At 40.3% G+C, this 72,089-nt stretch overlaps 3 protein-coding genes and 1 long non-coding RNA gene across 5 annotated transcripts in view; 1 reads left to right on the top strand and 3 right to left on the bottom strand.

Moving 5' to 3' along the window:
• The window catches only part of kita (KIT proto-oncogene, receptor tyrosine kinase a), a 17,843-nt gene extending 6,722 nt beyond the window's left edge, over positions 1–11,121 (bottom strand). Inside the window, exons 1-12 of one of the 2 annotated variants that reach the window (XM_079686291.1) lie at positions 10,678–11,121; positions 8,359–8,613; positions 7,003–7,287; positions 6,771–6,910; positions 5,694–5,886; positions 5,368–5,554; positions 4,437–4,552; positions 4,082–4,196; positions 2,406–2,590; positions 870–976; positions 606–732; positions 1–63 (exon numbers count right to left, since the gene is read on the bottom strand). The exon at positions 1–63 is cut by the window's left edge and continues 42 nt beyond it. In XM_079686291.1, the coding sequence (XP_079542417.1) occupies positions 1–63; positions 606–732; positions 870–976; positions 2,406–2,590; positions 4,082–4,196; positions 4,437–4,552; positions 5,368–5,554; positions 5,694–5,886; positions 6,771–6,910; positions 7,003–7,287; positions 8,359–8,613; positions 10,678–10,732 (1,828 nt within the window). In that variant the 5' untranslated portion in view covers positions 10,733–11,121. The remainder of the gene's footprint in view (positions 64–605; positions 733–869; positions 977–2,405; positions 2,591–4,081; positions 4,197–4,436; positions 4,553–5,367; positions 5,555–5,693; positions 5,887–6,770; positions 6,911–7,002; positions 7,288–8,358; positions 8,614–10,677) is intronic. The other variant, XM_079686292.1, reaches the window with a different exon arrangement.
• A 3,598-nt stretch (positions 11,122–14,719) lies between these two features.
• Positions 14,720–19,090, top strand: LOC307022512. Its single transcript, XR_013803424.1, has 3 exons — positions 14,720–14,935; positions 16,749–16,817; positions 18,136–19,090. It is a non-coding gene; the product is annotated as an uncharacterized lncRNA (long non-coding RNA).
• Positions 19,091–34,219: 15,129 nt separating this feature from the next.
• Positions 34,220–52,256, bottom strand: pdgfra (platelet-derived growth factor receptor, alpha polypeptide). Its single transcript, XM_079692123.1, has 29 exons — positions 52,052–52,256; positions 49,724–49,805; positions 49,343–49,633; positions 48,896–49,156; positions 48,349–48,488; positions 47,257–47,419; positions 46,665–46,857; positions 46,112–46,227; positions 45,680–45,976; positions 45,324–45,590; positions 44,839–44,969; positions 44,565–44,733; positions 44,271–44,460; positions 44,025–44,140; positions 43,763–43,889; positions 43,439–43,635; positions 42,199–42,293; positions 41,691–41,823; positions 41,286–41,390; positions 40,698–40,808; positions 40,149–40,302; positions 39,297–39,448; positions 38,891–39,006; positions 38,220–38,342; positions 38,011–38,122; positions 37,818–37,917; positions 37,537–37,642; positions 36,625–36,860; positions 34,220–36,128 (listed from the first exon to the last, which is right to left on the bottom strand). The coding sequence occupies exons 2-29, from the start codon at positions 49,785–49,787 to the stop codon at positions 35,981–35,983; spliced, it is 4,413 nt and encodes a 1,470-aa protein (XP_079548249.1). The 5' UTR covers positions 49,788–49,805; positions 52,052–52,256; the 3' UTR covers positions 34,220–35,980.
• A 7,353-nt stretch (positions 52,257–59,609) lies between these two features.
• Positions 59,610–61,002, bottom strand: gsx2 (GS homeobox 2). The gene is made up of 2 exons (XM_079693975.1): positions 60,572–61,002; positions 59,610–60,353 (listed from the first exon to the last, which is right to left on the bottom strand). The coding sequence occupies exons 1-2, from the start codon at positions 60,945–60,947 to the stop codon at positions 60,013–60,015; spliced, it is 717 nt and encodes a 238-aa protein (XP_079550101.1). The 5' UTR covers positions 60,948–61,002; the 3' UTR covers positions 59,610–60,012.
• Positions 61,003–72,089: the final 11,087 nt, after the last annotated feature.

Genomic DNA, 72,089 nt, shown 5'->3' with positions numbered 1-72,089 from the left:
TGGAGATGCCATATGCTGTGGCTTCCACCACTTTTCCAAATGCACCAGATCCCAGTGTCTTCCCTGAAAAAAAGATGACGGACATTAAACTGTTATTCCCAACCCTTTTCCCCTCCAACAAACTGGTTTTATGCCGCTGTTCCTAGTTCCTAGCACTAGTTTTAGCCCCCGGGCTGTGTACATAGGCACCAGGACATGCAGGATCCTGTTTAAGGATTGTTAAAAACACCACCCGTAATATGTCAACATTATTATGTTTGCAGTGAAGGAGTGGGCTTTCATCATGTATGAGCTGTGAAACTGGTTAGTAACAAGACACATGGCTAAAACCTTAACGTTGTGTAACTTGACACATAAATATTACAATTTCTCAATCAGCATGAAGTTGCCTGCGGGTGACAGGGTTATCTCATTCTGACTGCACTGTAAGGCCTTGTTATTCAAACTATTACTGTCACAAACCCTCATCTATGACCACATCATCATTTATCTGCGCCTACAATGAAGACACTTGAATGTCAGAAATTGCATATTAATGGATTTGTAAAGGCCTAGACACAGCTCTTAACGCTGTCAACATTGATAAAGAAGGGCAGGGCTCTTACCAAAGCGCAAGTTATTCCGAGGAAACTCCCACTGGTGATCGTATGGTAGCTGAGTGGGGTCAATGTACACATAGTTGTTTCCATGGATGCCCTCGATAACTTTCCACTGAATCTGGTATTTGGGTTTCTGGCAAGAATTCAAATACAATGATACACCTTATTAATGCTACAATGAAGTTTCAACATGTTGTTCTTTTGATTTATCATTTCCCAAACATGATAGAAGAGGGCGTGCCCTTTTGGAAGAGTGCAGAGCTGTCTTACCTGCATGTACTTGTAGAACAGTATGATAAGGACGAGACAAAGGATGCCTGCTGCCGATACTGAGCCAATTAACAGAGGGGTGAACAGATCATGGGTGACAGTTCTCTCTACAGGGAGAGAGAAATTATATAGTGAGATACAAAATCAGTTGCAATAGAGTCTATTGGTGACTTGTTCAATGGTCTAATATGTTTACACTCTAAATGACATTGCAAAGGGGCATTAAGGTAAGCCAGAGAGGACTTAGTCACGGTGAAGCACACTTTGTTCAAATCACAGCAAACAAATCCAATTATTTATGTATTTATATATGTTCCCATTCTCTGTTATATTCTTGTTACTGTTATATCATTCAGTTGAACTGCTTGACATCTGTTTTGATTATACAATACCTAACTGTATTTACTTTGCCTTTACAGCTGTGTCTCTGTGGGTAATTATATGTAATCAGTGTTCTGTCCCTTTGTGTCTGGCTGTTTTTGATGCATTATTGTCTTTCTCCTCTGCACGGTGGGGTGTAATAAGCTCTTTAGAGATAAGCAGCTTTCTCTCCACTTCAAATCGGAAAATGCAGAGTCTGCAGGAACTAATCCCCTGTAAACCTGTCAGTGGTTTCTATAGCTCTATGTATTCCCTGCTGCAGCTCATTGACACCTCCAAGCCTCCCACTGCCCCAGAACGCAGCAGCAGCAAGCCAGGACTCCTACTGAGCTCCACACTCTGAGCGCCTCCGCCTGGTCTGCTGTTACTCTGCGAAGTACAAAATTCCTCTGCACACGCTCCCAAACGCTTGTCCAGCCTTGCCACAAACACTCTCCCTTATAATGCTCGCCCACATGCCCGCTGTAGCCACAGTTAGACCCCCATGTCCTGCATAAACCCGGGTCTCCACGGTCAGGCCGGGACAACTTCTGTACTTTCAGCTATTGCACTTGAGAGTTCATTATAAAGCATATGGGAGGGCCGTTAAACAGAGCGGATTTGGAGTGATAAAGTAAACAAGAGACTAAAGCTAAATCCTATATTTAAATTACACATCTTATCGTGGTGAAACCTGTCTGAGGATTTTCTCCTTGCCTTTGTTTAACAAACAGATTATAAACCACCAACCTCTAGTGCTAAAACCACACCTATGGGTTAATCGTAGCCAAAATCATGCTTGAAGTAAATATTTTGAATTAGGGATTAAGTTCCATGTGGGGTTTACAGAATTACTAACGTTGTTTCACAATGCACAAGGAGGAATGAGTCATAAGCTTAAAAAACTACTAACATCAGTTAAAAAACTGTGAAAAAGAACATCAGGTGGATACAAATATGGATAAAATTGTCATGTCTTTGTGTCCTATTATATAATGTTGACTTCAATGGGCTTGATTATAATCTAAAGTTGAGGAGATGGAGAAGATTACGTCAAATCAGCAACAAAACATGAGACTGGCGACAGGCGCCCCGTTCAAGATCACATGGCCTGCATTTAACTGACTGCATACTACTTTATTTACGCAGGTGTGTATATTTGTGATATCTACTCACCGCTGATGGAAAAGAGTGTGTAGGCCTGCTCTCCCTCCACCGTCGCCACACATTCCAGAGTACTGAAACGTCCCCTGCTGACGTTCACCCGACTTTCCACCTCCGTCTTCCCAAACATGGGGCTGAACAGAGTCACAGTGATGACATTTTGCTCTTCCTGGGTGGCATTCACCTGTTGGGAGCACCTGAAGGCAGAAATGTTTGCATTGTTAAGAATTGGCAGTGGGGATCAGCGATTGTCTCACTCTGACATCTGATCTCTCGCCTTAGTCACAGAAGTAAAACATTCTGGATTTCCTCAGACTTAAAAACTATTTTTGTGATATAAAACATAACAAAACATGCAAAACCATGGACACAAGTTGACCAGAAGTCATACAAATGGTTAGGAATTCTACCTATGTTCATGAAATAGCGAAAAAATAAACGGGGCTTATCTTTCACAGCATCACACCATAAAAAAGCAGCTGTTATCAAAATGTTCTCTGAACACAGGCCCACTCTGGACACATCACTTTCACGTTTTGCACATACATGTTCGTGAGTGCATGCAATGAGTTTTAATTGGATTTGATTGTGATTACTGAATTACTGGATAAGTTTGGATAATCACTTATGATTCACTGCCTGTGCTGCATGGGATTGGTGTTGTTATTGCTACCAGGTGCTCCTCCTTCAACACACGTTCTGTATAACACAATACTAGGCGCGTCCAATTGGATCCAGGCAGACATCCAAGGCACCTACCAACAAGTTAATCTTTCTCCCGTCAAATCCCACAATCTGAACATTCCCTGCATCATAATACCTGACTCTATCCAACGTGTCCTTAAAGTGACCTTTAGTATCCCCAAGAGACTCTTCATATGAGTTTCCCAAACATCTAAACGTGAAACTGAAAATAAAGATCACATATGAATTGAAATGGTGGGTGGATCCCTTGTAATCAATGGCTGGCGCTCATCATCAATAGAGTAACTCAACATACATCTTGTGGCTACAGTTGAACACACAGACATGCATGCTCCATTGCCATTGCAAAAGCCATTACATTTGTTGGCAAACATCAACATACTAATTGGATTTTCATTGTTATGGTGCATGATGCTTTTGATTTTGGTTTGGCAGCTTTTCTTTTGTTTAGTCAGTTTGATGACCAGTCTGCCTTATAACGTTTTACAATCCATGTTACTACTTTAGACTCTGTTAGGTGCACTTATTAAACCATCCCAGCATGTTCTGTTTAACCAAACTACTGTTTATCTTTAACTAATAAATTAGGATAAATGTTTTGACAAAACACAGGGCTTATCTTATTTAAAGCTACTTATGAAGCCCCATTAAACATGGTTGCAAATAAGTATTTCTCTATAAAGTTAAATATTAACGACTCAATAAGAAGCAATTATAACTCAGTAGGACTGTGAGTATTTCTTATTGGTCAGATTTAACTGGAGTTGTACTGTTACTTTCATCGATACCTTTTGAATGGCGCAAAGACATTTTACACCCTAGATCCCAATTTAGCTCAACAACCGAAAACTAAAGAAAGGCACAGACAATACATTAATGCACCAAACTCTTGTTTTAAACAACCATTAGTGTTTGGTCTTGTAGCTGCCAATTACAAAAGCTGATTGATGAAAAAGCTATATAAGCTTTTATTAAAATCTCACCGGGCATATGGCTGCTCACAGTAGTACCAGGCGATCTGCGGGGCAGGAAACCCCTCTGCCACACAGCGTACCTGTCCGTCAACTGGGCCCTCATGAGATACAATCTCTGGTTTACCTATAGGAAAAACAAGTGAGTCAGGTAAGAGATGAATGACAAGCTGGAGTTTTTTTTATTTGCATTGAACCGTAGTGAGCTATAAATGATACAGTGTAAGGTTGAGAGCAAGACCTCATTTCCCACAAAGAAAAAGGTCAATAAGACCCTTTCCCACATGTCAGCTCCTGAGGTTAATTCAGTTCGTTATATGGCTTTAGGGAAGAAAAAACCTTTAAAAAAATCATTAACACAACTTACTGATCACAAAGATGGTGAATGTGTGGTTTACTGAAGCGTCACCGTTGGAGGCTTGAAAGGTGTAAACTCCGCTCTCTGACATTTTCAGCCGCACGAGCCTCAGCTCACTGCTGTACCTGAACACAAATTACATTTTTAGCATGAATGCATTCATACATTTTTTATAAGAATAAGTGCTTTTACATTTATTTTACAAAACTGGTATTTCCCTTTTCTGTTTATCAATGCTGCCTGAGAAGATAAAGTATTTGCCTTTTTGAAATGTTATCAAGTATTTTCTTTTGCTCTTAAATGCAAATATGTTGATTGACAGTATACGTATGTAAATCATTTATAGAAAAATAACAAGTAGAACAACATGTAGTGGTATTTTCAAAGATCTTTTGGACTCCCTGACAAAGGCTTCATCCTGTTAGGTCTAACATCATTTGCCATAACAACAAAGGTGTTTTGGTTGATTAAAAAGGGAGTGCCTTGGAGTCTCGAGCAATTTACAAACTCATTTTAAGAAGCTTTTTTCAATAGTCGAGGTTACTTTTTTCCCACAGTTGATATGGATTTATTGATTTCCAATAGAGGATTAAAAGGTCATCTGATATTTTTTCACAAAATAAAAAGAAGGTTGAAATGAGTGGAAAAGCATACAGCCTTCAAACATATTAAGCAGTATTTCTATAAGCAGAAATAATTATTGTTTTATTTTCCTGTATGTGCAATTTATATTTCGACACTCCCGTTCCACCAGTGTTTATGGAACGCTCTTAAAATTCCTGCTGCTCTTCTCAGCTGGCTGTTACAAGTGTAGCCGATGCATTAACACTGCCCTAACCTGCAGCCAAACCTAAGTGTTAAATTCTACTCCGTATGGGTAATGAACATTTCCATCTATGTGGTAAAAGTGGAGCACTTAAAGCGTGTGTGTTTGTCTCACCTGTACTCATGGACGTGAGTGGTGATGACATGGTCAGTTGTGTTTCTCAGCTGCTGGCCCATGAAGCTCCAGGAGAACCAGTGCAGCTTTGGATAAGCCTCCATCTCAACATTTAGGGGCAAATTCTCGCCTGAACGTACATGGATGGTTTCATTGATTGCGGGTGTTAAATTGATGAATCCTTTTTCTGAAAAATAAGGAAATGAGACACTGTTATCAGGATTTGAAGAGGTCAAATGTTGTCTATATTTCTTTGAAGTGTCCAGACCTCACAGTTCAAAGTTCAAGTTAACAAAAGGCGGCTTCAAATATCTTCACACACTCACCGTAAACATCGAGCCACACTGACTGTGTGCTGACCCCTTTCTCATTCTCAGCTTCACATCGGTAACGTCCGACGTCTTGAGGTCCGACCTCAGTGGTGGTCAAGGTGGCGCTGCGCACGTGAGTGAAGTTCTCCTCCAGGATACGCGAAACACCGCCAACCTTTGGTGGTTGCTGTGGATACCAGACGGCACCCTGTCAACGCCCAGAGATCTCTAGAGATTAACCCTGTCTGCATATCTATCCTCGCCAAGCACAGCACTGACATGAACACACAACTGCCTTCATGCAAGTAAACACACGCACACTTTGGTCCACATGGTTCACACAAAGCCAAGATCTTTGACCCCTCTCACTCTCTTTCATCAGAACAACCACTGATACCAGTACATGTGAACCTCTCAGTTAAAACAAAGAAGTATTTTAATCTAATTGGAAAATATAATAATTTCTTTTCTAGTTTGGAACATTTAAATGTAACCATTTTCAGGTAAAAACCAATGCAGCTGACAGGTGTTTATCATTAGGTGTCATAACATTTAATGACTGCAAGAAAAAAAGACAAATTCAGAACACATGTGGTGAGTATAATTCCACAGGTCTGCTGATATTTAGTGTTTGACTGTTCCCAAACATTAAAGTGAATTATCTGGTTTTACTTATCATAGCCCGTTTAAATCTTAAAAGCAAATAATCAACAGTTAAGGGTGAATTCACAAAAGGAATGTGCAGCTTTTGCTAACCCCAATTTTGCCGCAAAGCAAATAGCGTCTTGATGAGCTTGCTATTTGCACCTACTAAAATTACAAACATTTGGCCCTTTTCAGTGCAGATGAGCCTCACTGCGAACACCTATAAAATTCAAAGAGACTAACGCAAATAACCACACGCAGTTAAAGTGCGCTTAAATACCGTAAGTTCAATACCTTTTGTGAATCAGATCTTGACACGTTGAAGATTTGTTTTGCAATTTCTCATTTTATCAGCAGCCACAAGACATTCTTTGTGAATTTGCCCAAAATCTCTACAACAACAGATCCCCAACAGCACCCAGCAAAGGAAAGGCAGAAGAGTCTCACCGAGCCAGGTGGGGTGACCCACTTTAGATGGATTTCTCCATTGACATTAGTCGTGTTGCAGGTGAGGGATAGACCTTCATCCCTGATGAGAATCACTCTTTTGGACGCCTGCATCTCAATCACAGGAGGAGCAATGGGTACTAAAAGGAAATCAAAGGAAATTTGACTGGATTATCAACCTGTGCTTTTGGAGCACCAACGCACCTACATACATGCATTTAATTCACTTTACCTGGTCTCACGATCAAGTTGTATTGAAATGATCTGACGTTCTCTTCCTTGAGTCTTCCTGTGCACACATAACAACCTTCGTAGGACTTTCGTGTGTTGAAGATGGTGATGCCTTTCTCGAGGCTCGCAGAAAACTGGAGACCAGAGGCCAGAGCTCTACTTGAACATGTTTCCAGGCGCAGGTTGTCCAGACTTGGATCAGTCGCCAGGCAGGAGATGGAAGCAGTGTCTCCCTCTCTAGTAAGAATCTTGTCCACCATTGATTTTCTGAAGGGATTTACAGGATCTGCCAAAAATGTAGGCGTCAGAGCTGTAAGGGGGGCTGCACACTGAATTGTTGAAGCTTTAGTTTTTGACAGCCATGATGTAATAATGCTACATAAAAATATACTTTTATCTTGTTGCCAAATCATATTCCATGTTGCCAATGAAATGTGGCACAAATTCCAAACTACATTTTTTAATGAATTTTACATTTTAATCCAATACCAATTTCACAAGATAAAAGCTGGTGTAGCCAATTCTACAGTCAGAAATGATGCAATTATAAGAGTGTGAGTCAACCCCGGAACTTCAACAGATTAATTTAAGGAATGTTAACGTCTCTTTTCTTCCTGGCTTCATAGGGCTTCACTGATCCAAAGGTGGCAGTATCTTCACAAGAACAGCACTGATGCTCTAACACAAATAATGAAGAAGACTGCTGGCTAATACACAAGGTCGTAAACAGTAAAGGTATTTGGCAACAGCAACCATGGGTGTTGCCAAATAGAACAGAATGTATAACGTAAAATTACAATATCTAAACTATAATAGTTACTTCCCATTTCTAGAATTGACAGTCACCATGACATACCCGGCAAAAGTAATGATTCTGCTGTATGTCTATAAAGTGATATCTACCCAGTAGAGGCAAAGAGTAGTAAAACATTCAATTGTCCAATTACATAAATTCAATTCTAATCTATTTTAGTGGTGGTACATGTGAGCCTCTCATCTAGTAAGTAGTGACTGCTTGTTTCTTCATCGGTTATGTGTGGTTTGTGGAGCCTGCAGTGATGGCAGTGGGCCAATGGGATATGAAGAGACATAGAGAAGAAAAATACAGTAAACTCAGTCATGCACTCAATAAATAGTTACAGCATCTACTGCACCTGTCCGGGGCAAAGATACTAACACCTTTGTCTGCGAGCACTCCCACACACACTGTTCCCTTCCTCCGCTTTACTCTGCAGTCTGTCTCACCCTGCTCTACGTTTTACTTCTCTTTCTTCTCTCTCACGCTCAAACACCACATAATATCTAACACATGTAATCAACCAAATACCCTCAATTACTGAGAGTTACATCCATCTACCTTTCACATAGACGTAGATCGAGGTTTGCGCTTTGGACATTTCCTCTAGGCAGATGTAGCGGCCCATGTGAGCTGGCTGAGCCCTGGAGATGCGCACTGTGGACATCCCAGTAATCTTTATCTCTCCCCGCACCTTCGGCCGGTCCTCCCGCTGCCACTGCATCTCCTTCTCACCCTGACAACGCAGCTCGAAGGGTGCGTTGAGCGGGACAACAAGGTGACTTCCAGCTGGGGTAATAGTTGGCTTGGTGTTGCCTATAAACCGATAGAGAGGGAAATAAATTGCATGAAAAACATGTCAAAATCATGAGGAGCCAATTTGGTTTCACAACATTAGGAAGCAAAACCTCATGTGAGTGGGATCATGGCCACATTGCTGATATGTTTGTTCAGCCAGAGGAAGAAAGAGAGTTTCTTTGTTTGAAAAACTTCTAAATTAAGTTGTGCTAAATAATAAGTAAACCATGTTTTTATTAGAGCATCGGTTCCAAACCCATAATGGCCTGTGCCTAACTTGTGACTCCTCGGCTTTGTTTTATAGCCTCAGTGTGGACACAAGCTGTGAGCAGTTCCACAAAAGAGATTTCATAAACAGTTGAAAATATGCAGTATTTCACAAGTAAAGCCCCAACTTAAACAATATGTTCGATACCTTTATTTTTTAGATTGTTTTACATTGGAAAAACTGAGGCTTTGAATTCTGACTATCATCATAATGCAGGTAAAGATGCTTGGTGTAATGCTCAACCTCTTGACGTCTGAGCAGATCTCTGTAATTACATTATCACGGAAACATGACATACAAATCAACACAAACAGAAAATAATAAAACTAATGTGTGTAGCCTCCGGACATTTAAAATGCTTTAAAACAGGAGAACAAAGAGCTACAGCATTGTATTAAAATGTGTCAATTTAGAGAAGGCTAGTTCTGCTGGCTCTGTTTGCAGAGCATCTGCACATGCTATGCGTAAATATTTGTCTAACAACTGTGGAATTTAACTCAAAGGTTTTGTCAGCAACAGTCCAGGGAGCTACAAGTGTCCATGTGAGGTATATTTAATAAATAAAATGGTATATTTATTGATTATGGTGAAAGTGAATTAGGTCTGACTGTCGCCTGAGTGAACAAGCTTAAGGCAAACGTAATAGCGTGCCCTGCATCACATGACCAGCAAGCCTGTGCAGACTGCGTTAAGATGTGGCAGTCATTCAAAGTCCCTGATGATACCGACATGGCGTGAACATCAACGGAATCCCATGAGATCATAGCTGTACTTTCAAGCTGTCGTTCAGATGGAAATGAGAGAAAGAGCCCACCTGATGCCCCCCTGAGCAGCAGGAGGTTGGCAGACCCAGCGAGAACAGAAACCATGTGGTTCACAGTTTATCTGCAAGGTTGGCTGGTTGAATGCAGCCTGCCAAAACAACGTTCAATAAATGTGCGAGCCGCGTCTGGAGAAATCTTCAACTATTTTTCTACAATAAGATAAAAGTTGACTTTGGACTGAGTTTCCTCGCATTTGAACATAGGGTACTGTAAGGAATAGCACTTATGTGAACCATCATATAAAATAACGAGTCAAGATTAAATGTGTAAGACAAGGCAGTAAAACATAATTTGGTGTTTATGGACCTTGACATCTGGAGTAATACTCTGAAGATCATGAAAGGCGATCATTATTGTAATGTCTTTTCAAAATTAAACCAAAATGCTCAAAAAGCTCTGTAAAAGTAACACATGATGTGACAATATTCAAATAAAAGAAAAATGATACACGCATGCAAAGCAGTTCTACAAGTGCTAGTTTGCATGCTTCCAATGAGCCAGGAGTTGCCACTATATTTTCATAAAGACGGTTTTGTGCAGGGAGGAACACCGTATGAACCTGTCGCGTAAAACATTACGACCAAAAAGCCCCTTTGCATCGAGCTCACATAACCCGCCACAACCTCCACTGTTTGATTACTTTTCTGTTCAATTTGAGATGTTCTCTGACAAAAACATGAATTATTAAAGTAGCTCGTTTGCATCCACATCATCAACCCAAGTATCCACTTTCCTCATCAGGTTTTAGTGACTTTACTTGGTCTTATCAGCAGCCTTCACAACTCAATGTACCAGAACAAAGGCAATTGAGTAGAAATTCACCATACTGTACAGTCAATGTTGAAGTGGAGCATTTAAATGCATGCAGATTACTACGCAAAATCGAGCTGATTAAATTTAGGCATTCAGATATTGTCGAGCCTATTTTCCAAAAGTCAAGAGCAACAAGTTGTCTGCATAGATAGACCAAGTGAAAATGATGAGTCTTACCTGGATGGAAGAGTAACTGTAAAAACACAGACAGCAATATCCAGTGGTATTCCATAGTTATTATTCCATGGGTCTAGCTGTGAAGATGAGCCAGTGCCTCTCTGGTTGTCTCTACTCTACTCGCCGAGCGCCTCGGAGTTGTGGGAAGTTGGCTTCAGGCTCTGATAGAGGCGCACTTATAAGTCTTTAAAGGCGCAGATGCTCAGTACAGCTCGCAAAAGCAGCAGTCGTCGCCTGTATGCAAACATGTTGTTCTCCTGGAGCGAGGCGGACCAGGTAGATCTGACTGTGGCGTCAACAAAGCGTTTATAGGAGCCAGTGGTGGAGCCTATTACTCATGCCCAACACAGGGAGGGAGGCGTTTGGGACCTGCTATCTGCTTCCGAGAGAGAAACACCAAGCGCACGTACAGAGTGTCAGAGCAAGATATAGATTCAGTCATGGAGTCCAGTCTTTTCCATCTGTTATGATACCTCTTTCCACATGTCTTAATGAAAACATCACCCTAACTTTTATTTTATTGTAAGGACACAATTGCCATAGTTCTCCATTAAATCTTATAATCATTTATTTCCATTTCACACAACCTCACACACGCACCATCCCCCAAAAAACCCAAATGGAGACAAGAACATCACATAATGACCCTTTGTCTTTTGCTGCCTCATGATACCACACATGACATGTTTGTGAAAGCTGGCACGCAGTCGTAGGCTTCTAGAGTTAGATTAGTTTTACATGGGCTATAAAACAATAAAATCATCTTGATTGTTGTCCGATTAATGTTGACAGCAATGAGCAATTCCATCTTTATTGAAAACAGATGCAATGCCAACCACTTCAAACTGGCCCTTAAAGTTAATTCCTTTGGTTGCAAATCATTTACCATATCCTCTTTCAAATTCTGGCCTTTTGTGAGTGTTTTTATAGTTCACGATTTGGATAGTCAAAAAACCGAAAACATATTTGAATGGTCTGTTTATCCTAAGAGATGTTATGCCTCCGCAATAATCATGCACATATGTTGCACAGTTCTGCTCCACACTACCTCTTTTTGTATCTGCGAAGCTCTATTTGAATAGTATTTGTCATATATGATTTTAGCAGTTTCTTGTATATTCATATTTTGTAAAAATATTGTCTTTGTTTTTTATTTATTGCCTTTAAAGCGTTTTGTTTTTTTAATAGTCAAATGTCTCGCCCCTTTAAAAAATAAAAAACGTTCTGTGTCTTTCTATGCACCATTTACACCATAGCAAGTTTCTCGTAGAACTATACTTGGTAATAAACCAGATTTGTCAAGGGGTGAACTCTGAGGCATGAACTCAAATGCACAACTCAGACTCAGACTCGGGTGGTATTCAAAAATAAAGACTTTACTGGAAGTTACACAGTAACAAAAACAAGAAACACAAAATCACTCTTCCGAGGAAAAACTAAATGCAATAATGAGCATGAGAAAACGGGATACGACCATGGAGCAGGCTTGAAGGTGTTCATGAATAAGAAACGAACTGGCACTGGAAAGGTGGGGACTAACACAATATATACCCAAGGTGAGGGGAACAGGCGGAAACAATCAGGGCGGGGAAACTAATCACGAACACAGGAGACACATACTGTAGGGGCGGGGAGCATGGAGTTCTGAAACGAGAGCAGGAATACTTATTACAATAAGACAGAGGGCACAGGAAAAAGGGACATGACAAAACTAATATAAAGAATAGCCTTTCATGATAAGTTTCCAAGACAAGACAAGATTCTGATTCTGACATACTGTATGTGCATTATATTTTGTATATTATTACAACAACTCTACATTTTATTATTTGTATCTTCATCTTAATTTGTTTAGCTATGCATAAAGTTTTCCTCCAAATGGGAGCCCTATAATAAAAGTTTAAAAAGAACCGTATATAACTACTCCAGTGATTTAGTTTTGCACTAAAGGTACAGTTGAGAGGACTGCTGATACCATGTGATATATGGTATTTATTACATGAAAATAACAATATCAAAGCATCAGAGGCAGAAATGTACTGACTTCTTTTCACTAATTTGGGTCAAACCTCAACAACAATCAGTCCTACATTTCCCATGAAGCACCTCAATAGAATGCATGTCAAATGAACTTGATATTTGATACTCAACGCCTCTGGTTTATTACCTTTTTATAACATTTTCTGACAAATATTTTAAAAGCAGTAACCTTAGCCAATGAAGACATTGCTGAACTTTTATCATAGTAGTATTCTGCAGGACATGTAAGCTGATCTTTATGTGTACAATTGTTGGAGAATTTCTTATCTCATTACATCTTATCACTTGTAATTTGGACCATACTACATTCTGCCTCTATTTATTCATGCATTTATTTTCTATAACTTGCATGATTTGATGTGGCTTTTTTCTCTTGGTAAACACCGGCTGATACCCCTTAAACATCTAATTTTTTTAGTGACATTAGATGCAAAGGACTTTGGCTATGGATGGAGCATTACCTCACCCTAAACTCAAAAACCAGAAACCCAAATACTTTGTGAGAAGTAATACTTGTTTAACAACTAACAACAAACAGTTATGCGGTTGCTTATTTTTACCTCAGGCTGAAAGTTTTTATTATTCATTCAACAACCATAACGAAATTGAGGTGCATGCTGTGGTAACATGTAATCACTCTACATTAGAAAAAGGTGGCTCAACTGACAAGTGGTGGATGCTTGATGTGACTATTAACTGTAAGGGGAACTTGTTATATTTACCCCTCTCATAATAGTTAACCAGTTTATACTCTGTAAATCCTCACTACCTGCTCATAAAGTTTGTGCATGTTGGTCATGAGTGCTCTCGGTCCACAGAAGTGCTGCAGGCTGCTTTATTAATATATTTATTTAACACAAGACTCCTGCCATCCTACAGGGCTCCCCAGAGGAAAAATTGAAATAACAAGGTCCTGTTTTCATTATGTGTGCAGAGCTGTCCTCTCACAGAAAATCATGCTTGTTGGAATAAATGTCTCTTCACCATTACAGTTGTATTACCCATAGATTCAAGCTTTTTATCAACATTTTATATAATTTGAGAAATACATAAACAAACGATAAAATATTAAATTGTGTGCGCTTAGTGTAGATGGAAGAGAGTCAAGCCATGGGTTTGTCTTCAAGGGCCAGATTCATTCTGTCATTTAACATCTTCCACAATCATTTCTCATAACGTGAGTAACACAGACCACTCTTAAAGGCTCTAATGGCTTACATACTGAAACCAAATCTCTAATTGAACTTCCTTGAAGCATTAACTCCTGCAAAAGACCCATCAATTATCACACATTGATTTTTCCATTCACATAAATGTCTTGCAGGATATAGCACAAAATCATTTCTGTCTGATTAACATACGAACACACGTGTTGTCTACTCCACCATTGAAAGAATTGTGTTTATCTGAACGTTTTTCGAATGAGAAAATGTAATCTATTAAAACTTCTTTGTTTATTTTTATTTTTCCTTCTACCGCAAAATCATGGTTGTAATGTGAGACTGTTTTGTCTTTTCTGTACTTAGACAGAGGAAGCATCAGTCTCCTGTCTTAGCCTCCAAAACAAAGTTTGTACTGAGTCTCTGTCAAAAACATTTCCTCTGATGAGGCTGGAGGAAAAGGTCAGGGAGGCACAAGGATTATGGGAGAAAAAGGATATAGGAACAGGATTGTTCTTACGCTAAATAATGTTTGTTTGAGTCCTTACCCACACTGAAAAAAGGGGAAAGTGGGGTTGTTCAATTTGCAAATATGCATTTAATATGAAACATAATTTATTCATGTTTCTCGTCGAAACATGAATCAATCATGTAGAACTATGTTAATCTTGAGGGGTGTACGTTCATGCATAATCACAGTCTCAGTCATGTTAAGAAATAAGAAAAAAGTTATGTTTGTCTCTGTAACTCCGCCCACTGAGCACATACGTCAGCAGCTTGCTCCGCAGCCGATTACTCAGCTTCTAACTATTATTTACAAATATTTTATTCACAAATGAATATGGTCGGACTCAAACCCGTACTTCAATAGTTTCGTAATTGAACCTGAACAATATGGCACTTTAATGGACAAGATGTAAAGCAGAAAAAAATTGCAAAATATATTTATTTTTAAAAATGTGAAGCTTTTTCTTTTTTAAACAAAGGGGGGGTTCTACAATTTTTTCTTCCCGCATCGGAGGAGTAAGCTGGTTCTGTCCCGAGAACATCTCTACAAGGTAAAAGTTATTTAAAGTTATTTAATGTCATCAAATAGTTACAGGTTATCACAAGACGCATTGTTTGCAAAAAGCAGAGTTCACATTTGCCGTTACAACGAGCAACGTAAATACAGCTGTCAATATGTAAACATTGTCATTCACTGGTGTTAGCTAGGATAAAGCCATGAAAATCATAAGGTGAGTTTATATTGATTGACTTGTGTTTAGCGTGTTTTTTTATACTGTGAGTATTTGTAGAGCGTAAGTCCGACAGTTGCTTGATTTACAATATTTAAAACTATGAACCTTGCCCAAAGTTATGCCTATTAAACCGAGCTCAGTGGGGAGGGGGGAGTCATATCTGATGGATGAGCTTGCGGCATGTTTGCATGTCTATAGGCTACGTCTTGTTTTATTTATTTCATGTCTGCTGTCAGGCGGTGTAAAACTTTATTGCGTCGGTCCGGCTCTGCATGTCTACTCTTGTGACGACTTTTAAGGGCGCTGATGCAGGTTGTAGGCCTACCTTACGTTAAGCGACCATCTTTACCCATTTAAGGTGTTGATTGTTAAAGATACAATATTGTCTGTGGGACCGCAGTGTTTTCCCTAAAAAACGTTGTTTATGTCTCTGCTTTGATCCGCTCTGTGTTCATGTAAATACCGTAAATACACACAGATCAAAACAGAGACACAATATTGTGTGTGGTGTGTCCCAGAAAGCGACACTTGATACTGGAAATTGGAGGATATGAATGATTGTGTTACATTTTAGCAGCGGTGCACACACCATGAATATGGGGGAAATGCCGGACAGATCAAGTAAGGGTTACGATCCACCCGCTGTGAAATGAACTCATCTTCCATATTTGCCGTACACTTGTGTTTACGGAAGTTGAGATGTTTCTCGGTTGTGATTGGTTGTCCCTCGTCACATGACGAGCGGTGCGCGCTGCTGCAGTGCACGTCTCCATTGAAACCAATGGAAATGAGCTCGCAACGCTGATGTGTATGGCTCCGTACAAAGTTGTACTCATTGCATTTTTTCATGCCTGTAGTGTAGACGGGCCGGCCCGTCTACACTACAAAAATCTTGAAGCTGGGCGTGTCTGAAGCTTAGCGTTTTTTTGCGAGCAACCAATCACATGAATCTCCCGCCCCCGAAATACAAAGCAATAGCAATGTTAAAACGAAGTAAACTGGATATAAACTCTCCAAACAGGCGAAAAAACTATCAGTTTCACCCACTGTCTCTGCCACCTCCCTCCATGCCTGGTTCCTCCGGTTTGTATCCCGGTAAATAGTTCCGGTCGTAAAGAACCGGGTGATTTGCTACCGTAATATCTCGTTTGGAATATGAGGAAATGAACTGCTGTCTGGCTCTCCCAGCTTGCACGCGGTTTGATTGGCTGAGCTTGCACTGGCGGGATTTGCATAAACGGAATTTGATTGGCTGATGCCAAGCATCGAGCCTCAAAAGTTGAACATTGTTCAACTTTTGATGCCGATAGATGCTCGTGATGCTTGCAAAGCCATGCCATGCTCCCCACAATGCAGTTCGGCGAAGATTAAAAATCTTCTACGTCACCCCATTCAAGTGAATGGGCGAAGCGTTGAAAGCATTTTTTGATGCCTGTAGTCAGTGTAGTGTAGACGTACCGTAGGCTACTGTAGCTTTTTACACTGGAGGCGCCCATCTCGGCCGAAGTCGCTTCATATTAACCTAAAGGTACATCATTAAATGGTAAATGTCGCCTGTAAGGAGCAGAACATTTTTGTTTTATTTGTGTGTGAATAATGAAATTATTTCAAATATGTTTTTCTGTGATAGGTAATTGGTGTGGAGAAGATTGACCTCAGCCTTCCTTTGACCATTGTTCCAAAGGCTCTGTAGTAAATGGTGAGTATTCAAATGTTTTGTGTGATTTACTTGACTAACTTAAACTTCATCTTTAATTAATTGAAAACTGGTATTAGTCTGACAATTTCTGAATATTTATTCATAACATTTACATACTGCAAATATTGCAGGGATATACACATTTTCTGATTTATTAGGCAAAAGTTATTCAGAAAGTGAGAGGCAAAAGCCGAACATTCTGCGATAAAGCCTCCTTCAAAAAAGTGATAATGTTTTGTTTGTTGAAATGGCTATAAGGGTGTTTCTTATATGTAGTCTTATATTACAGTAATACTTATTTTAAGTCGCTTTGGAAAAAAACGTAAACTAAATGAAATGTAATGTAGTCTAACCTGGTTGTTCGTACTTGATATAAAAAGTTATTCTCACTATAGAGCCAAAACAGGAGTAATGTGGTCCCTTTTCCGTGCTCTGGTCAATACATTTTGAATCAGCTGAAGCAACTTAACTGAGTTTTTGGTACACCCTGATAATAAAGAGTTACAATAAGCTAGCCTTGAAGTAACAAATGCATGGACTAGTTTCTCTGCATCGTTTTGAGGCAAGCACACAACAACAATCATAACATCATTAGAAAATGAAATGATTTCATGATTTTTATGACTGTGATATTTCGTTTTCTTTGATAAATGCAGAGTTTAAGCGCATAACAACCCTGCCCCTCCAATCAAGATTTCTCTCTTAGCTGGATGTGCTATCTGACAAACTTCTGAAGGTTTTTGAGAATAGAGGAGGACAGATAGGCCAGCGTCTGAACTGTATTATGTCAAACATGACTCAAGTAAGAATTCATTTTAAGAAAATTATACATCGAGTCAATAGTGTACACATTTCATTGAGCAAAAGAGATTCTTTCTTTTCTTATTCCCCTTCACTTGGGTTGATGATGTCGATTTAGGCCGGGATTGTCTTCTCAAGGGGCTGTGTGTGTACCTCAATGAGAGAGTTTGTGGTCAGTAGAAGTAATATTTGACCTTTTGATTTTTTTGTTGGGCGTTAAAATATGTATTTATTGAAACACCACATAGTATATAGCCTAAAGTATGTGAACATCCCTGTTTTTTGTTTAATAGCTAGACTACACTGAAAAGCTAGAGGGCTTTTAATTTAAAATAGATACAGGAAATGAAATTTTTTTTATCAGGTCAGACAGGAGTATATCAGATAACAAGTAGGGTTAAAAGTACTGAAATCTGACCAAATGTACTTGTTAAACACAGTGATTTAGTAATGGGTATATATATGTATTGATTTGTTAGATCTCACTCTGTTCCTTTTGTGACTGTGCACTCTGCAGGCAGAAGATGAAGAAGTCATTCTGCGGTCCATTCAGGGGATTACAGTGGGACTTTATGTCGTCAAACACAATTCCACCATGAGACCAGAGGACAGATTGTCCTGGAAGGCCAACAGGTAGCCTACTAACTGATGTGGACAACATTGCATTAGCTGCTACCATGCTGTTTGGACTAATGTATGCAATGAACCTGAACTACCCCCCTAAACTGAAGTGCACGTTCGAAGTGCTCCAGCAAATGTTAATGGAGCTAGACGGCAACATGCTCTCCAAGAAAGCCCAAGCGTTTAAAAACAAACTGTTTGAGTGAGCTGTTGCCATGGACCATTGTGCACTTTTACAGCATTCATACTGGACTTTCATCGATACAACTGTCTCGCACTCCCTTTCTTCATGCTTTTTGCTTGATTTGCATGTTTCAGAAATGTGGGTTTTTCCTGGGGTCATGTGTTTTCAGAATATACCACTTGTCATGTGTTTCAGAATGTACTAATTGCGCTACTTCAAAATGTCAGTTCTTGTTTTTATTTGTAATACTTTCTTTAGTGCATATGTGGTGAGAAACCAGGCCATTTTTATACATTCATGTATTTTTCCAAAGCAATGCCATTGATTTTTTGCATTAAAGTGCCCTTTCATATTAGCAGGTTACTATTTAAATAATGGATTTGCAAGAACATTTCCTTTTTTCGGCTAGGCGTTGACATTTTCTGTTAATTGTTTACTATGAATGAGTTACAAAAATAAGCCTTTCTTTGCCATTTGGCCCAATAAACCTTTCTTTTGGTCGGGAGAATAGTTTCCTTTAAGCTTCCTTGCTGTGTTCTAACACAATAATGTATATGTACATGCATCACAAACTTTTTTATTTCTTCTATTTCTTTATTTTCAATGTATTTGTTAATTCTCCTGGGGCTGCATGATGGAAAAACCAAAAGCTCATCTGGATGTGTGTTGGTTGGTAATATTGTTTTATTTTTTGAGAAAAATACATGAATGTTGTTCAAAGAAATGTGTTTGTCTTTATTGACTATTTGTTTTAAAATGGTTTGATAAATGCTGTAGATATAAGAGATTAGGATGGATCCTGTAGAAGAATGTACGAGATGCCTCTATTCACATGAAATAAATAATCTTATGTACCCCTTGAGCACTAGGTAGATTAAACAGAAAACTATAGCATGTAGTTTAAACAAAACATTAATGTGGTTTTAACAGGTACAAATGAAATATACTGAGTATATTAAAAGCCTAAAATGAACATAAAAAGTCATGTTGGTTAAACATAGGGTAAATGAATATAACTAATATTAAAGGAAATATTCACATTAACATAACCATTTCATGTTTCTTCGATATAACATAGTTGTGTGTCTCTAACATAATGGAATAGTTTTGAGTACACATGATTTTAATATATGCAACCGGTTTCCATGTTCTTTTATTACTTAAGTCCAACAGACTTTTTACAGTGAAGCTTAAATAAAGAAATCATGTTGCTTTAACAGGTACAAGTTAAATATACTGAGCACATTAAAAGCCTAAAATGAACATAAAAAAGTCATGTTGGTTAAACATAGGGTAAATGAATATACCTTTATTAAAGGAAATATTCAAATGAACATAACAATTTCATGTTTCTTTGACATAACATAGTTGTGTGTCTTTAACATAATGGAATAGTTTTGAGTACACATGTTTTTAATGTGTGCAACCGGTTTCCATATTAAAATCATGTTAATCCAACGCCCTTTTTTTTTCAGTGCACCCATTTATGAGCAACAGACTCATGAACAGTTAAAGTAAGCTACTGCTCTGTTGCTTCCACGAAAGTATCGTAAACGGCCTACAGGTGTGTGTAATGTCCTGAGGCAATACAGAGTTCTTGGTGTGGGAGCTGAGGGTTGGTAAAACTTGATTTATCCCCTAAAAAAACCGTAAAGTTCAACTGACACCACAGCAACTCTTTGTTCCTTGCCAATTAAATGTCGTGTGAAAAGAACATGAATGTTGACAACGATAGATTTATATAGATTTATGATAGAATATTTATTATTATTGAATGCAACCACTTTTAAAATACATGGGGTTATTCTTTAAAAGCATCATTTGTAATAAATACTACTAAAATAAACTGCAGCGATATTTTAAAAACAGTCAATGTATTGTAGGTAAACCTTGCACTAACTTTAAAGTATTTGCATTATAGGAATTTCTAGCAGAATATTTCCTTTCTTATTTAAACTAAATATCCTATTACAATATTTTTTTTAAACATATTTTCTCTTTAGTAACGTATGAATTTTGCCAAAAAAGGTCAATCCTTTTGTAAAATTAGTGAAGCAAAAACCCTTCTTGCGAAAACAGAGGTCGTTTTCGGACCTTTATTATAGCTGTATAAATATGGATAACATGCAGAAAGATAGTTAATCCTTCAAAAATGAAAAAACAATCGTAAAAATAAAAAACATAATTTTTCCATTTACTCTTTGTCTTCATTTTACTTTATTCTGAGTGTAAATATGTGGACCCCAGGACTCTAAAAGCGATAACATTTAATAGGTGGGGTCATATGGAGAGGTCCCATATGAGCAACGGGAAACAAATTATGAGCATATCTCATTTCCAGTTTGGGTCAACGTAATGAGGGGTGGGCTGCAACGCTTTTTTAATAAATCCCAGTTTTCTATATTCATATATCTTCTTGTGCTTTTAATCAACCCCCCTTGCTGCACTTCATAAAACTTTCACCCCCAGAGTTGATGTATTACATTTTGTTCTAGCAGCTGTTTCCATCACAGCCAGCAACAAGAAGCCAACTTTTTTTCACCTTAGGTTCAGCAATCCTCTTGGGATCACTGTGTTTCAGTTCACAACTCAATAAAGGTTTTTTCAATTCGTGACCGACAAGTAATGCTGCTTGTATTGCAGGCGCTATCAGGGTCGTGCTGAGTAAATGTTTACATTTCACATTCAATTTCTGTATTAGATGATTTTTCCCCCCCAGCTGACCACACACACACTTTTCTTCTGGCCCCAGCTTTGACTCATTTTAAATATCACTTTTTGGATTCCCTCTCTACATTTCTTGGCATTTCCTTAATCCCTTTCCCTTTAATTGTCATCTAAAGTATGTTTCCTGTTGAAGGCTGGAATAGCAAATACCTGGCTGACCTTGTTGCTTTTAAAACCTTCACCACCAAATGTCATATATTATTACATTGGAAGAGTACCAACCCCTCTGGAACAACTTCTTGGTTAAAAGATTTAAGGAATTTTCTCCCCTGAGAAAATGTCAGGCACACAGTCAAAGTCTGTAGAAATTTAAGAGCACTTTGGACTCTTTCTCAACTTTAATTAACAACCTATTATTCTTTTTATAATGATTACTGTTATTATATGTCTTTTTCTGTGAGAGGTTTATTCTAGGTTGATTTTGGGTTGGCTTTGTTATTTTTATTTCTTCTTGTTTTACTTATCAGATTTCGTATTCACTTTTAATTTCCCTACAGTCTGTAACATGCTTTGAAGTTTGTTTGATAACCATGTTGCTTGCATCTACAGTATACTTTACTTTCCTTGTCATTGTAGTTGTCATAGAGGCTCTTGATGATAAAGTATAACTTTAAACCTTAAACACGCAACCCTATCCCCTAAAACTTTGTGAACATACAGGCAGGTGCCATAAAGTTGCACTACACGTCATAATGCCCTGTTTTATGAAGGCCAGGACAATGGTTTTCGAAGAGGAAATGAGTCCTCACTATCTCTGATATACATCAACATTCAGCAGCATTCGTGCCAAACCTCCATGCTACATTAGTCACGGTGTGCCGCACGCACAACACACAGCATGACCATTTTTGCATATAAGGCTGAACCAAAGTTAAAAAGCTTGAATTGAAAACAAGCTGATAAACGAGACATCTTTTTGAGCCAGTTTTCGAGTTACAACTTCCATATCCGACACATGATGTATGATGGGGCCCAAAAATACTTATCCCAATTACCTACATTGGAAAAATGTATTTCTATAATCCTTAGGTTGAACAACTTCCCAATATAAACACTTAGATAGCCTTTCTAGAAATCACTGGGTGGTTAAAGTTGTAAAACGCACTAACAACTGAACTCTCTTATTTTGCATCCAACAGTCTTGCTCATGAGCCAAAATCGAGGTATTGAAGGAAGACCTTGTACACTTGCTCCATGGGACTACAGTTGCGGAAGATCACAAGTCAACCCAGGTGATTATATGATTTGGCAGTCATTACATTTTTAGCTTCAGGCACTATTGAGAAAAATTCATAGGAAGGAACAGGATCCAACAGCAAACCATGTATCCTGTTTTGTTTTAACATCTATGGTAAAACCTTTAAGTTAGCTGCGAGCAACTAGTGCTGAGGTTAGTAAAACAGACTTATTGGCAACCTCTTAAGCCTCAAGCCTGTTTTTCAGGTTTCAGGCTCGAAAATGACATTCCCAGAACAAATGACCAAATCTTCCCTTTTAAAAGGGTTAAATTAATAATCTTTTTTCTCAAAGTAATGATAAACCTTTGAGTTGGATGTAGAAAAGTCAGAATACTGTATATGTTTGTTTTATTTTAAAGAAAATTCCGATTGAACATGGTAAAAAACTGTAAATTATAGTGTCCGTCCCAAAAATATTTTGTACTTATAGTGAAAAGTAACTAACCTTGGATGATGGGTTAGTAGACTAAAAGCTTTAGGAATCCAAAGTACAACATATAATAAGTACCCTGTATCAAGATTGACGCAAAACAAGTGATATTTGACCTTTTTAGACAGATTTAGCAAAAAAAAACCTCTTCTGGGGCCATTTGGGTGGATTTTCCTTATCTCTGGCCCCCCTTGCTCGATTTTGACATGTGACATCTCTTTCTGACCGTTAGAGCCAATAGAATCGAAGGGAAATCGTCCCGCACACACTCATGTTTGCGCATTCAATCTTGCTACAAGAGCGTAGGAATGGCCTGCTCTACTATTTTAGAACGGCATTGCAGTTTTATTGCTTATAGATTATCAGAACATTTCAAAGGGGACCAGTGGCGGTTCTACGGGGTGGCACGGGGTGGCAGCTGCCATCTCAGAAAAATGCCTTGCCACCCCAGCTGCCACCCCATTTGGCAGCTTTGTTTTGAAAGAAAAGTTGTGGCTCATCGGACATTTATGAGAGAAAATCTCTAATGTCCGAGTGCAAGTGAATGCAGCACAAGACGCGAGCCTTGTAACTCCCCCCCCCCCCCCCCCCTGGCGCGAGCTTGGAAATATGATTGGCGGCGATTTCATTTGAACGGGAGGACAGCGCAAAACGAGAAGCATTTCGGATACAAGTCGACAGAAGGAATGAGGTATTTGCGGTCAGGGTATGGCTGGGGTAGGCTACAGCCATACTAATAAATGGCTTAGCCCCACCATGAAAAATGATGTTAAAGTAAGCAAAATAAAGTCTGCCATCTCGCGCGGAGTAAATTGCACAGTTAGTAAGATTGATTTCAGTAGCCACTTGTCTGGAAATACCGAAGATTAGAAACGGTTTTGAAAACTTTTGTCACGCAGTGATCGTCTTCTTAATAGAACATCTTTGATAATGTCTTCTGGCCAATCAGAATCACGATAACGGCGTGGTGTTGTTGCAGGAAGTCCCGACGGAGAATACTTTTGCTGTAGTACATCTCGATATACATCGGTACAACTATAAGACCCTACGGTTTGATGATTGATAGGTGTGTGGACTGTCTTTCATTTTGACACACAGAACAATGGGGGCTATCCACCCTTATCCACAATGTAAAGTAATTCACACAGCTTCTTCCCTCTCCTCTCTGTGAGGAGCAGCAGGTTCAGCTTTCAGAACAAAGTAACAAAAAACTAAAATGACATTCATTTTATTAAATACCTCGTGTAGTAATATATATTTCTTTATTTTTCTTCTTAAGAGAGCACCAGAATGTGTATTTGATGTTAGTATTTAAAAAAATATCCTGGGGGATAATCCCCCCAGACCCCCCTACAGGGGTTGGGTTTTCAACTCTTTGACCTGTGGGGAAATTGCAGGATTGGCTCCAGGTCGCCCTTTTTATTTACTACAAGACAAATGTGCCTTTTTATTTCATACAGTTCAATTTGGATTGAGACAGGGAAATAATATAAACCTCACGCGTGGCGTTTCACTGTCAAGGGGAGCGTGTATGTTATTACATTGCAAATACTGACTTGAGCCCCACCACTGTATGGGTTAGCCCTACCATAGATTACCCAACACAAATACTCTGGCGCCGCCACTGTTTGCTGTCTACTATGACAAAGAAGAGCCTGTCAAGTTTGACTGTAGGCCTACTCAGCATTGAACCAAAACGCACCATAGCTTTACATTTGTGTGGCGTTTTGCTGATCAAGATGGTAATCGCCACATTCAGCTGTTATAGGCATGCCAACTTGATGCTCTGCTCACGGATGAGTCGATGAGAATAATAAACTGTTAAGATGATGACCTTACATGTGTAAATATATGTTTCGTCTTTGTGGGGGTCTGCCCCCAAAAAACAGTTTCAAGTCCTGAGAAAGTCAAATAAGACGGTGTGTAAAACTTCACTGCCCAGCCAAAAAAAAGTAACCACTTTGATTTAACTAGGCCAGTAGGTACGGGCATTCCACTGGATAATAACTGCAGCGATGTATGTTTTAGCTGAATACACAGTTTTTTTTAACCCTAACTGATGCAGTTAGTCATTTCTTTAATGTTTGTTCTTTCTGATGTAAAGTCAAGGTTGTAACTGTTTGCAATGAAGTTGTGGGGCGCTGAACTGTTCCTTTGATTCTTTTGAATTATGATAGTAATTACTGGTCTTTCAAATTTGAAGGAGGGTGAGCAAGCATCTTGAGGAACGTTCATCATTAACAAAAAATATAGTTTATTTAATAATAACACTGAAGATGTGAATCATAACAGTGATTGACAGCTGATAGGAATAATATGATTGTTGACAGTTAATCAATGTATTTATTGCAGCAGTCTGCATATTTGGTACCCCTGCTGGTCTATGAGTTAAATCAACTCATTCAGTTAAAATTCATTAAATTACGTGTGCCACCTTATATATTTATTTATATTTAAGGCTTTACTGATGTGCCACAATAATCTCACCTAATGTTATTGAGTTAAAATATCAATATTGTGGCTTTCCAAGTTAACATTGATTGATATGACTGCGATTAAATCAGAATATACTTCTGCCAGGGGATGCCACCCCTCAAATTCTCCTGCCACCCTCTTGCCACCCCATGAATATTTGTCTAGATCCGCCCCTGAAGGGGACACAGCCACATTGGATATATTAACCAGTTTTGACCAGACAAAACCAAGGTAAGCCATGTTAGCGTTTTAGGCTACCTAGCGCCACATGTTTTGATGTACGTTTTTGTTGATAACGTCGCGAGTTTGTATCTTTCAGTGTTGAGGTGGGCTGTCTTTAGGATCATAAACGATGTGTTGGATGTGCAGCTAAGTAATAAGGGAGCTAGGATAATTTCCGGTGCAGTAATAGTTTAACATTTTTCGCTCAGGGCTAATTCAGAGGGTCAGTGTTGTGTGTTTTTTTGGAGAAAAAAAATGAAAAAGATCAGTTAAATGAGTTTTTTTCCCGTTATATGGATATAAAATATTCATAGTTTATTAAATATTAAGGCTCCTTAGACATTGTTTCCTGCAAATGAACCGGGTCCGTGGGGCTTAAGAGTCACACTATAGAGTGGTGTAGTGAAATACCTCAACAACTATTGGAGAGCTTTCCATGAAATCCAGTAATCATGGTGCCAAGCGAAGGAATCCATGTTTGATCCTTTCTCTTTTCCTCTGGATTTACAGAGTGTATCAGACTGATACAGGAACATCTCATCTACCAGATAGTTACATTCAAAGTTAGCGCGTGAATTTTCTTGATCCACCTTACTCGAATTACATTTTACTCCCAATCAAGTCAAGATATTCATTTTTCAATACTTCGGCCAACTGCCGACCAACAGACGGACATTTCTATTAGTTCTCATGGACCCCAGTTGGTTCCAATACCATAGAGCCTGAACGACTGCTGCTTTTAAATAGGCGCAGTATTATGGTGTGAACTGTCAGCTATGGACTTCCTTCAATTTTTATACATATCACATGAACTTGAAACAATCTCTTCCAACTATAATGCTCTGTTTGTGTTGAGCCATAAAGCTATTAACACGGGGCTAACAGAAGAGAGGAAGTAGCAGGGTGACACAGCTATACTTTAATATTGTCTATATGTGTGTACAGCGCGGAGGCCCAGCTGTCTGTTATCACCCTGAGGACTTTAAAAACACTGTTTCCCAGAGACGGAAGGCTGTTGTTGCTTGAGTTTAGACACATTTACGATGTAGATATGAATGGAATTTGCAGCTTTGAGAGAAAATACTCTTTTTTGTTAGCTTGATTATTCACCCCACCAAGGCTGGTTTAATTGGTGAGTTTGTTTTGATAAGATTCATAAATAGACAACTCTGCTATTCCCTCCATAGCTATTTGTTTTTGTTTCAAATATTCTTAGGAACAGGCAGGTAAAATATGCCTGGGAGAATAATATTCAGCAGGCCTTGTTTGCTTGTGCCAATATTGACATAAGAACTCAAGGTGTAATAACCTAGAGGTAGAAATAGTTTTGAATGCTCTGTTGACCCACATATAATCAAAGTGATGTTGCACTAACAAATGACATTTTCAAAAAAGAACGACATTTTATATCTTTCTATATATCCAACATTGGCAGTTAAAGTGTTCATCCAAGCTATAAAATCTTCTATATTTTCCCAACTGTTACAGTTTATAAGAGCTTTAAGGCTTTGAGATATAATATTGCTTAATCAATCTTAAATTTGAAGCATGTGTTGATGCCCTGCGATCTGCAATGTCTTAATCTGACACGGTATCCTGAGGCGACCAACTTTTTCCTGTTACATTTTGTGTGAAAACAAACCTTTGCTGGAGTAAAGTGATGGATGTCAATCATTTATTGATTATACCAGAGCCTGATGCCCAGATTTGGATATGGTTTAAGGTTCACAGACTTCACACTAATTTCCTCCTAAACCACCACGACTAAAAAAATGCAGAACAATTCGTTTTTGCTCCCCACACCAAGAAATCAGATCTATGGTAATTATCCTCAGTGTTTCAGCAGTGAGGATGTGACTAAGCTCTGCAATTTGTTCTGTAAACAGTAACACGCTTGTATTTTATTTGTGACTAAGCCAAAATTTCCTTTTTCCGTATTAACTCAGTTTCTTCTCCTTAAATCAATGGTTTGTAACATAGTTTCTGTTAGTTGTGTGTTTTCTATATTTCAATGGGTTTTCTGTATTTTGGTACGTTTTCTGTATTTGGTTGGGTGTTTTGTTATCCCTTGTATTTAGAGTAGTTGGTTTGTATTCGTTGTCCTTTGTCCTGTAGTTGTTTGTGTTTTTGGTTAGAAAGTGTTAGAGATGAAGATGAGTTAGTGCTGTCAGTGCTTAATGAGTGAAGCTGCAGCTGTATTAGTTCTGCCAGAGCAATGCGGTATTAAAACCATCTCTCCTAAGACCAGAACAAAAAGGCCTTCAGCACAAAAAGACAAGTATGTGTATTTTGTGTGGCTGAAAATGTAATGTTTCATTCACAACGCATGGAGGGCATATTCTAGCTGTTCTTTAACCAAATTAGGAAGAGTAATGGACTTCAGTGTTTATTTCTGTCAGTCTGGTATATAAAAAGAGTATATTTTTTGCCTTTCCGCCTGAGGCTCCTACAAAGTACCAACACAGCTCACTGTCACATGGTCACATGAATGGGAGGGTATCATCCCCAGGCCAAAAAGCACATGAATACTACATATGCTTAGTTGCACGTCAGTGCACATGCAACGAAACAGACAACCAGAGAGACACACCAAAGCAAACACACAGATACACACTCGCGGAAGATACTGTAAGATACAAAACAATTTAATGCAAAAACAAGACCACACACACTGTTGCTTTGAGCAAACATTGTTGTGTCCGGCTCAAACCATCCAGAAAACAACAAGGCCCAGTGTTCCCAGCCATAAAAGTCATAAAAGAAAGATGGGAAGGGGTTAAGTGAAAAACAAAATGAAAAGAAAGCAATCATCACCCTGTGCTAAATTTCCAAGCTGCCTGTGTGTTCCTTTTAATAGGGATTAAGTGGTTATGCATACGCCACAAGGGCTGTAGGTCTGTAAAAGTTTGGGAGCAGCGATCAGATACAGTCTTTTTGTTTCAACAACATTTGGCTAGAGCAGCCATTAAGCACTGGAAAAGATTTCTTAAAGCAAAAGAAAAGTGGAATACTTTTGGTGAAAACCTTTTCATTTAACTGAGTGTGGACATCCAGAATTGAGGAAATAGCTTGCTGTAATGTGAGGCAGTCGGGTACATTAATGTTTAATTATACTATGTGGTGGAGTGGTGTAGGCAACAGTGGAACTGATAGGTGGGTGTCTGGTAACCTCAACAATCACCATTATAGTCTAATACCAAGTAGTGCTTGTCAAACCTGTAACGTCAAAGACCCCCTTTTAAAATTAAGCTCCTTTTCATTGATAATTAAAATTGTGTCATTCAAGCAGTGGATGTTGTGTAAATGTAATAGCTTTGGCAAAATTGATCTTTATGGCTCATAAGCTGTTTAGGGAAACATATAGAAGATATATGCTTTTCGTGTTAAAAACAACCCTGTGTGATAAATGAACAGAAAACATACTTTGAACACAACAGACAAATAATCAGTCATGGTATGGCGTCACTACTTCCGTTGCTGGCTTTCATCTTTGCATTGACATATGGCTTATTGAAGACAGAGAAAGAGTTTGTTCTTTGACACAATATAACCTCTCAAATACCAATTTAATTGACACTTTATAATTATAAGAAAACATTTACTTTCATTATGGCTGGAGAAACATAAGAGGCGAATTCAAAGTCCAAATGAGAACAAAATATTTTTTATTCATTATATTATAGATCTTTTATTAACTCTGAGGAGTGATGATATTTTAATGCTGAAGAATGAACTATATCCTCAATGAACCTCTCAAACTCTCAGAGCTAAATAGAAAACATGTAGCCAAGGAGCAAAATGTGACCAAATAAAAGTTGGCTTGGGTTCAAAAAGAGTAGATACAAAAGGAAGTCTTAAAGTGCTGTTTGGAGTCCTGTACTGTTCCAGCCTCCAGCGGTCTCATATGATTCCTGAGAGCAAACTTTCACAGTCATGAGATTGCATGTTTTCCTGGCCTGCAGCAAGTTCCCAACAACAAGGCCTATGTGATTACAACTATAAATTGGAGACTGATATTGATGAAACTTTGGTCTTCCTACAGCACATACAGTTGCAAGAAAAAGTATTTGAACCCTTTGGAACTTCCTGGATTTCTGCATAAATTGGTCATAAAATGTGTTCTGATCTTCATCTAAGTCACAACAATAGACAAACACAGTCTGCTTAAGCTAAAACCACACAAACAATTATATGTTTTTATGTTTTTATTGAACACACCATGTAAACATTCACAGTGCAGGGTGGAAAAGGTATGTGAACCCTTGGATTTAATAACTGGTTGACCCTCCTTTGGCAGAAATAACCTCAACCAAACGTTTCCTATAGTTGCATATCAGACCTGCACAACGGTCAGGAGGAATGTTGGACCATTCCTCTTTACAAAACTGTTTCAGTTCAGCAATATTCTTGGGATGTCTGGTGTGAATCGCTCTCTTGAGGTCATGCCACAGCATCTCAATTGGGTTGAGGTCAGGACTCTGACTGGGCCACTCCAGAAGGCCTATTTTCTTCTGTTGAAGCCATTCTGTTGTTGATTTACTTCTGTGCTTTGGGTCGTTGTCCTGTTGCGTCACCCATCTTCTGTTGAGCTTCAATTGGTGGACAGATGGCCTTAAGTTCTCCAGAAAAATGTCTTGATAAACTTGAGAATTCATTTTTCCGTCGATGATGGCAATCAGTCCAGGCCCTGAGGCAGCAAAGCAGCCCCAAACCATGATGCTCCCTCCACCATACTTCACAGTTGGGATGAGGTTTTGATGTTGGTGTGCTGTGCCTTTTTTTCTCCACACATAGCGTTGTGTGTTCCTTCCAAACAACTCAACTTTGGTTTCATCTGTCCACAGAATATTTTGCCAGTAGTGCTGTGGAACATCCAGGTGCTCTTTTGCAAACTTCAAACGTGCAGCAATGTTTTTTTCTGGACAGCAGTAGCTTCCTCCATTTTATGACCAACTTATGCAGAGATCCAGGTAATTCCAAAGGGTTCACATACTTTTTCTTGCAACTGTATGTATGTGTCTTTTAAGGTTAGGCTAAAAGGGCTGATTATTGAATCTAAATGCTGTTTATTGTCCCATTTTCATGTGACAAATCGTGACAGTATGATGGTGTTCTAATCTGGATATGATGCCGTGTTAAACAAAAAGCCTGGGAAGCACATGCCGGGGCCTTAGAGAAAAATCTTGAAATGGGACACCGGCCTACAGGACACGTGGCGGCCAAGAGACAAATCTGTTTTACAGCAGATCTGTCTAAACTCTGGACCGCTCCTGGACCTCTACTCTCCCAGAGGAGCGGAGGATGGAGACCACACAGACAGCAACAGGGTGTCGAGTTTCACGAGGGAGACTGATGTTACATATCAAACAAACCAAACAGATCCTTAATCTAATTGTCTAACACTCACTCCTGCAGCCACATATATCGAAATCAGATTCCCTCTCACTCCTCCAAAGTAATACATGATGCAATCACATTTCCCTCAATCTCTCTCATGATTCATGATGTGGCAAGGCCTAAGTCTATATTCCATAATGTTGAAAGAGATCTTTATTTGTTATTCTAAATCCAGTGTCAGTTCAGTTCAAGAAGATGCACCATTTCTGCTCTGTTTCTGCAATATATTTGCTATTCAACCTTCCCTCAGCAAATCAAAGAAAAATAATTGTTCCTATTGAAAGGCAGCTAGGGTCAACCAGAATCCAATCATATGATGTGTTACATATTTCTGTGTGCTAACCAGCCCGACAGTAGTTTTTTGTACTCCAGATTTGTTTGAGTACACATCCCCGACACATTTTGACTGAGACCAAAAACCCTGCAGGGCTCTAACTGTCCCCAGCGGCTCGGTAGATTAGCCTGAGATATGAAGCCAACTGTGTGAAATGTATCAGCAGCACACCAAATCACTTTATAAATAAACAAGTGTTGACAGTGGCTTTGTGTCCCTCCTCTCCCCACAGCGAGATTGTTATCTTTTCATATTAGCACATTTGTTAGGTTATGTTGTTAGGTTGATTTGCTTTACTTTAACTGTAAATGTGTGCGTGCGTGTGTGTGTGTGTGTGTGAGAGAGAGAGAGAGAGAGAGAGAGAGAGAGAGTATGGCAGTCTAAATAGCCTTGAAATGTTGAACATACAGTCATGCTCCCCAGAGAATTTATTTAAAAGCTTTGTGACCAGATGTGTTTGCCTGAAATATCTCATCGTATCTCATCATCTTCAGGACAGATTGTTACGAATTTTGACAGACAGACAATCTTAATGCATTCTGTGATTCTATGACTTTCCAGTAGATGGAAATATGTTGTGGATTGCCATGTTTTGACGATCCTCTGACATTTAGTACATCAACAGGTTGTTATTTAAAAAACGAATGACATTCCCATCAGCCTCAACTGTTTATTCTTGTTCATTTCTTATAAATGCTGACATTAATATTTTTCAAATCTGTACTTTCATATTTTTTTCCAAACCCTAAAAGAGTTCCCTTTTTATTTTACTTGAACTGAAGCTTTGCATTTGTGAATAGACTCTCATCAGATATGTTTCCCTATAATACATTTCCATAAACCCAACCGTTCTGCCAAACATACAGTTATTTTATTGCAAAACATTAACCCAGACACTTTACATGCTTGTCACATGTTGAGCAAAGTTCAAATGGCACATTTGTTAGCATCATGAGGGGATCTCATATTCACCCCGTGCACCGCAGGGGGCTTAATTTTTCTCAAGAACAAAGGCTCCTATGAGGCCGTTCTGGGCTGAGTCATTATGTTCCAAACAGGAATAACACTTTATCAGTGTGACATATTTGGATGTAATGTAGGTTTTTCTCTCATAAAACAATTTGTTCCATTTACAAGCCCCTGCTGACAGACTGCAGTTCACATTTGACCTCGACAGACTTTCAATATTTCACTGAACTCCTGATGTGAGGGGTTTCATTTATTGGCCCAGGTGCAGACATAAGCGATCATAAAGATATCTAAAAAAAAAATCCAAGCTCATGCTGTTTAATATCTGCAGCAAGAAAACCTGCACGTTAACCTTCAACTGTGGAGTCTTAGCACGGCGATATGTTTACCAGGTTCCTCAAGCACATCTCTACCAACCATCCCTGCCTGCAGCTACAGTTTGGAGCATGTTGACCCAGCAGCAGCACTAGGCTTACAATGTTAGCAAGTTCAACACGACTGAATTAGTAAATCAAACAAGGGAAAAGTTGTTATTTTTTTAAGTCCTATAACTGTGCAGATGTGGGTTGAGTTTTTAAAAAAGTAATAAAATGCATGTTCAAAATTAGGCTATGTGTGTATTTAAGATGATGAACAGTAATGCCTCTTGATTCCAGTAAAAGTCGCAGTTAAACAGCATGTTAGATAGTTTGCGTCATGAGATGGTTTCAAATGGATTGCAGGTGTATGCAGCTCTGGCCGCATTGATCAAAACTATACTTTCCTCAAAACACACACCTTATGGTGATGGTCGGGGTTAAAGCTAGTATTGAAGTACACCCATGTATGCAGGCTCAGATTATTTTCATCATGGTGACCTTCCTCTTTCTCACTTCATCTCCCACCCTCATTATCGAGACACTACTTCCCCCTAGTGGAAAGAGAGGCTAATTACTAGTCACTCTCTGTTGTGAGCAAATACTGCTGACACTTGTTAGGATGGTTTAGTAAAGTCTTAAACCTGAACAACACAAATCAATACAAAGCAGCGACACTGAAATCAAAGGGTATCATATATTATGACTTAATAATAGTTTTCACTGTGTTGCCAAAGTAGTCGGCAGCCTGGTAGTGAGCTCGTGGCCCTCTAATGACTGACCTCCATATTGCAGGTGAGCACATGGGAAAGCTCTCTCTTGTGAGAGATTGTTATTGTACACACAATATGTGTGCTATTGAATGCATGAAAAGCAAGTTAACTACTTGACAAAAGTACTGTACTGTACTTACCTCAAATAAGAAAAGCAGTTCCACAAAGAGACATTAGACGGTTTCATTACAAATGTATCTGCTGAGGCCAAAAAGGAGAGTTTGCCCAATATTTTTTAACACTACTTTACAACATTAAATAAATTAATACAGCTTTGCATTGTCTTTTACTTTCCCCAATTCTTTATCTCACAATCCTTTGGAAGGGAGAACCATATTTTTAAATATTAAAAACAAACGCTAGCTTGACGAGCAAGAACAGTAAAAACCTGTGTTAACATTGTTGCATGAGTAAAGACATAATAATGTCATGCATTTTACTGCATACTTTATATGTTTGGATAATACATTGTTGTACAGAAAGTTGTACTTGATATCTGTATTTTATTTCTTCCGCCACTACCGGTCATGTGTGTGACCGTTGTGTGACAACGGTCACACACATACACCCAGTGCTTGGGTGTATGAAAATAACATATAGAGCACATTTCCTTTTCCAGTCTTGTATTATTCATATTGATGTTATTTACCAATATGTTATGTTGCCAAATATACAATATGAGTCTCATTATTCTTGTCCAGGAATGCTAAATATTCTGTCGCCTTGTTGACAAAATTGAACAATAAAGTTATTTATTTGGCAATTTCCTCCCATTCCATAGACACACGCCTCATAAATAATCGTCTGCAACTGATTTTTTTCCATTTGGTTGTGTGATACTATTAAAACACAGTGAGCAAGGACAAGTCTTACTCTTTTTATATTATAAATCATTTATTGAAATATAAATCATCTGAATGTACATGGTGTAACATAATGAAACACAGTATTAAATCGACATATTGGGTGTGATTACCTATAGTTACAGATACTGTACCGTCAACAACAAATCACTCACCTGCTGCACAAACATTCACATCCACACAGCTTTACACATCTAAAGCCAAAGCAGGACCTTTCTGAAGTACTTTTTTCTTGTTTTTTTTTACCGCAACATCCAAAACAATATGGAAAAAGCAAAAAGTGCAACAAATGATTGCAGATTATATCACAGTCAACAGGAAGAGGCAAAGGCAGTGGCACAGCTGGTACAGTAGCTGGAGGATACAGAGGATTACACAGTCTACACATAACTGATGTATAACATCAGATCGACATAAATCTCTAGTCCATCTAGTGTCTTATTATAACTAACCTGCTAATAGACGTCAGGACATTAGATCAAATATGAGACAGGAGGACACAGCTGCTAGTGAAGCTATTGGAGAGATATATATATATATATTTTCCGTGTTCATTGACATGATGAGCTGGGTTTCTCTTTGATTGCTTTAATTTTCCCTTTTTTTAATTATTTAAATTGATAACTCTCCATATCATACTTGAACACATTGGAAAATATGAATATGTGTAATATTTTCAGACTATATGATGCTATTTAAGCAAATGTTTCCATAGTTTTTCCTTTTGTTAAGAGTGATATTTATTTTTGTTTTGAATGGATTCATCCAAACCATTGGCTCCACGGGGCTGAGTTTGGGTGCAGACGCTTAATATGTGCTTATATAAAATACTGTTTCCCAATAAGTCTCTCTTATAAAACAACTCTCGATCTATTTACAATACAATCACACTTCGTTTTGTTTTTCAAAGCCCATATGACACATATGACTGAAGTCCTTATCAGGGATGATGATCATTATTTGAGAACATAATGTATTTGGGCAAAAGATGAGACACCGCAAAGATGCATGTACTCAAAAGCTCTATTCTCATAACCATTCAAACAGCTATGGTCAACATCTACTCGTTATTCACAAATAATACATGTTTACATAATGATGAGGTACAAAAATAAATTTGAATTACCGCACATATTGAAAAAAGAATATAGTCATGTACAAAAAAGTTCAGATTTTGTGCTTTCAAATCTGAGTTTTGCTACTGATTGTGCCAGCATCAGGTGCTTATCTTGTAGTGAGTGAGTGTGAAGTCAGTTTACCTGCCAATGCTATTGCTAGTATTGGACTCATTTATTTTAGTGCATCAGTAGTGGTTAAATATATCCTATTGAACGATATCCTGTGGTGTTCATTTAGTCCAATTTGTTGAAATCGTCCCTTCTTGCTTATATTGCTGTTCAGAGAATGCCCGAGAATAAAGCTCTGCTAACTAAAAACACAATCTTTTTCATCTTTTCTATCTAGATATGTCCAACACACAGGCTCGGTGGTTCTTTGAGTCCTTGATGTCATGTTCTCATTAATGCTCGCTCACTCCTCCAGCCCAACAGGGGGCAGTGTCCAGGGAGAAGTAAAGCGCGTACCGTGCTGTCACCACAGACTCATCCAAACAGTGAAGTGGTTTTCTGTCCTCTGAACGGGCGGTCATGGAGAAGGAATGGAGGGGATAGAGGGTCACCAGCCAGTCTTTGGTTGATTTACAAGTGTTTCTCTAGTTTCCTGTGTCCTAACACCCGTTTTCTTGCTGCTTCTACTCCACAGGCTGGGTAGTTGTCACAGGAAGCTGTCCTCCCCCAGGTCACTACAGTCCAGACACATCTCGTCCAGCAGCGTGATGTCCTCCAGAGTCTCACCCTCACGCTTAGCATAAGTAGAGATGCTGGAGCCCGTCTCAATGGCGCTCTCGTCGGAGGTCTGAGAGCTGCAGGAGACACGAAAAACTCAGGTTAGCATCTTCTGTGGTGAATATGGGTTGTCAAATCTAAGACTGGGGACCTCCCCTCAGACAAAGCTTTAAAAAAGCCAAACCCTCCTATTAGTTTACTTGTTTAGGTTCGCTCAACCCCTGCATGCCTATAGGGTCATGATTGTGTTATGATCTAATAGACACTCAAAGAATTAGCCAAGATAGCATAACACTGTCTATCGAAAGAACTTCAGATTACATTCAAGTTCAAGGCAATTATTAGTTTCTGACTTTGCAAAATTCCCCCAAAACACTAGATTCCTGAAGTAAATCTTATACCAAATGACAAAAAGTAAGGCTATTCTACGTGATCTTCTTTTCATTACTACCATCAATTCACTTCAATTCACTGAGCCTTTCCTGAAACCGTTTGTAGCTCAGCCTCCCACTTTAAGAAACCTCTAAAATAGACAACACAGAGTATCGGAGGTAAATGTTTGGTTCTATGTACCCGTGTCTGTTCCTCTTTCCATATTCATCGTCAGATAAGGGGTCCAGGTCTGGCAGGGGGATGATGTAGCCGCTGTCAGAGCTCAGCCGCTGCTCATCGAAGCCGCTTTCCCTGTCCTTCAGCTTGCCCTGGCTCTTTTGGGTGATGCCGATATAGGCGTCGTCGTTTTCCACGCAAACCCGAGTCACAGCGGGGTGGTCGCTCTTCAGGAAGTCATGGTTCACCCTCTCATAATGCTGCAAAGAAATATAGATGAACATTATTATGAAATGCTTAATATAATGCAAATGCACATTTTAGACAAGGCACAATGTCTTAGGAGATCTGATGTATTAGTGTGATCACTGGTTGTGTTGGCAGATGGGTGGTGGTGCGTTAAAACTGAAAATCACACATGCTATTTATCCCCCAGGTGCTAGAGCCAGCGTCAGTTCCTCCTCTGCCCCCCAAAAATGAACTCTGTAGAGGCAGAGGTGAAGCTGTGTTCATGTGCGGTGTGCAGTTTAAGGGGGAAATGAAGGTCGGGTGGTGGAGGAGAGAGCTGGAGCTGCGTCATTACCCGGTCTGAGGGCAGCCGCTCTGACATCCAGCTGCTGCTTTTGCACTCTAATCACTCGTAGGTTGGTGTTTTACAGAAAAACACAGAGCCCACAGAAACACTCCGAATGCACTCTCAGGGGAAGTGGAAGGGAAATGACCAACCTGCTACTTAAAGAGTGCATTTTAATTATTTTCAACCTGTACTTACTCTGCAATGTGAATAAAAACAAAAGCATGGAGGAGGATGTTTAAAAAAAGGTATCAGCCATAAAATGCCCAAAAAAGAGAGGAACACAATGTGTAGCATAACTAAAAAGCAGGTGTTAAGAATTCAAAGAGGTCGGAGGATGTGAGAGGTCACGTGAGACTCACCTTCTTGTAGTTGGAGGGCAGCAAAGTGGAAACAGTTTCACTCAGACCAAGGAAAGTCGGCCTCTTTTCCGGCTCGCTGTTCCAGCACTTCATCATCATCTCGTACCTAAAAAAACAGGCAATGTTAACATAGAGAACAGTACGACCTGTCCTTCACCCAGTCATTTAGCCATGACTCATGTCAGCCACTGTTTATCACGCATTCCTCATATATCAGGATGTCAGGGAGGCTTCATGTCATGCACAGCAACAGTACAGTCATCGTGTGAATTATTACGTACACGTCATCAGGTGCGTGCTCTGGTTTGGACATCCTGAATCCACTCTTGATCTTGTTGTAGAAGCTTGAATCCACGACCATCCCTGGGTATGGGGTGCCACCTTCAGGTCAAAAGAGATTCTCATGAGTTTATCATCCGAATTCAACAGTGTCAAGGATTTGTTTTCTTTCATAGATGTTTGCAGGGGGCTTACCTAAGGAGAATATCTCCCAGAGCAGGATGCCGTATGACCAAACATCACTGAGACTGGTGTACATGTTGTCAAAAATACTCTCTGGCGCCATCCACTTCACTGGCAGGAAAGTCTGTGTGATGAAAGAGAGGACATGCTCAATTATGTTGGCAAAACCTTTATGGAAAAATATAATGAAGCTATGTTTAAGTGATATTCATGAGACTTACACTCCCTTTGGAGACATAGTTGTTGTCATGCATGATGTCTCGGGCCAGTCCGAAGTCACAGATCTTCACTATCTTGCCCTGAGAGAGGAGGACATTCCTGGCAGCGAGGTCCCGATGCACACACTGCGAAAAGAAAAAGCAAAGGTGAGTAGCAGCTCATGATCATACACATTGTTTTCAAGCCTCAATTTCCACACGTCCAAACCCATTTCGCTCCCAAGGCTCCCGACTGTTGGTTTGAATTCATCCGAGTTCATTTTTAATACTGTTTCATATTTCTTTATAAAGCATGGTCTTTGTGTAAACATGCCAGTAGGAGGGATGGATGTGACCACTGGATATTTAGGGATAATAACTATGAAGCTGAATGACTAGCTTCTGGCCGCCCGGTAATTCTAGCCCTAGCTGTGCTGCTACTATATTCAGCCCCTGGCCTCCTGAGTGGGCTCAGCAGCCTTCATCAGACTGCTTATCATACAGCTGCTGATTGTCTCTGTCCCCCTTTTGGCACAGCACCGCTGTCCCATTTTAGGACACAACATCCACAACCAGTGGGAAGCAGGGGCATGTGAGGCTGCAGGGTATATGAGGTTTGCAAACCCCAACTATACAAATGGAGAGGATAGAAAAACAACATTTTCATTCATTTTCCTTCTGTGGACAAGACGTACATTTTTGGAAGACAGGAATTCCATGCCTTTGGCCACTTGGTAAGTAAAACTGAGCAGATCTGTGGTGGTGAGGCCCTCGTTAATGTCCTCTGACATCAGGTCGTCCATCTCGCCCTCTGGTTTAGAAGACACACACAGAAAACACCATGAGTATATGTTCATCATGTATTGTAAATATAGTACTGGCTGCTCAAACACTGGTTTTACTAATGGCAGGGAGAAACCGGGCATTATTATGTGTGTGCTACAATTATCCTCTCCATATAATTACAGGGTTGTACCAGTCCTAAATTCTGACAAGGGAGTACCCCTTAACCAACACAGACTCAAACACAGCCGTAAAGTCAAGAGAGTACACAGAGTGGAAAGAGTGAAAGGAGGACAGGGAGAAACTGTGTATGCGTACCTTTCTGAGAGGGAGGGTGGTCATAGTCAGATTTCTGGATGTCTGAGTACTTAGAGGCATTGTTCATCTCCAGCATGGGAACATACTGAGTGTTGTCACTCTGCTTCATATCCATGTAGTCTCCTTTGCTCTCAAAGGACAGAATCACATAGCTGTGTGCAAAGATAAAAGAGAAATAAATGCTGTTAGTGATGAGGCGAGGACATGCTGTGGAAACACTGAACCACATGAAACACAATAGTGATAAAACATTATGTTTTTCAGCCCTCTATTGTGTGTTTGTCAATGTGCTTGTGCCCTTAAATCCTCTCCCTCCCTCTGGCTAGATTTAGAGGAAGATGTGGTTGAGCCTAACATGGTAGCCGGGATTAAATCATGTTATGGTCAATTCGAGGTGTGGTCACTGTGAGTCATCCATCAACACAGATGAGCCTCGGAGGGAAATGGAGGGCTGTTGTTTCACCATGAACATCTGAGCGAACAGAATTAACAGGTACCCCCATTGCAATGAAATTAGGTTGAAAGCTGAAACCACTTCAGACTGCGATTTGATTAGGTGAAGACGCCAGACAATCCTCAACCATGGCGAAAATGGCGATAGAGTTACCGATTAAGGGGCAAGGGAGAGAATTAGTGTCTGAGAGACCATTGTGCAAATTGTTGTGACGATGGCTGTAATATACGGGAGTGGCTAAGGGGGGGTGAAATGATGTAAAAAGTGTAATTGTAATGTATGTCTATTATTTCATATTTTCCAAACACAATAAGTGTCTGAATCACAAGGATAATTCCAGAAATAAATAGTGCATTTGTAACTGCATGCATGCAAACTGTGAAAGGTATAATCGTTACCTCCTGCTGCTCTCATCCACTAGGTTGATTCCAAAGATATCCATCTCTTTTTTACTTTTCTCTGGGTTCAGGCTGATGAAGTTCTCCCTGTTCTTGTGCAGATGGTTGACCAGGTCCCCGTAGAAGCAGTATTCAGTGATAATGTTGATAGGGCCTGGGAACAAAACAGCAGATAAAGTCATGCATCGGCGTCAGTCTGCAGGCTAATCTTATCAGAGGCTCGTAAAGGCTAAAAGCACAGTCAAGAGGGCAAGCCTCCACTTTCCCATAAAAAGCCTATTAAAATACCACACCCACCAAGAGAGGAGACAAGGCTGTCAATCTTTTTGTCTGTTAGAGCTGTAAATGTGAAATCTGTAAATTCCAAATCTGTATGACTGACTGTGTGTGAATGCAGGTTTAGGCAGCATGTGGGTGTTTTTTGTATTGAAGATTACATTGCAAGGGAAAGGCAACAATGGTTAACCTGACAGTTATTATACAGTATGTGTTTCCCAATGAAGGAGTGTGTGTGTCTTTATAATTCCAATGTGGGTGTGTATTATTCACCTGACTTGGTGCACGCTCCCAGGAGGTTAACAATGTTGAGATGTGGTCCAAGATGAGTCATGATCTTCAGTTCAGACATCAGGGCCTGTTTCTCACTGGAGCGGGCCGTGGCTGAAAGAAGGCACAGCAACCGTGACTATCATCACACAACATCAGACCATCAAACAAACCTCATTCAGCCAAAGACTTCTATCATTAGCTTCATCTTTGTGTAGAAAATGCCTTTATAGTTGTGCATGTCTTTCTTTCTATCACTATTTTCCCATCTTGCCCCTACAGGTACAGAGTCCTGCATAACATTGTAATGCTCTCTAACCTGTCCACCCCCTTGTTTGGCAATTAGACGTCATAAAACAATGCCACAATGGATATTAGAAATTCATCTTTGCAATATACTTGAAATTGAAGAAAAGAAAAGTGAGGATTGAGGTACGCCCTACAGTTTCATGTGTAGTATAGTTAAGTTGCAGAAGTAACAATTCCCCAACTAATGACATTCACTGGTTTAGAGAAACATATCAGATGACTGGCAGCATCGTAGCTTAAATGTTCTGTAATTGTAATCAAATTGTAATCTGTTAAACTCACGTTTCAGCATTTTCACTGCCACCTTCATGACAGGTTGGGAGCGGCTGAGTCCGTAAGCAGTGCCCTCGACCACCTTCCCAAAGGCTCCAGAGCCAAGGATACGACCTGAGGAAAACACAACAGCAACGGAATCGATTAATAATAACGAAAAGCAAAAATATCCTGCATAAAACACAGTCATGCAAACACAGCTGATAACTTCAGAGGCCTCTGCTTTCTCTACTGTGACTCTTTCAGTGGCCGAATGTCCCCTTGATCACTGAGGCAAAGCAAACTCCAGCCAGAAAACCCCTTCTGCCCGAGTGAGATAAGCTCATGGCAGCCTCGTGACCAGAACATCCCTGCATGGTGGCCACTGAGACAAGGATACAGCTTTTAGCACATTGTAAATAACAGTGGGCTTACCGAGCACAAGTCTGTCACGGGGGAATTCCCATCTGGAGTCGTAGGGAAGCTGCATGGGATCCACATAGATGTACTCATGGCCGTCTGGGCTCACAGACTCTATGACCCTCCAGCGGATCTCATACCGTGGTTTCTGTAAGACAAAACACAGATAAGGTTAAAACTCTTGATGTGCTTCTTTCGTATATTTGGATTTTGGGACAATTTTCAACAATTTTCTCCTAGCCTTGCAAACTCTGCCTCTAAATTGTATTTAATTTATGAGCTCAAGATACTTTTACTCTGGATAGTATTGTTGTTATTTTGTGGATAGTTCCTAAACATTGTTAATTGTCATAAACCACAATCATCATTTATTTTAAGATTGCGGTCTGTATCTGAAAACATAAATCAGCAAACAAAGGCTTGATTTTGCAAAGTTCCCAAAATACATAAACATGTGGGAGAGTAGAAGCATAGATGTGAGAGGGAATATGTGAGAATGAATGCAGAATGGTGGTAACAGTACCTGTTTCCAGATAATAACCAAGACAATGAGTGAGATGATGACAATGACCAGGAGCACCAGCACAGCAGCAGCTACAGTCAGCTCTGGGTGAGGGCCTGTTCGGGAGGAGAGCCAGCGGGCACACATGTTAGATGGAGATCACATTCAACACATGGATCTAACATGTGTCCGGTGTCGTGACAACATGAAATGCTTACAATTAGGTCTGGGCAATACATTGATATTATATCGATATGTGTGTATGATATGTTATTAGTTATTGGTTATCGTCATGTGGCATATGTGTCTTTTCCTATTTTTAATGCTGCATTACAGTCACCAGACTATTAAATAATTTGCCTTGCCACTCAGTCATTATATCCAAATTAATGTTGATTATATATCAAAATCTCATTGTGTAAATACTTTGGCATAGATATAGATATAACACAAATATTATGATACTTCCTTTTGTGTTCCGCTTGTTGCATGATAAAGATCTTCTGTCAGGCTTCTAAAACGAATAGATCCATCGGCCGTATTTTTAACAGGACCAAAAGGTATGCTGGTAAGATAACAGGGAAGGTGAGGGGGTGGGGAGGAGTGCAGGCACTTAGGCTGAGAAGGAGCAGTCGTAGGGGGTGAGTGGGGGTGTAAAGCTCATCTGGTCGGACCAAATGCCCAAATGATCACTTGCTTAGCTGTCAGAAAAAGGCCCCTTCCTCACGGTTAAAGCACAGCCCCCTATCAGCTGTCTCACCACAAACTCATCATGTGACAGCTGCTGTAACACTGACAGCACTAATCCGGCACTGAACACAGGCACTCACACAGCCTCTCGCACTATGAGTGTTGGGACTGGAAGGAACATCAGAGGAACCAAGGTGGAAACAACAACCTTACTTGTCCATTTAAAAGCTGATCTGAGAGGAAAAGGGAAACCAACAACCATGTATGTGTGTTCTTACAACAACCAGCCATAAAACAATGGGTCCCAGGGCTGTTCTCTAAAGCTGCACCCAAACCTTGGAACTCACTCTTTATAGAATACAAATCTGATCAAAATATATTTTTTTTAACTAAAGCTTACTCAATTTAACTGCTCCAACTTCACTAGCTGCTCTATTGCTCACTTTGTTGATGTTTTCATTAGTTGACTTTTGTTAAGTGTTGTATGTTGTATTGGTGACCTTGTGTAACGTAAGGTATCTTATGAATGTGACTGCCATGAAAAGGGTTGTTACATTAAAGGTATTATTACCATTGGACACCAGTTTGACCTCCCTGCTGACGGCGGCCATTTCGTTCCTGGCGAGGCAGCGCACTGCCAGCGTGCTTTCCAGATGACCAAACGTGACTTGACTCTCCAGGTTATTTTCCTCGTCAAAGCGCGAATCCATTGTGATCTCCGTGGAGTTGGCGGGGAGGGGCACCCAGGAAGACGAGTCATTGGCACAGCTTAATGTAAAAAAACAGAAGACAGATATATTATTAATTTAGAATGAAGAGTGACTTCATGTTTCTGGAATAAAAGTTATTTCTGTTGGCTGACGAGCAGAAGATTATTGCACTAAAGAAGACTTACTGTTTGATGTTCTTGCAGACGAACCACTCCACCACAGGAGTGGGCTGTCCTCTGGTTATGCACACCACAGCCTGGCCTTTGGCTGAGCCATGGTGGATGTCCATCAGGTCCAGAATAACTGCAGGAACTGTAACATAGTCCGACAGAGTGTGTGTAAATATGTGAGGAAAAGACTAACTGTAACTGGGCCAAAAGGTTGTGACAGCGGTATTTAAGAACATAAAGGTAATGAAGGGTTTGGGCCGGCATTCCTCTCTCTTACCTTTGACCTCCAGGTTTAACCCGACGTCACGAATATGTTCTCCATTTTCCACACGGATGGTGTAGTTCCCGCTGTCCTCCTCTTTGGCCCGGATCAGGGTAAGAACACTCAAGTAGCTAAACAGAGCAACAAAAAACGAAACTGCAATAAACACACAGTAATAGAAGTTCATTATCGCACTAAACCCTAATGACAGGCCTGGTTAATGTGTGGGAATGTTAACTTTGAGCTTGTCATTACACTCACCTGGTCTCGCTGAGCTGCTGGAGGCTGGTGGTGATCTCCGCCGTCACGTCGTTCAGTTTGATGCCATCCTTCAGCCAGGTGACATGAGCACTGGGGAAAGCACTGATTTCAGCCCTGAACTCCCGAACCTCATCCAGCTCTGCCGATTCATATTCCCCGAACTTCGGTGTGATGGACAAGAACCTACTTGCTGTTAGAAAAGAGGAGAGGCCAACAATCAGTAATAGTTCATCACCACAGGAAAGAGACACATTTATTAGATAATGCCAAGTAGACATTATAAAGATTTCATACCAAAAACTCGAATGGCTAGTTCCTTTATCTGGCTGTCATCACTGATGATATCAGTGATGGAGCAGGAGTAGATGCCGTTGTCCTTGATTGAGGCGTTTTGGATTGTCAGGGTGTAAAGGATCTCCTGATCCCTCTTATTCTCATGCACTGTCTTGATAGCACGATTAGCCTGTTTAAACGATAAGGAACATCAGCAGATTTGAGTTTTTTTAAATAGGCCTTTAGGGAGATGGATCACTTATTTTGCGCTGCATAGGATGACCTTTGCTCTCACCAGTATTCCAGGGTATTTCCAGTGGTCTTCCAGAATCTCAGATCCCCTAGCCAGACAGTTCACTGTGATGGTTTCTCCCACAAGCAGAGCAGTGCGTTTGGCTGTCAGCTCGACATGCAGTGCAGCGCCACCTGAGATACAACAATATGCCAGGACAAAATGTGTGAGGGCACAGATCCACACAAGAAAACACAGAGCAGAATTCCAAAGGTAGGTCAGATTTTAAAAGTAGTTTTGACTTTACACACATTTACTTGCAAAGATGTATAGTACACACACACACACACACACACACACACACACACACACACACACACACACACACACACACACACACACACACACACACACACACACACACACACACACACACACACACACACACACACACACACACACACACACACACACACACACACACACACACACACACACACACACACACACACACACACACACACACACACACACACACACACACACACCTGTCCAGCCGTGGACGATGTATTCCTCGCTGTCGTGTTCCACTCCGTTTACTAGAGCCTTACAGACGTAGGTACCAGCAGTGAATACTCCCAAAGCGCCCCTCTTGCTGTCATAAAAGCTGGGCACAGGTAGCTGGGTGTCAACGTTAACCAGGGTCACGTTAGCACTGGGATCAGACACCCTGCATTGAATCTCCATCTCCTCTTGGTCCGACAGCACATGGTTGCCAAAAGGAACCGAGGAGGGCACAAAGGGAACGTCTGGATCTGTTTTGGAATAAAAAAAAGTTAATAAACCAAATCCAAGTCAATAAAGTCAAATTATAAAAACACACTCGCTCATATTTGCTGTGTACCTGGCACATAGATGTAGATGCTGCTGTCTTCTGTGTCCTCAGTGGTATTTCTGGTGTAGAAGCAGGTGTAGTAGCCAGTGTGCATTGCACTGGCGTTGTCCACAGTGATGGTGGTGACAAAAAGGCCGCTGTTGTCCTCTTGTGTTTGCTCGTGCACATCCAGTGGCGTATCCCAGGCTAGTTTTGCCTCTCCCCGACAGGTCAAGGTGAAAGGAGTGTGGAGGGGCACCACCATCTCCTCCACCTGTGGCAGCAGCACAGGGCCCGAGGATGGTGGGAACATCATTGCAGTGGGAGCTGTAGGAAAGTAAAGTAACATTTAAATTACTCATAGATCATCAATCAATCAATCAATCAATCAATCTATCTATCTATCTATCTATCTATCTATCTATCTATCTATCTATCTATCTATCTATCTATCTATCTTACCTTTCACTTTGAGGGTAAAGGAGAAGTGAGCAGTGCGAGAGCCACTGATGGCTGTGATGGTATAATTCCCGTTGTCTTTCACCAAAGGCTGCCGTAATGTCAGAATGCTTTGATACCTGTGAGAAGAAAATAAAAGCACATATTAAGCTCATTGATTTTTTAATGCTTTAAAAGTGTTAAAATTACACATTGTAGTTTTATAGGAGGTTATGTATTGGACTATTCCTTTAGGAAGTTACTGCTCGTAGTTAGAAATAGTCCCCTGTACATTGGTGAATGAAATTGTTTGTTTTTAGCAGAACAAACATGAGCATGTTGACTGGTGAGCTTTGCTGGTAGACAGGTTATGACAGAGCTATTGGTTTCCTTGTTTTCAGTTTTAGATTAGTTAGATTTGAGATTAGCATAAAAGAAATGCTAATGTTGAAAATAAATGTATTTTCAAAGATGTCATACTACTTCTGGAACTGTATACCAGCTGTGATAACTAAAATGTTAAAGCCTCATCCATTGATCTTTCAATATATCGCAAAACATTAACATTATATCTCACCGATTTCCTTCGAGGTGGCTTGTTTTGGTGAAGATGTAGTAGGTCTGTGGCATGGCTACGCCGTCTTTCAGCCACGACACTTTCGGGTTTGGGTAGGCATTAATGAGGATGGTATACTCTGTCTCCTCTAAGAGGCTGACAAATTCTGATGTTTGAATCCCGCTGTGATCCACTGCCACAAAGGAGTTTTCTTCTGAAGAAAGAAACAGGAAATAAGTAAACAAAAAGGGTGATTAAAATGTGTGGAGTCTAGGATTCAGTGACTAAAAAAACAGCAGGACAGCGCAGTGAGGATTGAGATGTAGGTGGAGAGACAGAAAGGTAAAATGAAGGCCTGCTGTTTGACACACATCTGCTGGAGCCATCCCATAAAACATAGTAGCTGATGTTGAAAGCAGAGGTGAATCTTTACGGTCGGATGGCAGAAAATGACTTCCACACAGCACAAAGAGCATCATGTGCACATATGTAAGGGCAAAAGTATCTGAATGATGATGATATAACATTAAGTGGATGTAAGAAAGCGGTGAGATCACATATTAACAGTTCCCTGAAACGTATTAAAATGTATTCTGAATAGACAAAGACTTACCAAAGACGGTGACAGCCACACTGCTGACTCTGACCTCGCCGTTGATGATGTGGGTGACGGAGCACTCGTAGCTGCCGCTGTCCTGAGAGGTGGCTTTTGGAATACTGAGGGTGTAGATGACCCCGTCAAGAGAGGTTTCTTTTATCTGAACTGCACCCATAGCCTATTCAAAGCAGAAGAATAATATAGATTTGAGATCCTACTCATCGGAACAAAAAATATATCTGAGTTATAGGATATTTCAAAGTTTTATCTGTCAGTGTTCTTCCGTTTAACAGGTACAGTACAATGTATGAGAACTGGTGAACACGTCGTGCTGCTGGAGGCTAATGGTTAAAACACTTGCCAGGCCACAGGAGATAAATCAAGGTCACAGGGTCTTTTAAAAGTCTGTAATTGCAACTAAGAACAAAACCAGGAGTCAAGACTCCAGCGTTCCTACCCTGACCGTCTCTGGAAAAGGGTTTAAAGGAATCCCACGTAGAATAACAGACAACGTGTTCTATAGATTAAGAATGTGAATATAAATATAAAAAAAACTAAAAAACACATGAAACTCTTTCATATCCTTTCAGCTAACACTTCAAAAGCATTAAATGTTAAGCTGGCTGTCATGTGCAGACAACATCTGTCCTACGAGTATTTAGGTTACTAGGGTCAAAGGATTTACTATCCTGTTTTTCTTTCTTTTGAACTGCCTGCTCCCCTCAGGCCATTTGACCTGAAATTCCCGTTAGCATCTTGCATAAATTGGGTTAACTGCAGAAAAAGCCGTTTGGCCTACGTCCTCATAATGAAGACACAACATTCAGTCGCTGCTTTCCTAACACATACTTTGTAACCACTAAGGGCCATTCTCAGAGCTATATTTCACTTGCCACTGCTGAAGTAGGTTTAGGTCCAAAACCATTATTCGCTAATTTAAGGCTCAGTGCTGCCGCGTAGGAAATGACATGGACATGTGACAAAGGGTTGAAGGAAAAAGGGCAAGAAGGCTGGGAAGTTCAAGCTGATTATTGATGAAGCCATATTGGAGACTACATTGAAAAAACATTAAAAAAAAACACAGAGAGGAAATGGGCTGCATCTTGCCTGTTTTTTGGGATGGAGCCACTGCTGCTGAAAGTCCAGTCCAATGGGAGCGACACACGTGATGTTAAAGGACTGCCCTGCTCTCACCGTCTCCTCACTGGCTTTTACTTCCACGTCAAAATGGTCCATCTCAGCAGGGACTAGAGGAACCACCAGAGAGCAGATATCAGCACCGTCATCTCACAGGTCCAAAGATAGTGACAACCTGATAACCATGAGCTCATTTATCACGAGAGGTGGCTCAGTAGGTCGTCATTACTCTCTTACTCACACTTAGAGTGAAAACAGACGTGTTAAATCATCTCCCTCTGTGATAATGACATAATGTCATGGCAGTCATGCAGTGAGATCACCATGCAGCGCTCTCATGGTAAACACAATCGAGGAGTGATTCCAGCTGTGCAGTTTCTTAATCATTATCCTGTTACTTAAAATGATTCTTAATACAAAACATCCGAAGAAATTAAGAAAATGTTAAACCAAATCTATGAAATGTCCCTTTTTTCCGCATTCTAAGGTCTATAAATGCGTAGTTGTCTCAACATACCCTCAGTCTCCACAGTGTAAATAACACTTCTGATAGAGTGGCCGTTCACTGAGGTTTCACACTGGTACTGCCCAGGCGAGAGACTTCCAAAGAAGCCCATTTTGTGGTCATAGAAGGCAGACATGTCCTCTCCACTGGGGACACTCCTCAGGGTGACATGGGAGTTGGGGTCTGACACACGGCAGGAGATGGGGACCCCATGTGTCTCCATTGGGACTACCAAGTTTTCAGGGGTTTCTGGGACGAAGGGAGCCAGGGCATCTGGATATGAAACAAAATGTAATCTAAGTTATGAGATGTGGGTGCAAAGGTACATTTGTGATCAAATCATCAACTTAATTTAAGCAACAGTGATCGCTGTTGCTGTGTCTCACTTTAAATGTCCATATTATGCACAGTAAAGCCATTACAGTTGGCACCAGATGTACAACAAAAAATGTCATTCACCTGGGACGAAGACATATATTCCGGCCTCATTGTCTTCTTCCGGTTCGTCCTCCAGTTCACCCTCCTGTGTTTGATAGGTGCACATGTAGTAGCCGGTGTTTTCTACAGTTGCGTTGTAAATGAAAAGTGTCGCCGTGTAGTATCCCGGGTAAACGAAGGTGTTTTTCGGCAGGGGTTCAGCCCAAACGACGTTTCTTTTACCGGTACAGCTTATGTTGAACACGGAATTGGGCTGCAGGACGAACTCTTCTTCGTTGGAAACAATGGTAGGTGGCGACAGTCCGGAAGTAACTGAAAGATAGTTTTGAAAACATTTAGAGAAACTTTCAAAACATGTGAAAAACAGCAATGTTATGCATAGGGCTACTACTGTATGTTTACCTGAAACCAGTAGGCCTACCACCAGCATACCCCCAAAGACGAGAGAGGCCTTTAACCCATCCATGACTATGGATGTGCTGGCCTGTAAAGACAGAAAGCGTATTATTTAGTCAACAAGTAAAGCAAACACATCTGGGTTTATGGTTTATTCCTGATAAAACGTGATAACACTGTGTCCACATTCTAAACAATTATACAATATTACGATTAAATCAATAAAACCATTGGCTTATTGACTTATTTCCCCATGAATCAAAGCCGTGCAGTAACACTGACTCCTTGCCGCTATCATGCCTCTGATATAATAAACCCAGATATTTATAGAGGGATTTGTGGAACTTGGCAGCGAAACTTGTGGTCTCCCACCTCATTTCAGTACTGAAAAAAGTTACACTGTTACATTTTATCACGGGGCTACATTAATTATTTTTCGTAGGATGAGGGTGAAGATAACAAGACGGTAAATTCCAATGCGTCAGGATGTTGGATAGAGGTAAATCGGTTCTGGCTGCTGCGCTCGTGCTGAACATGGGGACCGCCGCTAGAGGGCGACACAGTCCAGCTTTTGAGGGCACTGAGCCTCTTCGAATCTCATTATATCCAGTTTGTTGGGACGCCTTTCTAAAGTTGTATTTTTTTTCGTCTCATTGAAGAACATTTCATTTTTATTGCTTGGACTAAAACCATTTTTGTTTTTTAAACTAAAATGCAGTTATGAATGTCCTTTTATTGTTTGATTTGAGTTATTAAGACATTATCAAGTTTAGTAATATTTATAAACTAATTTTAGATATCTTCTCAGGCTTAGTTTTGTCAAGAATTCCTGCAGCGGATATAACATTTTCTCTGTTTGTCTGTCTGTCTGTTTGTCTGTTTTCCATTATGTCTGTCTGACCTAGAATCAGGGGCCACACATGAGGCGCTCACAAAAACAACTTCTTCTAAACATTATCTGTTCTTCTCCAATTCCAAAACAAACCACCTCTGCTTTGTAAGTTATTTAACATTTATTAGCTTTACATTTCTGATTGTGTCCATTCCTTTTCAGGGGACCTTTGTGGATATTCTGTATCTTCCATGGACAATGTCACCAAACAATAAAAACCGTTTGGCCCTTGCATAGCTTCCTGTGGCTTTGCGCTCTGGTTCGTTCTAAAAGGCCTAAATTATGCGACCTGGGTTTCTTTAACTCTATAATTAGCGGACGCAACTCGCACAAAAGTACATATCCGCGTGGGAATAGCTGACAAAAAGCCTAATGCTTGTTGACGTGTTTGTGCACACGCCTTGTCTCAAACAATTTCAATAAAGGAATTTTGCGTTGGCTTTGGCGAGGATCCTGCAGCCACTGCGCGTAAATCTAACTAACCCTGGAGTGGCAGTCAGACTGCTTGCATGTCCTTCTTTTATTCCCGTGTCCCAGCAAGCCACTCAACAATTGTGGCAGATAGCAAAAGCATCGTTCTGCTGCTTGAAACATTTGAGCAACAGCTGATAAGGCTTGTCTCAACTTTCTTCCCTCCACTCACGGTGACATGGTTCATTTTAATCCATTGATTTCTTTGAAAACAACATCCGTCCAAAAAGGCAATTGTGCATTTACCATGAAAATTGTTTTTATTTATTTCTTTGTCTAGATTTTTGGCCACAAGCAGTATTCCTAGGCAAAAACCGTTGGTGGCACAGCAGGGTGGTTAATAAAGAATGCGTTGTGGCTCCACACTAAGTTCTCCTTTCCTCCTTTTGAATCCATTCAGCTGTAGCTCGAGCCTCAGTCAGGCTCAGTCCAGTGCCGATTTTCCGTTTTAATTCCTCACATTCCACGGGCAGACGAGAAAAGAATGTGATGAACATTTCCCAATGTGTTTCCTATTACATGCCAGGCAGCATCCAACAATGGTGCCTTCACATTTCGAGGTGACACCTCCAGCTGTGAGGCCGAAACCGAGCGCTTTTATCCCGCAGAGTCAGGGACATCTCCCTGCACGGCATCCAGGGGTGAGACCATATGGTGGGGAATATAAATCTAATCTAAAAGAAAATGCATTGCCTTTTGCAGAAGTTGCATAAAACTACCATTACAGCAGTGCATTCTCAAATAACTGAATATAACTTCTTCCTGAAACATTTTCAGACTGGTGAATATTGTTATAATTGGATCAATTAATTAAAACTGCAATTAAACTCCTATTAGACATCTAGCGTATACTTCTATTTAATATGCATAACGCTCTACTCGATACAAAAAACACCCTAAACTTTTTATACAAAAGACTGAGTAGAATTGTGTTTCAATCATCTTTTGGATCCCAGCAGCCTTTCAATTACCTTTTTAGTAATCCCCTCTTTATATTCCTTTCGTGTAAGTATATCCACTGTGAATTGGTCGCTCCAAAAAGCGCAGTAAGGGTCCTTTGCAGCGGCTATAATCCTCAGAGATCCTGCGCTGTGAGAGCATATGTGCAACCCTCTGTCCGCATCCTCGACCGTCCTCACAACTGCGCTCCAGCTAAGCGACCTGTAACTGATTCAATGTTACAGTCCTCCCTCCTCCCTCCGAAAAAAGTAATCATCTGGCTCAAAGTAAATAACTCTCAGGAAATGACACCCCCCTCTCCTCCCTTCGAGCGCTGGACCCCTTTTCAAAGTAAGAGTCTTTTTGGGGGAAACACGCAGACGAATATCCCTGGAGAAAAACAGATTTTCATTTTCATGGAGTTTATAATGAGCATTTTTGGAGGACAGAAGTATCTGATGTATTTTTGAGATTGTTATGTTCCATCTGCATAGACTTCACTTTCTGAAATTCTTGTTCTGTGCGTGTATATGGTATAGCAGTCAATTTTACCAAGCATCAAAATATACAATTTTGAACTCTTTTTACACATTTTCTGATTAAAGAAGTGCATCACAGCAAATAGACACAGTTATTTGCAGCAGTCAAACTGGGAACAGTGGAGCGATGAACTCATAGAGGGCGCTCCAACACCACCATTTCACAAGCAGCCACATCAGACCCTCTCTCGCTCTCTTACACACACAACACCCACACACCCACACACCCACACACACACACACACACACACACACACACACACACACACACACGCGCGCGCGCGTTCTCTCGGTGTTTTTGTTTTACATTTTAATGATATAAATGACACTATTGTGTTTTTCTTGTTTTCCACAGAAAACCATTGTGAGTCCTGTTTACTGGCACGCACAAAAGTCAGCTATCAAGCGAGGTTTGGGGGTTTTACCCCAGCCCCCTAACCCTGGGGCTCACCTGACCGGCAACAGGAGAATAATGGGCCGCAATGAATCACCTATCTCTGGGCGCAGACGAGGGGCATCAGACCGGTGTCTCTGCATGGAGCTCAGCCCCGGGGCCGATGATCCCTCCCCCCCACACCTCTTTTTCCCCCAGCTCAATACAGCCGTTCGCCGCAATTACTTCCACATGTTGCCGAAAAGAACAGTGTCCTTGTTCTCAAAACAAAGGATCTCAACTTCGGAAGGACATATTTACCTTGAACCGTTTTAGAGGTTGGCACTTTTAGGGTTCTTCTTTTAAGACTTTTTTCAAGAAAAACAACTTTAAGTTGCATCCAGTTTAATAAGATTCCAGTGGAGGTTTAGAGGCTAAACGTTACTACTTTGTTGTTTTGAATAATATCAACATTCTCTGCAATATTTAGGTATTGAGTTATTTTTTTTGCATATTTAGTTCACTTCATCTGCATTACTTGCATATCTTCCAGCATAATCTGCACCAATTCTTTCTCATCTATTCTACTCTGTTTCTTCTTGCACTTTTTTGTTTTTGTTTTGTTTTATATCCTAAATAACTTTGTTGCAATGTTGGAGGAGCTTGGCACTTAAATTGGACCTATCATGCTATATTTGAATAATATAGTGTAGGACCATACCTATATAAGGCATATTTTAGACCCTCCAGAAAAACGCAGAATTTACCGCATAATCAGCAAAATGGCGCAGATTTTTAAAAGGCCGCATATTTATCAAAAGGCCGCATAATCCCGCATTTTTCCACACAAAGTTGAAAAAAAAAAAGTTAACTCGTCTTGACATGAAGTAGTGATGATGATGACGTGACGTCATCAGCTCGCGCATCACAGAAGGTAAACAACACCGTAGAGTGAACGTGTGGAACTCACACGAGAGAGAAAACACCAAGATGAAAAAATCTGATCCATCTCATTTACCCACGAACATTTCTGCTAAAGACCGGGCAAAGCAGTACCCCGGTGTCTTGCACGAGAGTGGGGGAAAACTATTCTGCACCCCGTGCAACTGTGTGTTGGAGCATAAGTCTTACAGAAAATCGACGGTGACAACCCACTTTGATTCATTCAAACCTTCAAAAATGCTTTCTGCTGCTGTGGACAAGAAAGCCAAAAAACTCACGTTCACCGAGGCATCAACCTCCTTTCGAGCGCTACAAGAAACGAAGTAAGTAGCCTACAAGATTGAAGCTGGTCAGATAACGAACGAGTAAATTAAAACAGAATGAGGCGGAGGTGTGGGTGTTTGTGTGTGGGTGTGTGTGTGTTTTAAAATAGCCCAATTGCTTTTACAATAAATAAACATTGAATGTGTTTTTGAATAGGAAAGGGGTTTAACATTATTGGCAGGTTGTGTGTGAGAGAGAATAAATAAGATAGCCCAATGTTTAAAACAAAATCTATTCTTCCTAGCAGCTTTCCGCAATTTCACCGAATAAAATGACATAAAAACCCTGCATGTTTAATCGCATAATCAAGGATTTTAGCCCGCATAATCAAGGATTTCAGCCCGCATAATCAAGGATTTTTGCCCGCGTTTTTCTTGAGGGTCTAATATTTATACTTTTTATTTTTCAAAATACAAAACAGATCACGCATTTTAGCCATTCCTCATTTCGCTCAATTTAACACTGTCTTTTCATGGGCAGATTCTGTGAGAACAGCACCATCTACAGGCCTGGCATATGTACTACAGCATCTCCAGCGCTTTCGAACGGCAATGTTCGTGGCTGTCTCCTCCTGATTGGTGGAGTTGGCCCAATAGCCGTAGCGCCACTTCTGTGACGTCAGAGAAGTGTTCAAATCTGGATCAGTCTGTATCAGATCCGTTGCAGCCCCTTTTTAAGAGATTTGGGTATGGAGGAAAATAGAGAGGGTTGTGTTTTCTGACACTTGGTGAGTTCGCTGGAACACCGGGGAAACACATTCATGTATAAAAGGCGTACAAAAGTGCATTTTGCATGATAGGTCACCTTTAAGATTTTCATGGCCATTTTCCTACACTGTAGCTATACTGTGCATAATGAAATTAAAGCCTTTGAATCATTGAATATCTGCCTTAACAAAAAGTTGTTAAAACAACCAAATACGGTTGAACATAATAAGTCGTAAACAAGTCCCCATCAGCACTTTATTTTTCTAGTTATTGCAAATATTCAAAAGTTTGCTGAGTCACAACATTTTTGTGTGTAGCTATAATAAATGTAGAAGCTTTAATATCTTTATTTCCAAAATATGGCCCACAATGCCATCACGTCTAAGTGCTGTGTGGTTGACCACTCTCAATTTAAAGTTGGAACTGGATAGAGGCAAATCTCTCAACAGCTTTAAATTCCTCACAGTTTGCACATCAGTGCCCAAAGGGATACTGCCCGTTACCAACATTACTCCTCTTCTTTATGGTGAATTACCCCCACTGTCCACCAGGGGGATATGAAAAAAATAGCAATTTGTTTTTAAAGTTATTGTACTATAACCTAAGTTCAAAGTGGACATATCAAATAGGAATTACAAATACAATTTTTTTTGAAATGGAACCCATTTGGCATTTTGGTCTATTACACAATATTTTGGCAAGCTTTCTCCCTGTTTCCAACCAGTCCTTACGTCCATTTAACTATAGCGTTACATTTTAACGCTATAGGAAGCTTACGTTTGAGGATTATTTTTGAAACGTGTAAATACTAAGCATTGCAAGCTGATCCTGTTCTAGGTTAGTTTATTGTTGTAAAAATGGGTATATCAGGACAAATACCATGATCAATTAATATAGGTCACTGTACGACTTGCACAAGACTTGTGAGAGTACATTCCACCAAACAGACCTGCGAACACGTGAACAGAGCAAAGCTCGTCCTGCGGACTGCGGTCACAGATGAGGTCAGTGTTTGGAGATGATCCACACATTGTCGCTGGCCTTCGGGTGGAGGTCTCTGTGGGAGCTGTCCAGCGTGCTGAAATGTGTCTGTACCGTTGTTGGCATTGTCCACTGTTCAGCCAAACACTATTGATTGATCTATTCATAAATAATTGCATGTATAACTTTCCCATCCTTTTATTTGTCTGCAACCTTTATTCCCTGGAGCAGTGGATTGAGAGAAGATCTCAAGGCTATACAGGTGAGTTTTTATAATTCAAATAAAAACTATAGAACATCTTCCTATGAATGAATGAATAAATAAATAAATAATTTCAAACGTGGATTAAGATGTAATGCATATATGTATACATATTTAAATGTTCACACAATACAGTTGACCAGCCCTTATAACATGTGCATAATAAACAGCTCTTAGGCTTTCAAATGTGCCTTATAAGTTAAGGAAAGACAATTTACAGAACAAATACATTTCTCAGTCATTCATTCATAACAAGCACAAGGAACCCCATTGGCTAAACAAATATAAATAAATAAAACTGAATGGTAAATGGTATTCCCGATCCTGCCTCTTCCTGTGTGTTAAAGCCAAATCTATTTGACTTTAAATAATAAAGCTAGAGGTTAACCCTTCAACGATAACAGGATGTTGCAAATCACATCCCTCTCAAACATAATTTGCATAATACCAAGAGACAACTTTTCATGCATTCTTTTTAGGGCTGTCAGTCGATAAAAAATATTTAATCGCGATTAATTACATGATTGTCCATAGTTAATCACGATTAATCGCACATTTTGTATCTGTTCTAAATGTACGTTAATACTCTTATCAACATAGGAGTGAACAAATATGCTTTATGCAAATATTTGTTTATTATCATTTGAACAATGACAAATATTCTCATGAATATTAAACACAACAACCTCTGAACATTACAAATATTTGCCTCAATTCAACCTGGAACCTCTCTCAATACTGTGTGTGTGTGTGTGTGTGTGTGTGTGTGTGTGTGTGTGTGTGTGTGTGTGTGTGTGTGTGTGTGTGTGTGTGTGTGTGTGTGTGTGTGTGTGCGTGTGTGTGCGCGCGCGCGCGCGCGGACACTGTGATGGATCGTTGGAGCTATGTGCAACTCAAGGCATATGCTCGAACAGGAGCTGCCTGGACGCTGCAATCATGTTGCGCGCACTATCCGTGCTGAGTGTGCTGACTTTTCGTACAATGTTCCACTGTCTGGCTACCTGCATAAAGTCAAGTGCTCGGCGCAGTAGTCGGCAAAATGTCGCTCCCTTTTCATTGAAACAGCTCCTTATATCCGTTAACGCAGCTAGCTAGCACCAGATGCTAACAACAACAATACGTAAGGTGTGCGCGTTCTCTCTCTCTCGCTCGCTCGCGCCACACATACACACACCCTCCCGGTCCTCTCGATGGCCAGTCCGGGCCTGCCGGTGAGCGTGGAAGCTTGGTCTGCCGTAAGTGGGCGGCAGGAGCGGGGCTGTCAGCATCATGGGCGGCCGAGGACAAAATATACACATGCGTTAATCGCGTTAAAAAAAAATTCGTTAAATTAACTTGACAGCCCTAATAATAATAATAATAATAATAATGTCGTTTGGTTTCCAGCGTTGTGGGGACCTGTTGGGTTTTGGCTCTGTACTGTAGGCTACAACTATGATGATTTCCACGATGAAAACAAAAACAATTATCGTCCTTTTCGAGATCTCTTCACTCTCCACTCTGATTTAAAATGAAAAGTTAAGGCTGCATTTATTGTGGATTATATTGAACAGATTAATTAAACAGTGGACGTTTCTTCTGGAAAAGACAACGCTGCTCTCTTATTTTCCACACCGGCACTTCAGCTTCTTCTAGCCTCCATCTCTCCGCATGAGACAGCAGCTGCAACCGGCTGAAAAGCGCTCTTATTAATTGTCTTTTGTCATGCGTAATTGCCACACTTTCAATGGTGGCCGAGGCCTGACGTCTTTGGAGTGGTTTCGTTACTCTGGGCAGTGTAGGTGTTTGACGCTTTCATCTGAAATGCACAATCTGCACACGCAGCTTTGCAATCTTTTTACACATTTGTTTGATAAGTCTGATAAGAAGTTTTAGGGATTGTAGCAGTTTATGGACAGATATCTGAATGACCTGGACTAATGGATCTCAAAATGAGCTTCAGGCCATTGGGGCCTGCAGTCTGAGGTCACGTCCTGTGGGGCTGAGGAGAGGGGAGTCTTTCTCAAAACTGCGGTTATTCCATTGTGAATCGCTTTAAATGGTGCATTGGTCTTTCACACCTGCAAGGGAACTCTAATTCGATTAATAGGAACTTCAATATTCATTAGGTGGCTTTCCCCCAATAATATATGATCATCAGCGGGATGTGAAAGGGGACCATTTATTCCCGCTCTGAATGGGTCTGCGTGGGACCAAGACTTCACCTGCTTCCCCTCTCAATTAGGAATGTATCCCGAACTCTGACAGAAACGAGTTAAATTAGGCGTCAGCTAATTTCCAGTGGCCCCTCCCACGTAATCCCCCCTCAGAGTCTTTCCATTTGAGCGTGCCCCCTTTAATTCACCATAAATTGAAAGGTTCAAATAGTGCCTAATGAAACAGTGACTAAATCGTTCTCTGTCGCTCGGAGGAACCCTGTAGCTGTCTCTCAAAGCTCTCTGAGCACACAGCCGTCGGGGGTCTCCGACTAAATGCGAGTCCCAAGGCAGGACAATCTAACCTGTCAAAGCCTTTGCCCACTTCTATATATCCTTGTTCTGTGGTTTCAAGCAATAGCAGCATAATCAACCAACGTGGGACCGAAAACGCAATTAAACTCGCTTTGGACGACTGAAATCTTTTCAAAAGTGAACATTAATGGACTATTGGCTGCTCCCCAGGGGCGTTATCGGTTACCCTTTTGTGGTCGGTCTAAGGAGAAATTACACTTTCATACCTTACTACATCGACTTTGAATTACATATATTATATGGTCATATATGTATGGAGCTTTATGTTTTAAAAAAACAAAACACGATTAACATTGGTAGGGTATACAGTCTTGTAAAATATAAACGAAAGCGTGATGACAGCTTAATAACAATGGCTTTCGATCGATAGAAAAGACGTTGGAAAGGTTTGATAATTAAAGGTAACTACTTGTTAATGTGCACTTGTGAAAAACTCCTCAATAGAAACGATGTATGTAGGCCTATTGAAATCGTCAAGAGAACTATACTTCTGTGAGTGTTTGTCGAGACTGTCACAGGAATTGATCTAACTTTTGAAGTTAGTTTTGCTGAATTGCATTATATTGATAGGGGTTTTAAATATGTTGTTTTCACCCATATATTCTCCTATTTTAAGTTTTAAATTACAATTGTGTATGGGATACTTTTTTGTTATCACTACAGGGCTAGTCCTAAATGGTACATGTGCTATTAAAAAGAAAATTCATAATAATAATAATTCATCTACTAATTTAAGCAGAGTATTTATGTTAAATGTAATCATGAAGGACATTTTTATATTGCGTATTAAGTTGATGTTTTTCAATATTTATTTGTCAATTATTTTATTTTCCAATAGTTGTTTATATTATCCCAAAAATATTTGCAGGATGATATCCCGTTATTTTTATAACCGAACTCATCATTGATCATAATAATCAGCACAGAACTTATAGGTCAACTCATGTTTATTACAATAAATACTCATATACATAGTTTACAAATAGTTGCGCACAGGTTCCACAGAGGTTAGGCCTATACTATTAACCACACAACCTCACCGACAGAAATGGGATATCAGGCAATAGTTAAAACATTTGGATGGTTGACTATACCCGGGTTAGAATCCAGAATGGATCAAAATACATCATTATTACGGCATACATTAGGTCATGTTTTCCAATATTTCACGGCAGTATTAAAACACGTATTCACATTTTTCCTTCAATTCTAAAGGGGAATAAACATGAAGTGAAGAACAACTGACATTTTTAACACTTCTTAGTTTTCATGCAGGATATTTTTGTCATGATGCCGTTAACCATAACTGCAGCAGGGCAGAGTAAGTGCCAGCAGTGGGAATTGGAGAGTTGTTATCAGATGGGTGACACCTCTTTCTCTTCTGAAGCAGAGGCCGGAGATAGAGACTCCTCATCCTCTGACCTTGAATAGTCTGTGTGACCGGTTGTGCACTTGCACCCGCTGTGTGTGCTCCTTTGGGTGGCTTTCCCCTCCTTCTTGTGCTTCACTCTGCGGTTCTGAAACCAGATTTTCACCTGTTTCTCTGACAGGTTCAAATACGTGGCGATTTCGATTCTTCTGAGTCTCGAAAGATACATGTTCGTGGAAAACTCCCTTTCAAGTTCCAGGAGTTGCGTGCTTGTGAAAGCCGTGCGCATCCTCTTGCCATTCTGTATGTGGCTGTTGTCTGAGGCGCCTGAGGAAAAAAGGATACATCATGTTAGACGTTTGAATTGTAAGTATCACTACGAGTCTAAATTCAATTATAGATGCGAATGGCACAAAACATCACGTGTAAATCATTGTGCGTAAAAGCCGAGCGTTTACTTTCATCTAACTGCCTGTAAGTGCATCGTGAAGTGTAGCAATATTATCAGACAGGTGCCGAGATTGTATAGCAAACAGGTGGCTTACCGATAGACAGGCAGTGGTATCTCCTGGGATCTGTGACGCTGAAGGTGGGCGTGCAGACAGGTGTATGTCCCTGGTGCGCGAGGGCAGCAGACTGCTGGTGCGCTATCCTCTGACAGTACTGCGCCTCCGCTCCTGGAAAATGGCTCTTCAGCATGGGAATGCCGCTGCGGGAATGGTGGATGTGGGACGACACGCACAGCGGGCAAACACAAAAAGTCCCTGTTTTCCTGGACGGGCACATCGGAGCGGTGACCGTCATCATGCCCGGAGAGTGCATGCTGATGGGAATAAGGAAGTCTTGCCCGGGATGCTCAATTGGTCCTGGTCGAACCGTATCCTTGATTATTAAAGAATCGACATAAAAAGACCTCGACATGGCTGCGTTGCTGATAAGTGATCTCCCCGTGTACAAGATGATAGCTGTTTCTCATCTGAACCCCTCGGGATCTCCAAAGGTGCTTATGTTTGATGGTTCAACAAAAGGGATCCCGAAGAGGGCTGGCCCTGCAGCGTCACCCACGTGCGCACCCGGCTCCAAGGGTTTATACTGTCAGCGACCCAAACCACGTGATGTCTCCCCTGGCCTCCAATCACAACTAGCAGATTTACTCTCTTTCTATCCCCAAATTAACAATAGTATTATAATTATTAGACAAATAATAAAAGGAACATTATAAAATAGTTATTTATGTATTTTCTTATGAACACAGCTTTGCATAGGCTTTCTTAGTCCAAACCATATAATAACTAAACTTTCATTTTGTAAAAACTGTAACAAAAAAGCTTCCTAAATGTCTTTTTACAACCATGCAGCTGAAAAATAAGGTTATAGTGTGAAACTCGGATTAAAAATACCTTAAGAATCTGGTCATATAGATTCTAAATTGTAAAATGTAATTATACATCCTTTAAAAAAAAACTCTGATCACTTCAAAAACATTTATTGAATACATGTAATGGAACAGCTGAAAGAAGAATGCAGTTGAGCAGGAGCAATGGAAACAGAAATAGAAATATGCACCCTCCTCTGTGTTTTGTATACTTTATTATAAGAGAATAATCACTTCTTAAGTTTCCTGAGGGCATGATTTGATAAATGTTTATTTTTTCTATATCCATAATGTGCTTATAAAATAACGTGCTCCTATTCTGGCATGTGGAGCAAAGCTTTCTGATGGATTCTACCCCGATTTATTTTTGTTACATAGTCCATTTATTTTTCCCAAATGCGATTTTAAAGAATTTTGCACGCGCTTATAACCACTAATTGCTCTGCAAACTAATCATAGGCTACTTTGGGTTCGGCTGGTCCAGGTTTCACTTCCAGCAATTAAAGAATTATGAACTGATGGCGAGTCTGGACTGTGGTTATTTGATGGCGATTAGGATTCAATTAGAAAGTGTTTATAATGGTCGGTCTGTGCAGGGGTAAACAGGCAGCTATTTCAGAAATGCGTTAATCCCTCATCTTGTGACAATAATTAGCGAGTTTGATCCCCAGGCGGGTCACCGGTAGGTTTAGCTTCTGCTTTCATCTGCCAAGTAACGCCTCAAACCTTCAGACAGAGGTCCGGCAGTAGGTTTATGGCGCTGACGGCCAGGTCCAACACAACATGTGTTAGTTTCTGCTCTGACCTCAGGAAGAAACACATGTATTAGACAAACATAAGTGTAATAGGCCTGTTGTGGATCCCAAGTTTGATAAGTCAGTTTTTGTTTATTTTACACCTAATTTTCCTCTTTTTCCCTTTATTTTGGAGCAAATACATGATTATAGCAAACTGAAGCACTTACTGAAGTGTGAGAGTTAAAATGCAGTCTTTTGAAAGAATTAGAAAGTCTTTAAAATCCAACCAGGGTAATGATACAAAAAAAACATGTCTGTCACACAGACAGTAATTGCTATAATAAAGTGAATCCAGCGCTTGACAAGGAAGACGCAGAGTTGTTATGGTACAGATAACAGTCAGAAGCAAGAGAGGGAGAGAGGGAGCGAGTAAACCAAGCAGAATGATGCGTGGCGCGCGCCCTCGACACACCATGCGAGCTCTAATATTATTTTTCCATAATTCTGCACGATAAAATTTCATTGTCTATTAAGTAATCCCACAAATGAGATCCTTTATGAGGCTATAATGAGGCCTAATTGCCAGGACTAGTGGAGCCACGTGGAAGGATTTAGGAAGCATTAAGCTGTCGGGTACTGAGCACAGGCTGTTACCTAGCCATTACTTTCATAATTCAAGGAGAAAATTTGTCCATTTAAGGGAAAAATCCTTTGATTCCCTTTATTCTGCTCGGGGTGACAGGGCTGCAGTTTTTTTGTCCGCTTTGGTTAAGGAGCCAGTTCAACAAATGGGGCCGGTTCTATATCACTCACTGTTTAAATGCTAGATTAAGGCGAAAAAAGAATTTCAGAAATGTGTAAAGCTCTCAGGGCCCCACCTCTTACTTTCTCCTCTTCTTTCTCTCTAGAGTTGTGTGCCTTTTACTTTATAGTGCAGCGGTTACCCTCCACTGTTCACTCCCTTTTCAAATCTAATGATGGGCAATTAATCACTGGCCCATTGAATAACATGAAACTTAAATTTAAATTAGAGAAAAAAAGTGTATTCTCTTTATAGATTCTTAGTGCAAGTTTATAATCCTCTGTGGAAAACAGTAGTTCTAGTCCGCAAGTGCATCAAAGAGGTTCAAAAAGGTGTGTGTGTGTGTATCCAGCTCCTCCCCGTAGTAAAAACACACAAACTTTGTAAAAGTGCACCGCTGAAGTTCCCCCCCTCTCATTCACATCGCATCCCATGCCATATTATACCGTGAAGAAGTCCATTAATGTTTTGTTGAACAAGCGTCATTAACTTGTTTCAACGCCTTTTTACAAACCTTGCATTGTTGTGCAGGGCCAGTCTGCGGCCCATCTTGGCCGATACAGTGGATGATTTGCCCCTTTATTAGTTACCAGGCAACAGATCCTGAATACCAAAACTCAAAGGAAACACTCTGGTCCTCCATATAGATCTCAATGGCGTAGGGGGGAAAATGAACAATGATCCTGTGGACAACATAATGCCACGCAATGACTTTTCATTAACAATTATCTGCTTGATGTGAATAGCAGCTGCAGTGGCTACTCTCCATCTCATGGTCTGCAGAGAAAAGGGGAGCGGCGAGAGAAAGAAGCTGGCCGCTGAATGGCGTCCTGCAGGAGTTTAGGGGGTTCCTGCTCTCCATGAATGTGGAATCTAATTTATATCTCAGTGAATAATTAGGTTTCTATGCAAAAATGAGATGGAGGTAATTGCATTTTAAAACACCGTGACAAGTTAGCCGCATAAACAAAGCGAAGTCTCTCTTAATGTCTCACAACAGGAGGTCAACGCCAATAAGCTTATGTTTAAGTTTTAGTGCAAAAATGGAGTAGGAAACATTTTCTCTTCAATATAAAGATCGTTATGTTGCAGATATATCTTCGCAAAGGTCCACAAACGGTTACTGTGATTGGGAACACTGTTAGAGAGCATGGCCCTCTCCTATAGAAAAGTAAAGTGACAGCTTCAGTGTAAGAAGAGGCTGCGGAACAAAGCCAGCGAGGGCCCTGTTGATGGCCTATAGAGATGTCCTGCACCAGGCTCCCTCTAATTAGGGAGACGCTTCTCAGTCTCACAGAGCTGCTCAGACCAGACACTCCAGACTGAAGTGTGCCCCTGCGCCAACGAGTGTGTCTGCATGTCCACACTCAGCGCTGCATGTGTATGTGTCTGCGTGTCAAGGCGCACACAATTAACGAGCCTCGAAAATGAGATAAACACCGACTGATAGTGACGCCGATCACGGTTAAGTTCCCAGAGAAACGTCTTTATTAAAGCTCGTTGTTCGAGCCCTGATTTGTCCCTGTTGTTTCCAAAAGACTAAGCAAATGCCATTACAGAGACAGCACAGAGCAGCCCTTATTTCAATCTTTTCTTGCTTGAGTTGTCAAATAGTCCTGAAATTCAATCCTCTTTGTGATATGAAGCTATTCCGTTGTTGGTCACTTTGTAGTGCATGTTCTCGCTGTAAGGACTCGCTGCATGCTCGCTAGTTATCTCTAAGGACTCATTATTCTGCTCCTCGCTGGTTTCCACAAAGAGCAAGATGCTGTTTTATCTAAGTTAATGATTAGCTTGTTATCCTTTCGAATGTAGCCCGAGACATGCTCATCTACACAGAAAATATCAACCATGGACACGAATAAACTGAAATTCCCAAATGAAACAGCTGTGTTTTAGATGGAGACCAATCACCTGCTCTCTGAACAGCCTCAACCAAACCTGAAAGGTTCTCACCCCTCCTCTGCTCACAACCTGACTTCCCCTGAAACCTAAATCAGGAAATGTTTCAAAGAAGTGAATGACAGGAGTCCCTCCACCCGGTTACCCCGGCCAGTCTCTCCCTCAATCTAAAAGAGGTGATATTGTAGCCCTTTTTCTCCCTTTTGAAAGGGGAAATCCCTTGGATTGAGCTTGTGTGCTGGAGCGGAAGCAGGCTGGAATGTGTGTCCCGGCCGCATCTTTTGTCGTCAGCCGGCACCATGAATAGACATGGGCCGCAATCTCTCTGTCCTCTGTTTATCAGACTGTGAAGAAGCAAACAAACCAAACTGTTTCATCCACACGTTATCGGCACCTTATACCTGTCAATCAAGCTTTTTATTCATCTCTCTCAGAGGGGATGTTTGAGCTTTGCCTATAAAAGCCTCCACTGATTTACATCTATAATCCCATCAATACGTAGCAAATAAATCCAGGAACCTGCAGCTTTTTGGTTTTAATCAGCTGTATTCACTGTACTGCTGTTTTTAAATAATCCTCCCTAAATGTAGCAACTTCAAGAATGTCAGCCGGACCTTTTCTTTTAGATAAATAATATTTCTGTTTTCCTATGCATTCTTTCTTCAGATTTAATATTGATTTGGGAAAGTGTCATGTTGAGTAGAGTTTGTCATTATGGTGGTTTTCATTGCAGCCTGTTAGTGTCTCTCTGGCAGCTTGTCGCTCTAAACTAATCCCTGTTTTCCCTTCGCTTGAGGTCAAAAAGAGGTTTTCAAACAAATGGGAAAGCTTTCACGTTTCTTTATTGAGATGAAGGCCGCATTTTCCCATCATTATTACGTATATAATGTGATTTATTGGAAGATATTCAGAAGTTGAAAGGAAAGTATAGAGTGAGCTGTCAGGATGCAGCACTCTGAGACTCTGAAGGATTCTGCTCATTTCCACAATGAAGACAGCATTGATGTGATTTTCCTCCATTTTAGTTTCATCATTGTACAGCTGTTGGCATTTCAGTTGTTTATATTCATTGGACTGTTTTGCATAGACTCAGCCATGTTATTGAAACCCTCCGTGTTTTACACAGTCATGAAGGTGTTACTGTTGTTAAATACGATTCTTTTAATTAAAAAGAATTATGAGATTTATATGGTAATTGTCTAATGGCACCCAAATAGGGTCACTTACTGTCTTTTTGTAATTATCATATAGTAGAGCACCAGATTTTAAAACCTGGAGGAACCTAAACACTTTTCATTTACTATCAGCTTTACTTCTTATGTTGAACATGCAGTTTAAGTATTTGCGATACAATCGTGTCTTAAGTAAATGTAATTGAAGATTTACACTTTTGATCATGACTATGGATTTCTCATTAGGATGGAATGATGACGTGATTTCATTGCAATGTGTGAAACAGCCTGCTTCCAGAGTCTCTAAAAGCCACCAGAGCTGCCTACATTTTCAGATTACAATTAATACATTTCTTTTTGCATCTTTTTGAGGGGACTACAAGGTTTAATAACGGAGAAACCCATCAAGTGTTTGAAGCCCAGCTGAGTTTATTATGCAACAGGCTGCTAACAGACTACAGGCAGGTCGGGCATCACATGAACCGGCTGGAGTTTGTTGGGCAGCTGCATCAGACCTCCAGCTCCCTCCAGCATGTGCAATATATTATTTGAAAATTCACCGAATTTTGATTATATTGTTAGAAAAACTTCAATTCCATAACTCAGTTAATCTATTCAATAAACTACAGTATACCGTTAGATTAAGATATGGATTATCAGTGGTATCGAGTGTCTTTTCCTCCCAATATAACATCCTTCAGATGCTGTGTTGTAATAGAAGCCACTTGTGACGTCTCATTGTTTACAAAGACATCTGCAATTTCTTCTTGAACAAAGATGGATCAAATACAGACAAACACATAAATGAATACAAATATATTTATAGATATTTATAAAGTAAAACAATTATAAAATAGAATATATGAAACATTGTGTTTTAGAATTAAATCTAAAAATCATCCAGGTTTTTTTTTTACCAGTTCTGATCCGGTATGGTAACAAGCTCCTGTTGGTCAGTTAACTGATCATTTAAAAGCTGCAGTCAACAAAAGCATTTTTTCTTTTCACACCATATTTTAACTAAATCAATTAACTGATTTAGTTTAGGCACATTTTTAATGTAACTTCATTTAAATCATTTCTATGACTATGATATTATGTACTTTTTATATTTTGCAGTTTACATCATGGAAAATATAGGCCTTGTTCACATTAGATATGTTGGCATGACAGTGAAGCTCGTGTGTAAATGAATGATGGCTGATTCCCCTCTATCTGCTTCACTCTCAGGTTCCTGGGGTTGTCCCTGCCGTCTCACTGACATAATGACTTATAGGACACTTGAATATAACAGAGCCTTCGTTATTGTGATAATTAACCCTGTGCTTCTCCTACTGTGACAGATCCAACTGTCTGCTGTGAAGAAGTTGATTAGTTCAAATAAAAAGTGTGTGAAAACAAAACCTTTCAAAAATAAATTCTATATAAAGTAAACGCACATTATATAGTGTTAGAAATAAACGAACCTTATATTCAATTCATATTAAAAGGGAATCTCATACTTTCTCAAAATTAAACAACCTTTTAAGCTCTACTGTCTGTAGTGTGTGCCTTATTTAAATATAAACTTGCCATCAAGTTTAACAGTGGTGTAAACGTTAACTTTAGTAAAAGCAGTGGAGTGTAACTACTTTAATTATATTGACCAAATTACAACACTAAAGTACAATCTGAAGCTTTAATCTCCTACAAGCTAGAGTAACTCTTTAGATTAAGAGTTTCATTAAGAAATATATGATCACTTTATTTACTCGTATACTGTATGTATTTACTGTAAGAAAACCTAATAAACAAAATGTAAATTATTTTGTACGATGAGATTCCATTTAAAGACAATAAATCAATATATTTAATATTTGGGATGGGGTGATTTTGGTGCTAGAGCAAATACAGTTCTTTATTAGCATTGTAAAAAATGTGTCCCACAACAATCTACATCACTCTTGTCATAATCAGCCATTCATTGCATGATGCTTATCTTTATTCTTATTTTCTTTGAAAGTAAGTTAATTTAATGCAATTTAACAAGTGTTTTGCTCCACGCTGTTTGCATTTCCAAGTGCAGGGGGCTTGCTTTTCTCCGTATCTAGATGGTGGAGGTCAGGGCCGGGCGTTCCTGTCTGCATCATCCCAGCTCTGTGCCAGCCAGATAAATGGATAGAGTGTTTGTAAGCTGTCTGAGCTTTGTGTTTGCACAGAGTCACAACTTTGTATGGAATTGAGGGGGAGTTGGGGGCAGCTACTTAGATTTGTATGCAGACTACATCGCTCGGCCACCCCCTGGTCCACTCTGTGTCCTCTCACCTGCCTGTTGCAGTAAATCATAGAGCCATCAAGTGAAGCGTGTTGATGGGCCTGCACGTGCAAGAGCTTTGCTGCACCTGCCGTGTCTGTGTGTGTGTGTGTGTGTGTGTGTGTGCGTGTCCGTGCATGTGTGTGTTTGTTCTGCAGAAGTAGTGAAAGGTCTTTGCAAATGTTTTAACTGTTTCTATGGATGTTTACTTCTCTGTATTCACATCTCCTCCCTGAATGTGATTCTTCATGCAGGCCTGGGGGTCGGCGATAAGAGAGCTTGGGAGAGCTGCCTAATGGTTTGGTAAGTGTGTGTGTGTGTGTGTGTGTGTGTGTGTGTGTGTGTGTGTGTGTGTGTGTGTGTGTGTGTGTGTGTCTGTGTGTGTGTGTGTGTGTGTGTGTGTGTGTGTGTGTGTGTGTGTGTGTGTGTGTGTGTGTGTGTGTGTGTGTGTGTGTGTGTGTGTGTGTGTGTGTGTGTGTGTGTGTGTGTGTGTGTGTGTGTGTGTGTGTGTGTGTGTGTCTGTGCACAGCTCTCTGTGATATAAGTAGGGATGGAAATGGAGGTAGCTGGGTGTCAAACAGGAGGTCTGCAGATGCCCGTCCGGCTAAGAGCTGAAGGTCCCTCCCTTTGACAGAGTATCCATTCAGAGTCAATGAGCTGGGTCAAAGCCTGCACGTCAGGCTGCAGCTCGGCCTAGCACTGGGGCGGTCCAAGGGGTCAGTCGTATTCACATGGCGCTGTCATGCAAATGAACCCACCCACGCTTAAACAACTCTTGGAATTTTTATGTCTGCCCCCTGGCCTTTTTATTTTTTTCATTTCTCCCTCTTTTTTCCTGCTTTCCTCACTCCCTTTCTCCCTCTTCTCCTCTCCAAATCTCGCTCCCCTGTATTCAGAAAGTCATTGACGAGACATTCAAAGCTTTTCAAATTGCCCAGCTTCATTGTGCCCGCACTAAAGTGGGGGGGAATGGAGAGAGGGAGAGTGTAAAGAGGAGTGGGCCTAAATATACTCCGGTCTGAAAGTAGTTAGATCATGTTCTTTTCATGGTCCGATTAGAATCAAATCGATCCCCCCGCCCCTCCTGACACTCCAAGGTTTGAAGAGGAGCGGCCAAACAAAGATTTCTCAGCGGAGACGGGGAATGAATAACCAAACCTGAATGCTAAACACACTCCTAAAAGTCTCATTCTGAAGCATGACAATGCCCAAGAGAGTACATTTGTTTTAAGTGTGAGTGAGAGATGTTTGTGTGGATGGAGAAAAGATATCTCTACAGTGAGGACAGTGTAGGAGCATCTTTGGATGAGACCTGATCTACATATAAATCAGAAAAACACACAGACCTTACTGGAGGATTTTCTCCAAAAAGGCTTAAAGCCTTGTGTTGATAAAGGAGGATCTTATACAAAGGTACTTCATCACAAAGAAGTAACTGTTGCTAAAGGAGTATTTTTTGTTTAATCCATAATACGCTTTCTTGAGGAGCGAGGTTACATATACAAAGCACAAAGAAGTGGGTTGGGGTGGGGAGGATGGAGGTTCGGAGGTGCCCGCTGACGGAGAGGACGGCCGCTGGACACTGACTCTCCTCCAGGGAGGCCACCGCTGCGTGTGAGGGAGGGAGGGGATCTGAACTTGTTGACACCCTTTCTGCACCTGCAGCTGTGATAATGATCCACTTATTCTTCCACCAAGCTGAGATAACTCTTATTTTAGTGGCTTTTTCCCGTTTTTATAGCACTTAATGCACTATATATTCAGTGTAGTTTGTTTAGCAAACTAAGACGGAATATGTGATTTCTTTACTATACAGTAGCTGTTTTTTCTTTTTTATATATTTGTGTTGGTTACCTGTAAACGCCATGTATTTCCAAAATGTCAACTTTCATGACATAAGAACACCAGCCCTACCTTTACTTATTACAATGCATTTTCAGGGAGTCCAATTGTTGTCTGTGTGGGCCATTACAAACAGTTAAACTAATGAAGATGGCATATTAGGCATTTCTTCAGACAATGTGCTTACAGAGTCTGGTCAGGTTCAGCACCAAAATGAAGAGCTAAAAAAAGAACAATGGCAGTCATACGCTCAGTATACACACTAGAACTAATGATGTCTAATACGACAGTCCTGCAATACATCCATTAATCATGACCCTCATTATGTTTGTGTTTTAGTGAATGCATTTCATTTAACTGTAAAGTGATTTTGGAGACTGGAGTGCTGCAGTGCTGTTGAACTGAATTATGTTGTGCTATTATTTTGTCCACCCTATTTATATAAAAAAGGGTAGAAACTCTCGATTTAACACAAAGGATTTACTGGAGGACTGTTGTATTAGACTGCATTCGCTTTAGCTAATGTTTCCTAATAAACTTGGCAAGTTTTATATAGCCAAGTAAAGAAACCTTAATGATTATTCCGCTAATATATAAAGTCCAACCGAATTATTGATGAATGCTTCAAAAAATTAGTTATCCATTTTCTAAATAACATTAGCAAATTAGATATGAAAATATCCTATTTTTATACAATTGATCAAACACTGTATTCTGTCTTGGCTCCTTAAAGAAAATTATCACATATCATATGTATAATATTTGTATTTGCTTTTTCTCCAATGGTAGTGATGCGGCTCCTGCATTATTTGTTGCTCTGCATAATGTATCGTCAGCTTACCTTTATTCCTCTGTCCATTAACACAAGCAGCATCCTTCCAGTAACTACAAACTCATGCCGTGCATCTAAACCTCGTACACGCACACATACATGTTAAGTGGATATCCCAAAGTTTCCAAATATACCGAATGCAGGAATGTGAAGAAGGATGCACCAGACATGAAGAATATTTTCACCTGCAGGAATGGCTACACAAACAGCTAACGTATGCAAACAGTGTGCAGTTTGATTATCCAACCAAGTGTAAACATCTTATATCTTGATCAAAGAGCAATGATACATGATATACAGTTACGGGATCTGTGGACAAAGTGCAATAAGCTGCTATGTACATCTTAAAGCTTATTGAAGGGGGATCTGGATATTAAAAGATGGTAGTAACTCTGAATCTCTCCCCCCACCGTGCGGGTTTACATTTGAAACTTCTAAGTACACCTTTCCCCTTCTCTGTGCACATTCTTTCCCCCTGTATACCTCGTGCTGTTACAGTGACAGTCTGCTCTTGCAGCATGCAACATGAAGTTGTTTGCGTTCTGAATCCTAAGAGGAGCCAAACAACACTCTAGAGGTGGAGGGACGGAGGGGTGGGACCACCCTGCAGCTGCCCCCTTCTCTCTCTCTCACTCCCACCTCATCCCTTCGTTCCCTCTCCTATTCATCCTGCAGCTGCAGTCCTGTGCCCCTCTCTCTCACTCTGACATCCACAGTTTCTCTCTCTCTCTTTCTCTATTTGTCCCTGAGACACAAAGATGGATGGAGAAGCTCCTGGAATGGGGCGCACAATAGGTTGTGCCACAAGGTGAGCAGCCTCAGCTGCATACGGCCCAGTGCTGCCTTTTTTAGCTCCTGCGAGGCTCCTTACCCAACTTGAGTGTGTGTGTGTGGGTGTGTGTTAAGGGGGGTCTGAGCGGCACAGTATGGCAACAGATGCTTTTGTTCGGCCCAAAGTCTGAAAGGGGCCTTGGGTGGGGGGCTTAGCAGTGTCAGAGCACAGAGTCATTTTTCTCTCCTTTTTCTCTTACTCTGCCTCTCTTTCTCAGTGTCTCCCTCTCCCCAGCTGTGCCTGCCGTGGCGGCTGAGCAAGAGGAAATGTGAGGGC

This window comes from Notothenia rossii (assembly GCF_949606895.1).
Source record: "Notothenia rossii genome assembly, chromosome: 1".
In the NCBI taxonomy this organism is placed as follows: Eukaryota; Metazoa; Chordata; class Actinopteri; order Perciformes; family Nototheniidae; genus Notothenia; species Notothenia rossii.
This window is presented reverse-complemented; position numbering and strand designations above follow the sequence as displayed.

Coding starts and splice junctions, on each gene's coding strand:
- pdgfra (XM_079692123.1), bottom strand. CDS start 49,787: ATGGATGGGTTAAAGGCCTCTCTCGTCTTTGGGGGTATGCTGGTGGTA. Junction 41,391..41,690: donor CCGTGACAGACTTGTGCTCG/GTAAGCCCACTG, acceptor TGTTTTCCTCAG/GTCGTATCCTTGGCTCTGGA. Junction 38,123..38,219: donor ACTATGTCTCCAAAGGGAGT/GTAAGTCTCATG, acceptor TTCATCACACAG/ACTTTCCTGCCAGTGAAGTG.
- gsx2 (XM_079693975.1), bottom strand. CDS start 60,947: ATGTCGAGGTCTTTTTATGTCGATTCTTTAATAATCAAGGATACGGTT. Junction 60,354..60,571: donor ATACCACTGCCTGTCTATCG/GTAAGCCACCTG, acceptor TTTTTTCCTCAG/GCGCCTCAGACAACAGCCAC.